Source organism: Apium graveolens, chromosome 8 (assembly GCF_009905375.1).
Source record: "Apium graveolens cultivar Ventura chromosome 8, ASM990537v1, whole genome shotgun sequence".
Taxonomy (NCBI): Eukaryota; Viridiplantae; Streptophyta; class Magnoliopsida; order Apiales; family Apiaceae; genus Apium; species Apium graveolens.
In genome coordinates this window covers 126,805,306-126,877,394 of record NC_133654.1, presented here as the reverse complement: position 1 = coordinate 126,877,394, position 72,089 = coordinate 126,805,306, and the positions used below count along the sequence as shown (strand labels likewise).

Below are 72,089 nucleotides of genomic sequence, written 5' to 3'. Positions count from 1 at the left end.
ATAAAAATCGGAAATCGGAATAGATCGGTTAGCCTACCTAATTACGATTTATCGGAAATCGGGGATTTATCGGAATAAGAAATCGGAATAAAATCGGATGTATTTTAATTTTATTTTTATTAAAAATATATTAAATTAGATTATTATTACTATCACTTATATACAAATAAGTCTTTTAAATTTTAATGTTATCAATTTTTATATAGATAAAAAAAAATTATTTGCTCAATATTTTTATTATAGAAGTAGTCGGCTTGCAAATCGAGAATAAAGATGAGCAAATCTTAATATAAAATATCCTAATATAATTATACTGTGTCTACCTCCCACACCTACCTCATCTGCATACCTCAACTTTTCCATCTCTCAGTTTTCTTTCTCTTAATTCTTTCATCAGATTAAACCTCTTTCATCTTCTTTCCCAAATTCCCATCCTGTTCCTTCTGATCATTTTAATCTTACTTCCGATCATAGAATCGACTGGTGTTAGGGCTTTTGGTTATGTCTATAACACTGCTCTCCCGTGATATTCATTCCTCTTTCTAATCTATAACAAGTTACTTCACTTACCGTTCAACTTCTATCAGTTCAACTTCTACCGTTCAACTTATTCTGCTCTCCCTCCCTATTACTCTCTCAAACATATTTTCATCTACTTCTTTAATATAAGTATCGATATATACATGGACAAGTGGTTGAAAGCAACATATTAAGCTTTCTTCTTTCAAGTATATCATAGCAATCAGATTGAAACCCGTGGAAGCGAGAACGAAACCTGGTTTTGACCAGTTATGTTTTTCGACTTTGACCCGATTCAACAAAACCGTTTTTCTCCCCGATTCATACTAATTAGATCGGTAGCACTGATCTAACCGATATTTCAGCCGATTTATCGGCGATACGGCCGATATCTGGAACACTGGTTACACTGATTAATATATGTATGATAATGCCAAAGAACATGTCAAGGAATAATGCCAGGTAATCTAAAATTTCTACCAAAATAGTTGACGTGATATGACACATGTCAAAAATTAATTAGTGGATCATATAAATACATGCAGGATGTCATATTATTACGACATAAATAATCATTCATAAAGTATTTGAAAAAAAAATTATAACAATATATATGCTCTCTAGCATTTTTCATACTTATATTGATTTTTGTAAATTAATATTAAAATAGTGCAACCCCGGTGAAAAGACCTGCGTCAGAAATGGATCAAATAACACATTTTGAAGATAAAATGCCCAAATTGATACAACTTGTTTGTGGTTTATTTCACCCAAGTAGACTAGTATTCCACATTCATACATATATCTAAAGTAACTAGGTATACCCTCAAATATAAGAGGGGCATAATAGGTAATACATATAAAATAATTAAATAATATTCTAACACTCCCCTTCAAACTGGAGCAGTGTAGGACACAATATATTTGAACTACCCAGCTTGTTCCTAATGACGCGTATTCGACTTCCAGACAAAGACTTTGTAAATATATCGGCCAACTGGTTATTTGTCACAATAAATTTGGTGCTTATACTTCCTTCAAGTAGCTTCTCACGAATATAGTGACAATCTACTTCGATATGTTTTGTACACTCGTGAAAAACTGGATTCGAAACAATATATATTGCCGCCTTGTTATCACAATATAATTGCATTGGCTTTCTTATTTCTTCACCCAACTCCTTGAGTAATTGTTTTAACCAAACTAATTCACAAGTAGTTTGAGCCAATGCTCTGTACTCTGATTCAGCACTGGAACACACAACGGTGTGTTGCTTCCTACTCTTCCACGACACCATATTTCCCCAACAAACACACAAAAACCAGTAGTTGATCTCCTGTCAAATGGAGATCCTGCCCAATCAGCATCCAAGAAAGCTTCTGCATCAAGATGACCTCGATTCTCATACACTAAACCAATGTCTGGACTTCCCTTCAAATATTTTAGAATACGTACCACTGCATCCATGTGTGAAATTCTTGGAGAACTCATGAATTGACTAACTACACTCACAGGGAATGCGATATCTGGATGGGTTATAGTTAAATAATTTAAATTTCTCATTAATAACCTGTATCTCTCTACATTGGGGTAAATAGGACCATCCTCCTCATCTTTCATTAGCTTCGTGTTTGGATCCACTGGATTCTCTACTGGCTTGCACCCAAGCATACCAGCTTCACTTAAAAGGTCTAAAGTATACTTTCTTTGCATAAGACACAATCCTTTTGAACTTCTGGCAATTTCTATTCCAAGAAAGTATTTCAATTTTCCTAAGTCTTTTGTTTGAAATTGAGTGGTTAAAAAGACTTTCAAATCACTAATTCCTTTTTTATCATCCCCAGTAATGATAATATCATCGACATACACTGACAATAAAATACTTTCATTCCTAGTATGTCTATAGAAAACTGAATGTTCTACTTGACACCTGATCAGACCAAACTGAATGAGAGCAGTTGATAATCTACCAAACCATACTCAGGGAGATTGTTTCAGACCATAGATTGATTTCTTTAACTTGCACACTAACTCCCCCCGAGCAATGAACCCCGGTGGTTGCTCCATATACACTTCTTCATCCAATGTTTCATGTAAAAAGGCGTTAGAAACATCTAGCTGATAAAGAGACCAATCATTGGCAGTCGCCATGGAGAGAAATAAATGAATAGATGTCATCCAGGAAACCGGAGAAAACGTGTCCCCATAATCAACACCATAAGCTTGACTATACCCTTTGGCCACAAGACGAGCCTTATATCGACTTATAGAGCCATCAGGATTGGTTTTAATGGCATAAACCCATCTGCAACCAACTACATTCTTTCCCTTAGGTAGTCGGACTAAATCCCATGTGTCATTTTTTTTCTAGTGCATCTATTTCATTACACATTGCAGCTTTCCATTCCGATTTGAGTAAAGCATCAAAAAGCTTATTAGGATTATGATGAGATGATATCGAAGCTGTAAAAGCTTGAAATTTTGGTGATAAAGACTCATAAGCAACATATTGAGATATAGGATAACGGGGATTAGGACAAGGTTGGCGTTTACCTTTCCTTAGAGCGATAGGAAGATCAAGATCATCAGATAAGATGGGCTCTGGATCAGGTTCAGAGTCATTGAGATAGTAATCTTGTGAATGCTCTTGACTTTCAGAGGCATCTATAATAGGAGATATAACTTGATCAGAAGTACAGGGCACACATGGTGCAGAATTATTTACTTCCTTAGATATGATGTATTCTTCAATCACTAGGGGAGTAGTAGATTCATACATGGGAGACGAGTCTGGCACACATAAATATTGCAATTCATTGAGTTTTGTAATGGAAGAGGGAGATGAAAAGAATGACTCAGATTCAAAGAATGTAACATCACGAGAAATAAAACTCCTCCCGAGTTAAGGACAATAGAATTTGTATCCCTTTTGAGTCCTAGAATATCCCATGAAAACACATTTGATGGCTTTTGGATCTAGTTTACCCCCTCCCGGACCTAGTTTATGTACGAAACAAGTGCATCCAAAGGTTTTTGGTGGAAGTGAGAATAAATCTTTATCTGGAAAAAGAACATGATATGGTGTTTGATTACCTAACACTAAGGATGGCATATTATTAATTAGGTAACATGCTGTAAGAACCTCATCCTCCCAATGTGTCTTTGGCACATTCATTGAAAACATCATGTATCGTGTTGTTTCTAACAAATGACGATTTTTACGCTCAGCTACGCTGTGACGCCCTAAATCTCGGGGTTAGGAAATGAGGACCCACACACCTTTAAACTATGAATAAATAAGCATAAACCCCGATTAACTACTAACAGGATCACACAGGTTAAAGTTTGAGATAAGATTACAACTACCAACCATAATATATAAATTACAACCCAAAATAAAACCAAATTTACATAATCGATTCTGACTTGGAAACAACAGATAACCCATCGTATCTTTATAACTTTTATGACTAAGCGCTTGCTCACACATAACATGTACTACCTGCTCTGGCAACCAGAAGCCCTCAACACGGTAGGGACCACCAGGTACACTCTTACGAGCAGTGCGCCTAAGCCTGGCCATCTTCTTGCTTAACTGCCATGGTTAGATTAAACATAACGTATGAGTATAAAACTCAGCAAATAACTATATAACAGTTCTACGATATGAATCCACAATATACCATTATTGTTTTCAGGGCATTCTACTTTAACATTTCTAGGTGGCAGATTTCTGTCTTTTGGGCTATGAAAGGGTTATGAAGAAAAAGCTTTGGGGCTTTTAGGAAACAAGGCTCAAGATAGGGTTGAAAGCCGACATTCATCACAAATCATTAACACGATCTCAAGTGATCTTTCAAATGGAAAGCGATAATCTTTTCATCATTGGGAATCAACAAAATCAAAATCAGGGTTCACAAGCTGTAAGCTTCACAATATCACAATCAACTCTTTTCGAAACAATATAAACCTTTTTCATTTTCAAAGGATCAATTACTGAATAGGAAATTCAATTCCTTTTTAAATAATTATGGAACCCTTGATTGGACTACTTTAACTTTTCAATTCATAATAATACGGGTGATCTGCCCGTACCGACCTCCATCCGGACTTTAAGGTACCTGTAAGGCATATGTCATAGGCCTATTTGTATATTCGAGGATTTAACTCAACTCAAATAAGAATGTAATAAGTAAATAGTGGATCTACCGTCAAAGAGATCTCGCAAAGTAATATCTGTCAAAGGATTCAGAAATAAGGTTCATCTACAGACTTGAGGAATTAATTCACTGGAAGAAGTTCAAAAAATTGATCATGCCTCAGTGATATAAATCAAGATTGTGGATTTAATCAAGTGACAGAGATCTCGTCAGGGTATCAATTAATTACAAGGATTTAATCTGAAGAAAATCAGAGTATCAAAGTCAAGACATGAAGAAACGTCACGGAAGTTAGTCACTCATGAACCAGACAGTACATCGAGTGTCAACGTTGAAGTGGTGGAATTGATTCATAATTTTCAGTGATTTTCAGAAGATTTTCAGAAGAATGGTTGCTGCTCATATTAGTATTAATTCTCTATTAATTAATTAAGTCATATAATTTAATTAAGAAAATAAATTATATCTGCAAAGATTAATTTATTGATTAATTGAATTAATTGATTAATTAATTCTGAATTAATATTAAGGTTTTTCAGAATTTTAATTGGATTAAAATCTGTATTAAATCAGCAAGACAATTGAAAATGAACTAGCATGACAATCAGGATTGTCATACCGATTGTCATGCCAGGCCATTTTCAATAGTCTCACCGAAAGTTACACTGGGAGGAGGATTGTCTTGCTAGTTCATTCTGATAGTCTTGCTAGTTCATTTGATTGTCATACCGAAAGTCTTGCTAGCTGTTGAGATTGTCTTGCTAGTTCAAAGGATAGTCTCACCGAAAGTCCTACCAGCTATGGGATTTTCATTCCAGTTCATTCCATTCTGTTGATTGATTAAAAAGACAGAAGCAGCCATTCAACAATTTTAATCCGACAAGAACACAAGTCAATACAAGAACACAGCAGAAAAGAAAAAGAAGCAAAATATTTCATCCTTCATCTACAAAACTTCAAGATCAAATTTCTAGATTGTAAAGTTAAATCCAATCAACTAGAAATCTTTATCTTGTTCTTGTGTAACAATCTAGGGGATCAAAATCCCTAAAAATTAATCTCAAATCGCGTTTAGCATTTGATTCTAATTATTACAAAAATAGAAAAAGTTCATGTCGAATTTATTCTAAATTTGTGATAATTAATTTGAGATTAATTCCTTGTAATCGATACAGTTGTTGTAACACCTTTCAAGTTTAATAATATTTTTATTTAACTTGAATTTTGTTTCATATTTTTTATTCCGCATTTAATTCGATTATTCGGTACTGTTTGTATTCAACCCGCCCTTCTACAAACACAGTGGGACCTAACAATTGGTATCAGAGCCTTCTGATTAACGAACAAATCAAGATCCTAGACTTATGTGATTTTTCAACTCCTTGAATTTTTATTTATTCAAAAATTCATAATGACTTCACAAAAAGTTGGAACCGTTAAAATTCCATTATTTGATAAAGAAAATTATATCATGTGGAAGAAGAAGATGCTATTATTTTTACAAGTTGCAAATCCCAAATATCTGAACTTGTTAAAGAAGGGTCTAAAAACTCCGATGGTTATTGAACCAGAGGTGATAGTAGATGATGTTGTGATTACCAAAGCTAGAACCTATCCAAAAGAGCCTGAAGATTTTACTCCTGCTGAGAAGGAAGAAGCCTCCTTGGATGCCAGCCTTCAATTAATATTAATTGATTCCCTTGATGAACAGACATGTGATGAACTGTAAAAATTCCAAACACATGTGGGAAACTATTGAGGTGATTAATGAAGGCACAGAGGAAGTTAGGGAGAACAAGTTGGAGATCCTAACCTCTGAGTATGAATATTTTAAATCAAATCCAGGAGAAGGAATTACTGAAGTGTTTGAGAGGTACAATGCGTTGATCAACAACCTGAACATAAATGGGAAATATTATTCAATCAGGGAGGTCAACAAAAAGTTCCTTTTAACACTGCCAACTCATCTTGAACATAGAATCACTGCCATTAGAGAAGCTAGAGATCTGAGTGAGATTTCTTTGGACAGGCTCTATGGAGTGTTAAAAACCTATGAGTTGGAGCAGATTCAACAGAAGGAAGTCTACGGGAAGGATAGAATGCTCTGCACATCTACTGCACTTGTAGCTGAAGGTCAACAACAACAGCAATCTCAACAATTGGAGAGAATGGTACAGTGTTCCAAGGCTGAGGAAAATATGTTAGTAGCAGAATATGATCCACCTACTACAAATCAATCAAGTGATAATTTTTATTCCTTGGAAGAGCTGGAGCAATTGGAAGACGAGTCAATGGCCCAAATTGTCAAGAGATTCTCCCATGTCAGATTCAAGAGGAATCCCAAGCTTATGTACAAGTCCAACTACAACAAATTCCAGAAAGGTGGATCTTCATCCTCTAACACCAGCAGTGGTGGATACAAAACAGGGATGGTTGATCGGAGCACCATCAGATGCTATAACTGCAATGAGTTGGGACACTTTGCCACAGAATGTAGGAAGCCAAAGCAAGTAAGAAAGAACTCTGAAAGGGCTTATCTGGAAAAGGGAAGAAGCTGGGATGATACTGACAGTGAAGATGAAGATGAAGGAAATCTTGCTCTTATAGCTATTGATGGAAAAGCTTCATCGTCAAGAATAGAGGTAAAACTTTCTGATGCTGAAATGGTTTATCATCTAAGAGGTAACTTAGATTGTGCACGTCGTGATAATGAACTGTTAAGTTTACAGATCACAGACCTTGAGAAAGAGGTTAATGAATTAAGACTTGTGCATATTAATCAAGATAAATTAAAAGAACAAGTATCTTTTCTAGAGAATAGAGTTGAATGTTATAGAAAACTCGAAACTATTCTCAAAGACAAGATCACCGGTCTTGAGACTAAGGTTAGAGCCTACTTCAATTCTTGTTCGAAGGCTAAAGAGTTCTACAGTAAGCAATCTGTTAATCAAACATCTGGAATAGGTTATGATTACAATGTTGTTATTGGAGAATTAGGCATAAACTCCCCTCCTCGTATTTGTGCTAAAGGGAGGGAAGTACCACATGTGCTTAAGGGTGTTGATGAACCCCTCTATAAACCATCAATTGCTGAACCATTTGATGCGACCTCTTCTGTTATTCAGGAAGAAATACGTGCTGAAGATCATGCTAATGAGAAGGTTGTTTCCAAGTCAAGTGTGTCAAAAGTTCCAGTCAAAGTTGTGAAAGCAACTGAGACTAACTCAGACACACATGAGTTGGATAACAAAAATGCCATGTCTGCCATGCATAAATTGCCTGCTGTTAATCACTCTCATAAAGCATGCGGTATTTCTAATTGTATGTCTTGTGCTTTTAATAAGATGTATGCTTATTTTAATGGTAAACATGTTTCTAATGATAAGACTACTCCTCGTCAGCATGTGAATAACAAGAAGCATGATAGGTCTAAGACTGCTAGTCCTTCTAAGGCTAGAAAGGAGACATTTGTGCCTAAGATTAAACAGAAATGTGTTAAGGCTGTTTACAAGGTCAAATGTTCAGTCATTGAGAAAGTTGAGACAATTAAAATTAAAAATGTTATTTTACCCGACAAAGGACAGTTCTACAAGAATGTCGGGCCCAACCAAGTTTGGGTTCCGAAGAAGGGTTAATCCATTTGTGTTGCAGGGCATTAAAACAGGTGAAACCTGGAGTGTGGATTCTTGACAGTGGATCATCAAGACATGTGACCGGAGATAGAGCCCTGCTATCAAATGTGGATTGAGAAAGCTGGCCCCCTGGTTACCTTTGGAGATAACAGCAAAGGTTTATCTGAGGGATATGGCTGTTTGCAAGCTGGGAATGTTATCATTGTAAATTTGTATATTGTGCTAGGTTATTATCAGGAAGCAGTATCTAACATATAGCACCAGTGACGAGACTTGAGAATATTACGATATATCAGGCACCTGATGCACATTACACTTGGAATTAGACTCTAGTAAGATGTGTACAAGTGTACTCCTGGTTGGTGAGTCAAAAGAGGAAGTCAATGCACCACAGTTCATGGATTTTGCAGTTGCAGATCTATTGGACTATGCAATCTCTTCTTCACAATCTCACTTCAGGTTGGTATGAACTAGTGTACTGCTCAAGCAATCGTCATATTTATAACTCTCTAATCACTAGGCACAATCATATTGTTTTATATGTGCAGTGAGTTTTAGGAGTAAATCAAACTTCTTTCTACATTAGTGATTTCTTATTTCATGTAAAAAAATTTGAAATCACTATTGTACATCATTACTCTCAAAAGATTAAATGTATAATTTTCATTCCTTATAGATCTTAAGTACATTTTATCTCTCTATATTGCCCTATGTTCTGTGATACAGGTTCAGTCTCCAATGGCTTTCTTTCATTGACAGTCATGAGGTTGAAAACCCACAACGTCTATCCCAGACTGTAAAGACAAACACAAAAACAGAACCAACCAAGACTCTCTTACCACTAAATGTAGTATGAATAAGCGTGAGGGAGATAGTGCCTTAGTGCACCACATAAGGAAGGTTCTGTAGTCAACCCAGTAGCTCTGTCTCCTACAAAGATGAGTAGTATTTAAACCGAGACAACTGCTAACCCCCATACATCTTCTTAAAAAGATGTAATGGTTGAAAAGGCACAAAAACAGTTACTAGATTCATTCTCTCAACAGGGTGCGTCTATTGAAATTTGTCTGTCGGCCAAGGTATCCTATGTAGTGTCACCACCTCAAATATAAACAATTCTTAATGCACAAGGAAAGGTTACACACACAAAGGATGAGTTGACGGAAACAAGAGTTTTGACCATTTTAAGGTCAGATTCGATTGTTCAAGGTTCGTTAATGGACCAATTGTCTTTACAAGTGTTAGGAGAGGATACTGATCCAAAAGCCATATGTCAGTGGTCAGTGTCTACCTCCCCAGGCTTAAATCCCCTGGATGCATCTGCGGATAGTGGATCTGACATAGGCGCAGATCGGCAAGTTGTTGACAATGATTCAGATATTACCTGATGAGTCACAAGGAAATGTCTTCACATACATTAGAAGGGAACTTTGATCTTTATGCTAAATTCGTTGGATCATTGTTTACCTTCCCAGAATTCAAATCTGGAACCCTAAAAGGGAAACTAGCAACTTGTAGATTATAACTCAGATTCATATGACGACTTTAACAAGGATGGGGATTTGCGAACTCCCATTGCACCACCTGTGACCTCCTTAAGGATGGCTAAGGTAATTTTCCTTGCAGGTACAGCTGGATTATGGAGCTATGAGAGAAGAGTGATACACTTGTGAGAATAAGTGTAAACACGAGTGGAGAGAAGAGTGAAACACATGTGAGGTACACTAAACAGAATCACACACTCACAATGAGGAAGAAAGAGAAACTACTTGTTATTTCTTTTCCAACCAAGTGAAATATGAGAACTCCTTCAGACGACGGCATACATTCCTTCTCTAAGGGGGAGATAAAAGCTTAAGTAATAGTTTGGAGGATTCCTCAACTAAGGGGGATAAATAGCAGGGAGTAAGAAAAAGATCCTACATATGTACACTACACCACACCATTGTTATTTGTAACTACGGATCCTATTGTACGGGAGAGGTGGTAAACACAAGGTGATTTTCTAGTAAGGGAAGAAGTTGTTTTCAAAAGGGGAGTACCATTGGTTTTTATCTGCGGATCCTATTGTACGGGAGAGGTGGTAAACGAAGGTGATCTTCTTTAATCAGTTGATTCTCATAGGGGGAGAAGCAAGACAGATATGCGCTTCTCAACAGGAAATGTGGTTGTACAGAAGAAGATGAAACTACTTGAAGATATGTTCAGTCTAGAGGAACATTTACTTGGAATCTGGAAAAGGTTAAATGTCATCCAGACCTTTTCTACTATTTACTTTGCATTTCTGATTATATCTTTTTCTTATTTGTTAGTTGAGTTATCCTCTAGGTATTTGTGTGTTATTGTCTAACAAACAAATAGGGGGAGATTGTAAGGCATATGTCATAGGCCTATTTGTATATTCGAGGATTTAACTCAACTCAAATAAGAATGTAATAAGTAAATAGTGGATCTACCGTCAAAGAGATCTCGCAAAGTAATATCTGTCAAAGGATTCAGAAACAAGGTTCATCTACAGACTTGAGGAATTAATTCACTGGAATTCAAGAAATTGATCATGCCTCAGTGATATAAATCAAGATTGTGGATTTAATCAAGTGACAGAGATCTCGTCAGGGTATCAATTAATTACAAGGATTTAATCTGAAGAAAATCAGAGTATCAAAGTCAAGATATGAAGAAACATCACAGAAGTTAGTCACTCATGAACCAGACAGTACATCGAGTGTCAACGTTGAAGTGGTGGAATTGATTCATAATTTTCAGTGATTTTCAGAAGATTTTCAGAAGAATGGTTGCTGCTCAGATTAGTATTAATTCTCTATTAATTAATTAAGTCATATAATTTAATTAAGAAAATAAATTATATCTGCAAAGATTAATTTATTGATTAATTGAATTAATTGATTAATTAATTCTGAATTAATATTAAGGTTTTTCAGAATTTTAATTGGATTAAAATCTGCATTAAATCAGCAAGACAATTGAAAATGAACTAGCATGACAATCAGGATTGTCATACCGATTGTCATGCCAGACCATTTTTAATAGTCTCGCCGATAGTTACACTGGGAGGAGGATTGTCTTGCTAGTTCATTCTGATAGTCTTGCTAGTTCATTTGATTGTCATACCGAAAGTCTTGCTAGCTGTTGAGATTGTCTTGCTAGTTCAAAGGATAGTCTCACCGAAAGTCCTACCAGCTATGGGATTGTCATTCTAGTTCATTCCATTCTGTTGATTGATTAAAAAGATAGAAGCAGCCATTCAACAATTTTAATCCGACAAATACACAAGTCAATACAAGAACACAGCAGAAAAGAAAAAGAAGCAAAATATTTCATCCTTCATCTGCAAAACTTCAAGATCAAATTTCTAGATTGTAAAGTTAAATCCAATCAACTAGAAATCTTTATCTTGTTCTTGTGTTACAATCTAGCGGATCAAAATCCCTAGAACTTAATCTCAAATCGCGTTTAGCATTTGATTCTAATTATTACAAAAATAGAAAAAGTTCATGTCGAATTTATTCTAAATTTTTGATAATTAATTTGAGATTAATTCCTTGTAATCGATACAGTTGTTGTAACACCTTTCAAGTTTAATAATATTTTTACTTAACTTGAATTTTGTTTCATATTTTTTATTCCGCATTTAATTCAATTATTCTGTACTGTTTGTATTCAACCCCCCCTTCTACAAACACATTGGGACCTAACAGTACCTATGGCATAATTTCAACCTTAAGCTGGACTAGCCCCGCTAGCCTCTTTATATGACTGGACTAGTCCCTCTAGTCTCTTACGTCTCAATCCAATCCATCAGGAATTCGTTTGAAAAACCTTGTGTTGGAAAAAGAAAGGTTTACTAAATCCATTTTATCATTACCAAGAATACGAAATCATTCAGACTCTTTCAAGTCGAAACTCATTCTTAAGTTCAATTTCAAGAATTCAAAGAAAGTGAATAAACTAAAGGTAAGCAAAGTTCAATGCTAAGGATCTTGATCAAATGATAACAAGGTATACAAGTTAGGGAATCAAAACTGTTTCAAGGTTCATTAGGAATAAGGTAAACAAAGGAATAAAGGATCATCACACAAAGGGGTTCGCAAAGGTTCTTATAGGGTTTACAAGAATTCAAGGTATTAACAAGTGATCAAGATAAGAAAAGGTTACTTAAAAAGGTATGAAAATTAATCTTATCAATAAAAAGGTTCACAAGGACAATGACAGGGCATCTCAAGAATCAATAACAGTGGTATATCACTATAACAGTTCAATACTCTATATGGCATGAACAATATCCTCTCTATAACAATTGCACAAGTAAGTAGAGTTACTTGCCTGAATTCGCTTTCCTGTTTCACGGAAGTTGAACTACTGCCACCTAGTATACTTTTCCCTTTCCTAGCCTGAATGCCCTCACGCTCCGAATCTACCATCCAAAAACCAATACTTTAATTAGATTCCCACTTGACGTTCCCAGAACGCTTAACATTTCCCTTAACTACAATACCCTAAGGGTATATATATATCCTCTATAAACAAATACACGCTTATACCATAACTCGTATACTCTATCCAAATAGAATTCGAATCACGCATTACGAAGCAAATACGTCATATAACATTTAGTCCTTATATTTTAAACTCTATACTTGAGTTATCATATCAATCATATAACTTTACAACAATACGACTCAATCCTTTCTTTTCATCAATTAATTCGAATTAAAACACACACATAAATCACATAACCTTTAGAAATTGCACATGCATTCACTTAGTATTAAATCAATCACCTTCATACCTATTTCCATTCGGCTATAACCACAAAACACAATCCAAGAATCAAACATTAACATGCAAGTATCAAATTTGCATAAAAACTTGAGATCAAGTCACCACTTATTCGTTTAAATCGTCTTTTAACCTAAACGTTTACATGTAAAATTCAACCTTGACATGCAGTTACTAGAACCAAATCAAAATCACATCCATAGTTCATTTAAACACATAAATCAACTTGAATCCATTAAGATCAAACAAGAACACTCGAAATTTCCAACAATCAAGACATGCATGCAACCATTTAAGTAATTGATCTACCAATCACTCTAATTATCCAATAATTTCCAAGGTTACATATCAACAGGTCGTTTCATTACTAAAATCTATTTTTCCTTTAAAAATATCAAGAAACCATTTGGGTTTTTAAGAAATCATCACATACAAACATTGTTCCAAATCCTTGAATCACTATTTATTCTAATTTCTCAATATTATCCAAGAATAAACATCCATAACCATTTAAATCAACAAAATCAACTTAATCTTCTCAAAATCAAGAGTCATTCGTCTTTTCAAAGAAACAACACATGCAAACACCGAAAATAAGTTTTATGATTAGTAGAGTTCGGTTTACACATCATGACTCACCACCGATTCACCAGAGTTCATCACCAGTGGCGGTGGTTTCACGGTGGTGCCCCCATTCGGGGGTTTCCAACCTTGAACCTCCGATTTCTTTCCAAAAATCACAGCAACAAACACATGCAAGACATAATCATCACAAAATCACATCATCTCGAGTTTATAAAGCAAGAACTCGGCAAAACAGAACCCAAACACACACACACACTCGCATGCAAGTACAAATACACACATGCAAGTGAATCGAAGCTTATATATGGAACAAGGATAAAGTTTCATGGAGGGTTTCAAAGAAAGAGAGAGGGAGTGAGACTATATACTGAGAGATAGGTAGAGAGAGAGAGCTTCGAGAGTGAGAGAGAGAAAGAGAGAAAAATGAGAGAATGTGAGAGATGAGAGAATGAGGCCGGGTGAAGAGAAGAAAAGGGGGAGGGAAGGGAGTATATATATTAGCTTGGAAGGGTAGTATGATCATTGTACCATACTTTTAAATTTTCTTTTTCTCTTTTCTCTTATTTTCAATCTAAAAATGGATTTATTCAAGAAATAGCTCTCTCAGAAAAGATGAGAATAAAACGAATAAAATTTTAGAGCATAGATCTCGAAATTAGCTTTTCAATCATATTTTCAAAATAATTTTTGAGCAAACGGTTGATTTAATATGGATTTTACAAGATTATGCTGAAAATAGCATTTTAACTCCATAAAATCATTTTGAAAAGCAACGATCACGAAATAAATTCATCTATCATTTTTAGAAAGTCTCTAGGACTATTTTGAAGATAAAAAAACAAATTTCGCACCTTGACCGTTCTCGAATAATTTTATAAAAATATTTAAAGGTTCAATAAACCTTATTTTAAATCAAATAAATCCCTTATATCCATTTAAAATCAATAGATCACGTAATCATGCATACAAAAAAGCAAACACATATTTTCACACATTGCAACTCATACTTGATCACAAAATTTTCCCTTTTTATTATCATTCTCCTTTTTTCGCGTATCGGGTCACATTCCGCTTGACGGCCCGACGCTCAGCATTTCAATTACGCTTCACAATCAATTATTTTTACTAACTGACACATTACTAGAACATAATTCTCACTTAAACATTCCATTTCACATATCAACACATATTTCACATTTAAACACTTTAATCGCTTTTTAAAACGGGTTCCGTTCTACCTGACGGCCCGACAACACAGCTTAACCCCTTAGCTGACTCTTTAAATTGGAACGCATCTATCTACGCTCCCAGATACTAATATACAACAAGGACAATTAACCAACAAAATCATTTAATCACATAATTTATAATCATACCACAGAAATCATACTTTATTCACTTAATTACATCGCGAAATTCCCAGTCGTTACCATCTACCCCCCTTAAAAGGATTCTGTCCTCAGAATCTAGTCTAAGCAAATAGATGGGGATACTTTTCTTGCATTTCACTTTCTAATTCCCAAGTTGACTCTTCCACTAATGGATTTCTCCACAACACTCTAACTAGAGGTACAACTTTATTTCTAAGCGTCCTCTCTTTTCGATCTAAGATTCGAACTGGTTGTTCCACATAAGACAGATCTGGTTGAATTTCCACTGGTTCCAATTCGATCACATGACTCGCATCAGCATTATACTTCCTTAGAAAAGATACGTGGAATATATTGTGCAGATGTTGCATTTGTGGAGGTAGCGCTAATTCATAAGCAACCATTCCAACTTGTCGCAGTACTTCGAATGGTACAATATACCTAGGACTCAACTTCCCTTTCTTTACAAATCTGGTTAAACCTTTCCAAGGAGATACTTTTAACAAGACTTTGTCTCCAGGCTCAAATTGCACATCTTTTCGTTCTCGATTCGCATACTTCTTTTGTCGATCTTGAGCAGCAATTAATCTTTTTCGAATCATTTCCACCTTTTCTTTCGTTTGTTGAACTAGCTCTGGGCCAATTAATTTGCGCTCACCAAATTCGTCCCAATATGTAGGGGATCTGCCCTTTCTTTCATACAACGCTTCATAAGGCGGCATGCCAATACTTGCGTGATAACTGTTATTGTAGGAGAACTCAATCAATGGCAAGTGTTCGTCAAGTGTTCGTCCCAATTTCCTTTGAAATCTATTGCACAGGTTCGCAACATATCCTCGATCGTCTCAGTTGTCCTTTCACTTTGTCCATCCGTTTACGGATGATATGTCGTACTCATTTTCAGATTAGTTTCCAAATGATCATGAAATTGTCGCCAAAATCTCGAGTTAAACCTCGGGTCTCTATCAGACACGATAAATACTGAAACTCCGCGACGCATCAAAATCTCATCCAAATACAATTTGACCAACCTTTCTAATGAAAACCTTTCATTTATCGGCAAGAAATGTGCTGATTTCGTCAATCGATCGATTACTACCCAAATCGCATCATGATTAGACTTAGTCTTTGGTAATCCTACCACAAAATCCATCGCGATATGTTCCCATTTCCATTTTGGTATGTCCAATGGTTGAAGCAATCCACTTGGTCTCTGATGTTCCGCTTTTACTCTTTGACATGTATAACACTTACTTATCCATTTCGCGATTCCCTTTTTCATGTTTGGCCACCAATAATTCTCTTTTAAATCCTTGTACATTTTCGTACTTCCAGGGTGAATTGAAAATCTCGAGTTATGTGCTTCATGCAAAATCTCGTGCTTTAGCTCCACAACGTTAGGTATCCAAATACGTGAGTTAACACGATATATTCCTCTTCCATCCTTTTGAGCTTTGATTTCTTCTCCTGATAACTTATCCTTTTCGCGATTCATCACTTGCTCTTGACAACATCGAATCTTTTCCAAAATTTCAGGTTGAAATGGCATCGCATACATTGCTTCACCTCCAAATTCTGGAGTTTGCACCTCTATTTCCATCTTTTCAAAATCCTTGATCAATTCCTCCGACAAAGTTAACATATTCAATCTTTCCTTGCGACTTAAAGTATCTGCTACCACATTCGCCTTCCCAGGATGATAATTTATTGCACAGTCATAATCTTTGATCAATTATAACCATCTTCTTTGTCTCATATTCAACTCCTTCTGAGTGAAAATATACTTTAAACTCTTATGATCTGTATAGATCTCGTACTTTTCCCCGTACAAATAATGCCTCCAAATTTTAAGGGCAAACACAATTGCTGCCAATTCCAAATCATGCGTGGGATACTTCTGTTCATGCGGCTTTAGTTGCCTTGACGCATACGCTATTCCTTTCCCGTGTTGCATTAATACACATCTAAGTCCTTTATACGAAGCGTCGCTAAAGATCACAAATTCTCCTTTTTCGTCTGGTAACACCAACACTGGGGCGGTTACCAATCTCTTCTTCAATTCTTGTAAGCTTTCATCGCACTTATCCGTCCACACAAACTTCTCTTTCTTCCTTATCAACTTAGTCAATGGAACAGCAATCTTAGAGAAATCTTGCACAAACCTTCTATAGTATCCGGCTAATCCCAGAAAACTTATGACCTCCGTAGGAGTCTTGGGTCTTTCCCAATTCATCACAGCTTCTATCTTGGTTGGATCTACTTTAATCCCTTCTTTATTGACTACATGTCCCAGAAATTATACTTCCTTTAGCCAAAACTCGCACTTCGAAAACTTGGCATATAACATTTCTTTTCTCAAGATTTCTAAGGAAATCCTCAAATGCTCCATATGATCTTCTTCCGTTTTGGAATATATCAATATATCATCGATAAACACTATAACGAACTTATCCAAATATTGTTTGAACACTCTGTTCAAAAGATCCATAAATGCCGCTGGCGCGTTCGTCAAACCAAACGCCATTACCAAAAACTCATAGTGTCCATATCTCGTTCAAAACGCTTTCTTGGGTATATCTTCCGCTTTAATCTTTAGATGATGATACCCAGATCTTAAATCAATCTTGGAGAAACACGTAGCTCCTTTCAACTGATCAAACAAGTCATCGATTCGCGGAAGAGGGTACTTATGCTTAATCGTCAATTTATTCAATTCGCGATAATCAATGCACAACCTCATACTTCCATCTTTCTTCTTTACAAATAACACTGGTACACCCCACGGGGATACACTCGGGCGTATTACTCCTTTATCCAACAATTCTTGCAATTGCGTTGCTAATTCCTTTATCTCGACTGGCACCATACGATAGGGAGCTTTCGATACCGGTTCCGTTCTAGGAGCCAAATCAATTGTAAACTCAATCTCTCTATCTGGAGGTAATCCAGGTAATTCATCTGGACACACATCGGGAAAATCTCTTACTACTGGAATATTTTCTATTCTTACGGATTCTTTCTTCACGTTCTTGACATGAGCCAAATAAGCTTCGCATCCTTGACGTAACAATCTCCTCGTCTCCATGGTTGTTAGAAATTTCTTCTCTTATCTTTTCCCCTTGAATATCACTTCGATACCATCTTTGGTCTTTAACTTCACCTTCTTACTTTTACACTCTATTTGCGCCTCGTGGTTTGAAAACCAATCCATTCCAAGTATAACATCGAACTCTCCTAACTTAAAAGGGATTAAGTCAGCAGAAAAGTGCCGACCTTCTATAGCCACAACACATTCGCGACAAACCTTATCAATAATGACTTTCTCTTGATTTGCTACCTCTATAATTAAGTTAGGTTCCAGAGGGTACGCAACACAATTTAGTCTATCAAGAATACTTTCAGATATAAAAGATCTAGTTGATCCAGAATCCATCAATACTTTTACTTCTACTGAGTTAATAACAAGCATACCTGCCACCACATCCACATCTTGCACAACATCTTTCATTAACATATTGAAGGTTCTAGCTCTGGGTTGAGCTGTTAGTGTTGGGAGAGGCGGCGGTCCAGCAATCCTAAGAACATTGGCCTTCTGAACAGGCTCCTTGCAGTTCCTGGCTATATGGCCCACCTTTCCATATTTGAAACAGGTTAAGTCAGGCTTCTTTGCTCCATTTGGGCACTCTTATGAGTAATCCCCTTTCTGGTTACACTTGAAATAGGTCACATCCAACTTGTTACATCTCCCCGGATATTTCTTCCCACAAACTTTACATTCTTGGATTTGAGGTCTACTATCCTTTCCCGGAGGTCCTGCCTTCTGAAAACGGTTCTTCTGGGCTTCGTTACCGGGTTTAAACTTTTGAAACTTTTGGTTCTGACCTCCACCATTATTCCCAAACTTTCCTCTGAACTTTGAACTTCCTTGCTCTTGCTACGAGCTCTCAAACTTCCTTTTCCTACCTTCATTTTCTCTTTTTGCAGCTTCACGCTCTCCTTCCACTATCATTGCCTTTTGCACTAGGGCGGCATAGTTCTTGATCTCTAATAGTGCTACTTGACTTCGAATCCACGGCCTAAGTCCTTGTTGGAACCTTTTGGCCTTTTTCACCTCCGTATTCACATACTCAGGTACAAATCTAGACAACTCTGAAAATTTCACTTCATATTCCGCTACGACATATCTTCTTGCCTAAGGTCCAAAAATTTCATCTCCAACTTGTCTTGCATATAACTTGGAAAATACTTCTCCAGAAATATTTCAGTAAAATTCTCCCACGACAAATCCTTTCTTTCAAGGAAAGCCTTAGAAGATTCCCACCAGAAACTCGCCTCGTCTTTAGGTAATAACTTGCATACTGAGCTTTCTTTTCATCATTAACTTCTGCTAACTCGAACGATTTCTCCATTTTTCTTAACCACGACTGAGCTTTTATTGGGTCGGGCAAACCTAAGAACTCTGGGGGATGAACGGATTGAAAGTGTTTGAAGTTTCCAACTTTAGGGGCTATGGGTTGTTGCAAAAACTGAGCAAGACGGCTCATCATAGTGGCTTCTTGATTTATTTCTGGGTCTTGGGTTTGGATTTCTTCTTCTTGGTGATCTGGTGAATTGTCCATTTCTTACAAACCTGATTGAGCAATTATTTAGCAATACGATAGCATGGCAGATATATAACAACATTTTATTACGGAAATCTCTTTTGCGGGTTTTAAGCTTTACCCAATTTGCACATGCAATCCTATTACTATATAATTTCCTCATATCAATGTTGTTTTCTCATGGCACAGGATATGATTTTATGAAATTTTAAACACGGTTGTATGAAAACATGGTATTCAAAATAGTTTACAAGACTTCCAGGGTGCACAACAAGGTATATGATTGATTCAATAACAAAGGTACATAAATAAAGGTTTGGTTACAACAAGTTCTGAAATAGGGTACAATAATATAACAGGGTTAAACAGAGGAAAAACCGAAAAACATCCCCATATATGCCCCTAACTTCTAACAACTACTACTACAAGATTCCGAGATACAATACAACAAATGAAAAATGGATCCCGACATCTGATCAAGTATCCCAAAGTCTACCGGCGCTGAAAAACAACAACTACGGGCTCCACCAAAAATCCCGCCTGACCAATACTAAAATCTAATCATCCAGAATCTCTCTAAACACAACCAACATCCAGCGAATGATCTTATGCAGTCTCTGGGCCTCAGCATCAGCATCACTAGTGGATGGTCCCTCATCCAATCTCCTCCGAGCAACCTGCTCCACCATCTTAATCTGAACTCTCCACTCATCATCCATAACTGAAATGCTCTGCGTAGACTCTCGAGCTAGCCTATCCACCAAAGCCCCCAACTCAGGAATACGGGAGTAAACAAAGTCTCGATCCTGGGCTAACTTGCCACCAACACTCACAGGCATAATATTAGGCATCTAAGTCTCTGGCTCAGGGGCTGGGGTCTCTGACTCTGGCCTCAAGGGTGATATCTGCATAGGAATCTCACTACTCTCAGATGGATCCTCCTCTGGATCTGAACTAACATACACAGGCTCCTCTGAAGAGGGTGAAATAGGGTCCACTGGGGTACGGGTCAAACTAACCTCTGAATCGGAATCACTACCACTACTGGGATCCTGAGAGAAAATACAAAACAGCAACCAAGAAACAGCATTAGGGTTAAATAAAGCTTTCTTCTAACTCACACCCTAACTCTAGTCACCATTTTAGCTTATATACACTTTCCTTAGACTATACCTAATAGTCTAACTCAACTCTATACGAGTCGAACACTCTCGCGATATAGATATATACCCAAAATACCTTTTTTTACTCCTAACTTGTCTCGGGGACTACATCATATAGCTCTGATACCAACTTATGACGCCCTCAATCTCGGGGTTAGGAAATGAGGACCCATACACCTTTAAACTATGAATAAATAAGCATAAACCACGATTAACTACTAAGAGGATCACACAGGATAAAGTTCGAGACAAAATTACAACTACCAACCATAATATATAAATTACAACCCAAAATAAAACCAAATTTACATAATCGATTCCGACTTGATACCGACAGATAACCCATCGTATCTTTCTAACTTTTATGACTCATATATGAGTATAAAACTTAGATTTAACAGTAATGATATCTCATGGTTAGATTTAACAAAATATATGAGTATAAAACTTAGCAAGTAACTATATAACAGTTCTACGATATGAATCCACAATATATCATTACTGTTTTCAAGGAATTCTACTTTAACATTTCTAGGTGGCAGATTTCTGTCTTTTGGGCTATGAAAGGGTTATGAAGAAAAAGCTTTGGGGCTTTCAGGAAACAAGGCTCAAGATAGGGTTGAATGCCGACATGTATCACCAATCATTAACATGATCTCAAGTGATCTTTCAAATGGAAAGCGATAATCTTTTCATCATTGGGAATCAACAAAATCAAAATCAGGGTTCACAAGCTGTAAGCTTCACAATATCACAATCAGCTCTTTTCGAAACAATATAAACCTTTTTCATTTTCAAAGGATCAATTACTGAATAGGAAATTCAATTCCTTTTTAAATAATTATGGAACCCTTGATTGGACTACTTTAACTTTTCAATTCATAATAATACGGGTGATCAGCCCGTACCGACCTCCATCCGGTCTTTAAGGTACCTATGGCATAATTTCACCCTTAAACTGGACTAGCCCCGCTAGCCTCTTTATATGACTAGACTAGTCCCACTAGTCTCTTACATCTCAATCCAATCCATCAGGATTTCGTTTGTAAAACCTTGTGTTAGAAAAAAAAAGGTTACTAAATCCATTTTATCATTACCAAGAATATGAAATCATTCAGACTCTTTCAAGTCGAAACTCATACTTAAGTTCAATTTCAAGAATTCAAAGGAAGTGAATAAACCAAAGGTAAGCAAAGTTCAATGCTAAGGATCTTGATCAAATGATAACAAGGTATACAAGTTAGGGAATCAAAACCGTTTCAAGGTTCATTAAGGAATAAGGTAAACAAAGGAATAAAGGATCATCACACAAAGGGGTTCGCAAAGGTTCTTATAGGGTTTACAAGAATTCAAGGTATTAACAAGTGATCAAGATAAGAAAAGGTTACTTAAAAAGGTATGAATAATAATCTTATTAATAAAAAGGTTCACAAGGACAATGACAGGGCATCTCAAGAATCAATAACAGGGGTATATCACTATAACAGTTCAATACTCTACATGGCATGAACAATATCCTCTCTATAACAATTGCACAAGTAAGTAGAGTTACTTGCCTGAATTCACTTTCCAGTTTCACGGAAGTTGAACTACTGCCACCTAGTATACTTTTCCCTTTCCTAGCCTGAATGCCCTCACGCTCCGAATCTATAATCCAAAAACCAATACCTTAATTAGATTCCCACTTGACGTTCCCAGAACGCTTAACATTTCCCTTAACTGCAATACCCTAAGGGTATATATATATCCTCTATAAACACATACACGCTTATACCATAACTCGTATACTCTGACCAAATAGACTTTGAATAACGCATTACGATGCAAATACGTCATATAACATTTAGTCCTTATATTTCAAACTCTATACTTGAGTTATCATATCAATCATATAACTTTACAACAATACGACTCAATCCTTTCTTTTCATCATTTAATTCGAATCAAAACACACACATAAATCACATAACCTTTAGAAATTGCACATGCATTCACTTAGTATCAAATCAATCACCTTCATACCTATTTCCATTCGGCTATAACCACAAAACACAATCCAAGAATCAAACATTAACATGCAAGTATCAAATTTGCATAAAAACTTGAGATCAAGTCACCACTTATTCGTTTAAATCATCTTTTATCCTAAATGCTTACATGTAAAATTCAACCTTGACATGCACTTACTAGAACCAAATCGAAATCACATCTATAGTTCATTTAAACACATAAATCAACTTGAATCCCTTAAGATCAAACAAGAACACCCGAAATTTCCAACAATCAAGACATGCATGCAACCATTTAAGCAATTGATCTACCAATCACTCTAATTATCCAATAATTTCCAAGGTTACATATCAACGAGTCGTTTCATTACTAAAATCTATTTGTCCTTTAAAAATATAAAGAACCCATTCGGGTTTTTAAAAAATCATCACATGCAAACATTGTTCAAAATCCTTGAATCACTATTTATTCTAATTTCTCAATATTATCCTAGAATAAACATCCACAACCATTTAAATCAACAAAATCAACTTAATCTTCTCAAAATCAAGAGCCATTCGGCTTTTTAAAGAAACAACACATGCAAACACCGAAAATAAGTTTTATGATTAGTAGAGTTCAGTTTACACATCATGACTCACCACCGATTCACCGGAGTTCATCACCGGTGGTGGTGGTTTCACGGTGGTGCCCCCATTCGGGGGTTTCAAACCTTGAACCTCTGATTTCTTTCCAAAAATCACAGCAACAAACACATGCAAGACATAATCATCATAAAATCACATCATCTCGAGTTTAAAAAGCAAGAACTCGGCAAAACCGAACCCAAACACACACACACTCGCATGCAAGTACAAATACACACATGCAAGTGAATCGAAGCTTATATATGGAACAAGGATGAAGTTTCATGGAGGGTTTCAAAGAAATAGAGAGGGAGAGAGACTATATACCGAGAGATAGGTAGAGAGGGAGACAGAGCTTCGAGAGTGAGAGAGAAAAAGAGAGAGAAATGAGAGAATGTGAGAGATGAGAGAATGTGAGAATGAGGTCAGGTGAAGAGAAGAAAAGGGGGAGGGAACGGAGTATATATATTATCTTGGAACGGTAGTATGGTCATTGTACCATACTTTTAAATTTCCTTTTTCTCTTTTCTCTTATTTTCAATCGAAAAATGGATTTATTCAAGAAATAGCTCTCTCAGAAAGATGAATGAAACTAATAAAAATTTTAGAGCATAGATCTCGAAATTAGATTTCCAACCATATTTTCAGAATAATTTTTGAGCGAACGGTTGATTTAATATGGATTTTATAAGATTATGCTGAAAATAGCATTTTAACTCCATAAAATCATTTTGAAAAGCAACCATCATGAAATAAATTCGTCTATCATTTTTAGAAAATCTCTAGGACTATTTTGAAGATAACAAAACAAATTTCACGTATTGACCATTCTCAAATAATTTTATAAAAATATTTAAAGGTTCAATAAACCTTATTTTAAATCAAATAAATCCCTTATATCTATTTAAAATCAATAGATCACGTAATCATGCATACAAAAAAGCAAACACATATATTCACACAACACAACTCATACTTGATCATAAAAATTTTCCTTTTTATTATCATTCTCCTTTTTTCGTGTATCGGGTCACGTTCCGCTTGACGGCCTGACGCTCAGCGTTTCAATTACGCTTCACAATCAATTATTTTTACTAACTGACACATCACTAGAACATAATTCTCACTTAAACATTCCATTTCACATATCACACATATTTCACATTTAAACACTTTAATCCCTTTTTAAAACGGGTTTTGTTCTACCCGACGGCCCGACAACACAGCTTAACCCCTTAGCTGACTTTTTAAATTGGAACGCATCTATTTACGTTCCCAGATACTAATATACAAGAAGGACAATTAACCAACAAAATCATTTAATCACATAATTTATAATCACACCACAGAAATCATACTTTATTCACTTAATTACGTCACGAAATTCACAGTTGTTACATACACCATTCTACGCAGGGGTATAAGGGCAAGATGTTTGAAGCACGATACCATTAGAGTTGAGAAATTGAGTCATTGGTAAGGCTGTCCTATATTCTGGTGCGTTGTCACTTCTCAATATTTTAATGGTTCTGCCAAATTAATTTTTAATCTCAGCAAAGAAAACTGTGAAGATATTGAACAATTCAGACCTCTTTTTTATAAAAAAATAACCCTGTACTACGAGAATGATCATCGACAAATGTTACAAAATAACGAAAGCCTATGCGAGAGGTAGTAGGACAAGGTCCCCAGATATCACTATGAACTAAATCAAAATAAGAATTTGCTCGATTTATCCCTCGAGAAATATAAGACACACGTCTATGTTTACGAAGTTCACAAAATTCACAGTCTAAGGAACGCACCTTTTTAAATTCAGGGTACATGTGTTTAATTTTAACTAATGATGGGTGACCAAGTCGACAATGCAATTGAAACAAAGAAGAAGAACAAGATGTTGTGGTTGTAGCAGTGGTAGCTGTTGCAGAAGTGTCATTGAAGTAGTACAATCCTCCTGACTCAGTTCCCGATCCAAAAGTCCTCTTCGTCATCCGATCCTAAAAAATACATGATGTAGGAGAAAATGTGATAGTGCAATCAAGTTGTTTAGTAAGCTGGCTTACAGATAATAAACTCACTGGGAATTGCGGCACATACTAAACAGATGATAAAGACAAGTTAGATGACGGAGAAACAGTACCGACCCCTTCAATAATAGACTGGGAACCATTAGCTAAAGTGACATTAGGCAATGAGGTAGAAGAAGTCAGATTACTAAACATGTGAGCATTACCAGTCATATGATCGAAAGCTCCCGAGTCAATAACCCATGTTATTTGGCCTGATGATGAAAGATAAGCATTAGGAGCATCCGAAGTTTGCACGAAAGCACATGTGGATGAAGATGGTTGTGCGTGAGGAGAACTAGCTTGAGAAGCAGTCTATTTAGTGTATTCATCTTTAGATAATTTTATTGTTCCATGGTCTTCATTCAATCCTAAAGTATTCATGCTCTCACTAAGTGCAACATTGGCCCTTCTAACCTGAGATATGCCATTAAATTTCCAACATTTGGAGATAACATGACCCTCTTCTCCACAGTGATAACACCTGGGACGACTACGACCAAAACCACCCTGACCAAAACTTCCTCTTCCTCCTCCTGTACGACCACCTTGCAGTCCCCCTCTATCCCCAAAACCACGTCCACGTTGTCCTCGTCCTCTACCAAAACTATGTGAGAACATCGCAGAACTGTCAGAAGTGGGAGACTGAGAAACAACAGTACTAGGATATTCATGAGTAACTCTTAATACCCTTGCAAAAGCCTCATTCACATTTGTCACCGAGACATCCCCTAAGATTTGAGAACAAACCACACTAAATTCTGGACGCAGACTACGAAGATATGTCATCATAAATAATAGTTCCCTTTGTTCTATCATTTTCTTAACATCAGTAGTAATTGGCAAAAGTGCATTAAATTCTTCATTAAGTTTCGAAAATTCTGCAAAATGATCAGTGACAGATTTATCACCCATACTACAATGACTGAAAGCTTGAGAAGCTTCATACACCCGACTTGCATTATTTTTTCCAGAATAAAGAAGTTCCAGATAAGTCCATATTTATTTTACTGTTTGACAATGAGAAACCAAGTCTGAAACTTTAGGTTCCATACAATCCCACAAAAGATTTACCAAATTGGCATCATCTATATGCCAATCAGCACCCTCTGGAGTAGTCTTAGCCGGAGGTTCTGCAGTCAAATGATCTGCTTTTCTTCGACCCTTCAAACTTATAGATACTGCATTTTTCCACCGACTATAATTCTCTAACCCTTTTAATTTTATGGTCGTCAATTGAGTGTGCATTATGTTGGCCGACTGGGTAGTCATAATACTTCTACCCTGTATTGCAGCAATAACGGAACTTTGCAGCTCTTCTGAATTACTCATAATTTCTCACTAAATATAACTCTCCCCAAACAAGATTCCAACCACAGATACAAGTAATTTGATTTCACAATTTCTCTAAAACATAACCCAGACGAGAGCAAGACTATGTAAAAATCACAACCATTCGCAAATTTGGATTTCCCTTTTCACAAATATACATACATAATCAATTACCTATGTATAAACCAAAAGCGTTAAGAGGTTTACCTTTATAGCTTACAATCTTGTACTCTTTTAAAGTGAATAACTTGAACATCCCAGCTTTATATATATCACACCAATTAAAATCTTCAACAATTAGTTCCAACAAGTGTGTGGAATACTCTGATTAAACACACTACAACTTATGTAAAGGTGATTCAGGAGTATAAACAAAATCATAGTTGAAAAAGGTATTCAACAAAGTGAAAGGGAAAAAATTTGGGTTATTCCTTTTGTTGATGTTTGTTCAGTGAAAACAATCATTTCCTGTCCCCTTTTTTAGTCGTAGGTTTACCCTTTATTCCTCAAACTCCATTCCCCACCTCCCACTAGGTATTTGAACACCCTTTCTCACTTTTATTTTCTTATTTCAATTATAATTTAAATCTTGGACCAAAAATATACATCAGTATGCAAAATTAATTTTAAAAATTAAAAATATTTATAATTTAGTTTTTATAAATTAAAAATAATTTTGATATAAATTTATATGTTAATTTATTAAAAAAGTTAATGATACTATTAAATAATTAAATTTGTTTATTTATTATAATGTTAATATATTATATTGTTATAATATAAATATATTTGACTATATTGAGATTGTTTAATATTAAAAAATAAAAAATAAATGTAATCATGTAAATTTTCATTCCGTTTCCGGATCTGAACCAAACACCTAAAATAATTCTGAGTCTTTACTTTCCTTTCTCTTCCTTTCCCTTTCTCGATTTCATTCCTTTTCCCCGAGATGAACCAAACGCCCCATGAGTGATAAAAGGGATGTAAATGATAAACAACGAAATCCTAGGTCGTATTGCTATGATACTATGTTTGTGATTTATTTCACCCAAGCAAACTAGTATTCCACATTTAGACATATATCTAAAGTAACTAGGTATACCCTCAAACATAAGAGGGGAATAATAGGTAATACATATGAAATAATTAAATAATATTGTAACACTACCTAAATTAGTGATCCAAAATAACGGAAAAAAGGAAAAACGTTACTCCGCCTGGCATTTACTTAATTCTTTTCTCCTTTTACGCAACAACTGCACTATCTAGCGTCATGATGCTTTTGCTTGACCTTTGTTTTAGCTGGCCGTTGTTTCATTCCATTCTATATATTTAAAAAATTATCAAAAATATTAAATTTTACAAATGAATGTTGATTAATTAACTATTTTTTTTAATTACACCGACTTTATAAATTAAATATTAATTTATCTCATTATTTTACCCACTTTTAATACTTTTTTGACTATATTATATTTTTCTTAATTTATGTATTCTTTTCATTCCTATAGAAATCAATGGGACTGAGAGAGTATTGTTTTAGGGGTCGAAAACATCACTTGATGTTACGTTTTTTAACATTTATTTTGTATTTAATATTTTTAAAATCTAACAATGTGCCCTAATTTAACACTTATAATTTTTTAGCATTCAATAATTCCTTTTGAATTTTAAAAATAAATACACCGAGTTAGAGTTTAGGAAGCACTAAAACCTAAACCCTAATTTAATGTTCCTAAATCATATGTAGACTTTAAATTAAACAAATTTAAAATTCGAGGATATAACGTAGTTTAATTATTTTTAATATTTTAGGACTTAAGAAATATCTAAAAAGAAAACAATAAATATATAAATATATATACAAGGGCGGGGGGCAGTGGAAAGGAAGAATTCAAAGACAAGATCCAGAAAAGGGGAGAGAGATGAGTGGATATCATCAGCAGCAGCAGCTAAAACATGGAGGAAGAAGAAGCTTTAGGGGAAGAATAATAATGAAGGTGATAACATGGATTTTAGGTATTTGCTTAACAGGTTACATCATGGGGCCTCCTTTGTATTGGCATACTTCTCAAGCCTTGCTTTCTCGTTTCTCTTGCCCTCCCTGCCTCTGTCATCACTATCACTGCTCTTCTCTTCATTTCCTTCCCTCCATTTCTCATGGTATCCCCCCTTTCCCTTTTCTTTTCTTTTTATTTTCCATTGCACCCCCATGCCTAACATTGCTCTGCTCCCTTTTTTACAGGATTCAACTTCACTTCCTTCACAGGTTTGTTTGTTTCTTTATATACCCTCTACCCAGTATTTGCCTCTCTTTCTCGTTTTACAAACGTAGCTTCATGTTTTTTTTTCTTATTTATAAAGCATGTATGAAGAATGATCCTGATATGTCTGAAGAAATGGAGAAGACCATCATTAATCAATTATCCGATGAACTTAAGCTAATAGAAACTGAAGCCACTGAGACCCAGCACATCGCTGATAAAACATTGCTCGACACTAAAAAGTTGGTTTCCCAGTATCAAAAAGAGGCAGACAAATGTACCTCCGGGATGGGAACTTGCGAGGAAGCAAGGGAGAAGGCAGAGATAACCCTGAGATCACAGCAGGAGCATACCGCAATGTGGGAGCTGAGGGCACTCCAGAATGGATGGAAACACAACAACGACCTTTGACATCTACCGCTCAACCTTTTTAATAATGGCTGGATGACCTTGGCTGCTGCCTACATTCTGCTTCTGCTATTTGTCTACATGAATGTGTTTCACATCATCGGTTTTGTAAGCTCCTGATACTACTTGCATTTCCCCATTGCTTATATCATCAAACCCTCCATACTTCCAAGGACAACTTCTTTAGCTTCATTTTCTTTTTTCCATGAATTTAATGGAACTGCACTATGCACTGTCTCTTGTTCTTCATTGATGAATGGCTACTGGATCCCACAAATTGGCCACAGATTTACCTGGATTTGTTCCTATTCGGAGAAGCTGCAATTCAATTTCCTAAGCTGTACTCATAAATAAATTGCTTAATACAAGATTTGTTTTAGTGCTAATTTTTTATACCATAGGTATGAAACCAAATAAAGCTGGTACGTTTCCACTACAAGGTCCCTTTTTTCCAGTGCATTTCAAAATTTATTATAACTGAAATTTCCCAACTTAAGTTGTAAAAATAAATTGAGTCCCAAACAAACAGGACTCTCCTGCTCCAATATGCCTGCTGCTAACACCACAACAGATAAAACTCTAACCACTAGACCATGGCTAGTTTCTTTAAATTGAATCAACAGCCAAAAAAAATTGAGTTATGAAAAAAATACTGAAACCTTGAATTACAGCTATAAATTATGCCATAAGTAATAGATTATGGAATTTTATAGTGTTACATCAACAATCACTGAACATGTACAGATCATAGGCTGCAACACTCCTACAGTAAACCTAATTGCTAAAGTCGAACAGCTCTACTTATATTTCTGTATTGTTGTTTTGTACGAGTATAAAATGTTTTGGGCATGCACTAGCTGCCCTTCAAGCATAGGTACAGGTAGGCAAGATATCTAGTCAGCAATGCTCTGTCAAAATACAAGCATTTTTCTAAGATTATGGTTCAGAGTTTGACAATAATGTAGAGACGTCAAAATGCCCAACAACTCCGTCACTCAAAAGTCGCATGGCTGCTCCTTTAGAAAACTTTCTTGCAAACAAAAAACAAGTAACCGAGGTAGAGTTATTACTGCACCATTCAGTCCGGAATTCAGTCTCATAATATACATGATTAATATCCTGTAATATTAAAGAGAGTTGTAATGAGAAGCAGGTATACGAGCTGAGAGGCCAAGAACACATAAGAAAAAGTGCTGTTTTTCTAACCCGGGCTCACTTTGAAATTCAAATCAATGCACTTGCTTGACAATTTAATGTAATAAATGTCTCAGATGCTAGTAAAATAAAGAATTTCATAATTCCATTAACATATCATATTATATCAAATAAACTAATACCGTTTTTTTATTTAAAATTTGAAGTAGATTTGAAAATATAAACTCAATCATAGTAGTATATTACGGTAAGGAGGAAGTGTAATATTGATAATATGATAAAAACATTAAAAACATAAACTGAAACCTTATTGGATCATACCGACTAATCTGACATTTTAATGCAACAATCAGCTATCGTTAATGAACAAGACAATTATGTCAGTAGACATAAATAACATATTCAGAGAAACCAAAAAAGAGAAAACTAACTCTGGTAAATAATCACACCTTTATCTTCTGCATTTGTTCTGGTCCAGCATTTGCATAGCTAAATGTAAATGGATGCCAGCCTTTTGTTTCCATTTTTGTCGCAGATTGATTCCACGAAGTGTAAGTGACTGTTCTCCTCTCAAGTTCACCTTCAAGATCACTCATCTAGCCAAGAATTAATAGACAAGCTGAATAGAAGATAACCTAAGACACTACCACCATAAAAATAACCATGAAAGAAAGTACTGTTGACAGTGAAAATTAGTTTCGAAACAAAACACACGTAACATGTGCACTGCTTTCACTTGTTGAACAGATTTATTATCCTGACTCTAATATGGATTCCGAAGAGTTAATAAAAGGCTAAGATTTTTGTTAATATAGACTTTTTCAATTTAGACTCTTCCAATTAGGTGATAATCAGTGTTCAGGTAAACTAAGTTGCTAGAAAATTAACGTGAGCACGCACAATTACAAAAATCTAGGGTACAGTATTGTAACAGATATTGATTGCTTACCGCAAGTAATGTCTGCACATAGTGTTCATCTGGGATACAATTATGTTGCTTCTGTATTTTCTGCAATTGTAATAAAATTAGATGTTAAAAATACTTAAAACAAATACTGGACTGTGGTAAAGCATATTCATAAACAAAAAAGAAGGCAGTAGAAAACTCTATCCCAGCTCAAAGTTTCTTTTTAACCATATGTGATAATTGATAATAACCGTCAAAGAATCTGCCTTTTCCGGTTTGGCTAATCTAATTCAAGATACTTTGGAAGAACCAGAATTCTATTTCAGTAACTGATTTAAAAAAGCAATGGATGGACTCTTCAAGCAACCTTGATTACATTATATGCTTTCCAAAATGTCCATATCACTTGGATCTGTCTGTAACTTTTATAAACATGGCGGGCCTACAAAAGTGACAGAGCCACCATTCACTTAGAAATTCACATTACACAATTCTCAAAACCACAAAGAAGAACGGTTTGTCAACACGTTCCTTATAAATTTTATTGCAGACAGGTCTTTCTTTTAAAGTCTCATCCGACCCATCTCTAATAAGAGAATAACGTGATGATAATATTTCCCACTGAATGTACATGTATGTATATAAAATGTTGACCTGCAGACACTGGTATATCAGCTTTTTACATTTTAAGCTATAAAAACATAGAACTTACAGAATTCAGTCTTCCTTTACCAACGTCAACTGGTGGGCGTCTCTGAAACAGAGATGATGGAAATATAGTTAGAGCATGCATAAACAACATAAATGCTTTTTTATTTTTGTTACGCGTCACAAAATGATGAAATCCAAATGTCGAATTCCATTTTTTTAGCCAAGTTCTACATTTGGAATTCATATTGACGCAATATAATTGTATTTTTGCTCTCAGACATATAAGCAGGTCATGCCCGGCTCCGGTAAGAAGATAGAAGATGTAGAATATAGATAGCTCTTTTCGTATCTACAATAAGATTCAGTTTCTCTATAGTCGATATCAATTACTCTAGGGAGTTTTTGAAGAGTATAAATAAAATTACCAAACATATAACTTCTCTAAAATTTAGAATGCAATGATTCAGAGATTCATTCTAACAGGTCAATTACCTGTTTTGTTATTTTCTTACTTTCTCCGGATTGTCATTTAGGCTATGAATTACACAAGTAATGGAAGGTTGTACCTTGCAGAATTTCCTGAAGACCGGTAAGATTATCTCATCATCTGCAACCACTTCTGCATGTTCCCGAACCAAAGCTATCCACTGAAATTTCCAAATCAGAACTGTTGGCGCAGAGTTACACACACACACACATGTGTGTGTGTGTATGTGTATATATGTGTGTGTGTGTGTGTGTGTGATATTTAACCAAAATGGATCTCATTTTCAATGCCTTAATTTCAAGAACAAGATAAGAAACAACTAAACCACATAAAGTTAACAAGCTAGACAAGAAGCTATTTAAAGATTAAACTAGCTTTCAAACTTAAGAGAAAGAAGTATTTTATTATTGCTAACATATTTCTTATTAACATTCACAGAAAAACATATTTTCAAATTCCAGCTTGTTACATGTCAGACCTCTCCAAAATCAAACCCTGTCATGCTGTATAGAGGAAAGAGAGACAAGTCATTTGTTGTTTGTTGACTTCCTGTCATTGCCTTCTATGTGTAGTAGTTTTGGAAGAAATGCTTCAGGAAAAGCAATTACCAATGAGTATCATTAAAACGAAGGGTAGAACTTGAGGAAACTCAAGAATTTTACTTGTAAGACAACCAACAGGAGTTTACAGTAATAACATCTAGCTATTTGAAATCATGTTTTGTTAACGCACAAGTTTTTATGATAATCAGTCAGAAGCAGCATAATTTTATACAAGCCTTCAATTAACTGAAGATGAATAGTGCATCGACTAAATTTTCTAGCCGTCCACTGAATTTGTCTAGGCAAAGCTATATACGTGCATGATATGATTATGAAACTGTGTAGGTGGACTATAATGGGGATTTGTTTATCCGAAAAACATGTTCGAATAGAAGAAACTTAAACAGAGTCGAGGACGGACAAGCGAACGAACTTTTAACAAGTTTATATTTTGCAACAATCCTAGGATATCTCACGATTTTGAAGCAGACTCTTTATCAGGGTGGTAGTGCCTACATTTACTTCATAGTAATGAGTTAGACAAGGTGGGTAATGAAGGATGAGATTATTTAGAAAATTGTCGAAGTCTATAGTAGCCTGGCCAGTAGCAACCTTCATATTACAAATAATCGCTAACATAATCATAAGCCAGCATAAAACCCAGTCACTACCCTACGAAAATAAGTAAAAATATTGATACAATAACCAGACTACACTTCCCCCACCATCACCGCCTTAATCATGACATGTCAGTTTTTGGTATGATAAAATATATTTTGTATATAATCATTCAAAGTGGTAACAAATATAGATTAAAGTCCAAGATGCATAACCTGTGATCCTTTCCTCCATTTGCTTTTCGGTATAACAGGTGACATCTTCGGATTGTAACGCCCTTCCTTTTTATCAAGAAAGCTAGAACATAGACATCAAACATCTAAAATGAATATAACCTCAATACCCACTACAGAAGACAAATAAATGCAAATTGCTAAATAGTGCATTAATATATAAGATTCTAAATAGTAACATCAGAATAAAATATTTTTTCTTACCTGTCAACAAAACTTTTTGGTGAAGCCATCAGATACTCATATATGTAACTGAAATTGTACAAAGGAACGCAGCTGCATAAATAAAAACAAGAGTCAGTTATAATCTTTAATCAAATATGATACGGACGGAAGAAATATTGGGGTCCTGAGGAAAAAAGCATGAAACCAAGGAGGCCAGAAAATACCCTCAACATTTATGGGAATATGTGTGTGTATGTGTGTGTGTGTTTATTAAAGGGCAAATGATAATGATGTTTATTTATTAATTATTTTCATGGTTTTTAAAAATATTGAATTCACGCTTCTAACAGCGAGACCAAATAGATAACCTGTCAGATAACAGGATAAATCTTCGATTAGCTGGATCTTCAAGTGCTGCCCCAAGTAACAATCGCTCAGCTTGGATCATACTAGACTCACCCCAGCCTACCTGCACCATCACCATCTTATTTAATCCTATAGAACAAAAAAACAACTCATCCAGAGCACATAACATCTTTGATAGTCAACATACTTGTGTGTGTATACTGTATAGTCTAGAAGGTGATAATTATACTGAAATGTGATAAATAAAACTAGTCAATCTTGAATTCTTCTAATTGTCATAGTTGACAAAAAAGGGAAAAAGCACCGAAGTTGAATTAACTAATACCTGGTGATACCACCCAGCTCATTTAGGGACACATCTTCATTTTTTTTTTATCAAAGAAAATAGTATTACCATAATTTGAGTATCCTTTTCCCTCCCTCAACTTCTCTATCATTCCAAAAATTAAAAATTGATAAAGTTGGGGATGGATAATCTAAATATAATATGATTATCTATACAAAAATTTAAACTCTGTGCCCCTCGAGATTACATATTTAAGTATATACACATTAATACACACGGTCACAGACACACACACACAGAGCGGGGGGGGGGGGGGGGGGGGGGAGAGAGAGAGAGGCGCACCTTTATACTATTACTCAATTGTCGATTATAAAAGAATGCAGATCTTGTACTCGATTCATCAAACACAAAACCAGGATCCGAATGAATATAAATCGAGAAATTAGCGAGCACAGCATTCTGCAATGGTTCCCAGTCCACAATTTTAAAAAATAAGTTAGAGGTTCTGATATGGACTCCAGATAGCAATGCATAGATGCAAACAACAATCTGAACAAAGGTTTATAACGGAACTAGAGTCAAGAATTTAAAAATTCTGTAAACATAATTTTTTATAATATTTACATAAAGGTGGAAGTTTCGCAAATATGTGGAATTTTTTACTACAGTGGATTTTTGTAAATACACTAGAAAAGCCGGCATATGGTAAATGTGGCATACCTTGAGCCTCATCAGTGAATCGTTACAGGGAATGTTACAATTAAACAAAACCTATGAAGTAATATACTTGATATCTCTATACCACAGGGCATGAAGGGGAAGGTCATAAGCGACTATAACTCAAATTCAATTATCAAAAGTATAAACAATTGTAGACTTTAACCTTCAAATATGACCCTAACTGAGATGCATAAATCGTCACATACAAAATGGTAGGGATGGTCGAGACTCGGGATATACTTTACAGCCACAGGGCCTATTATTGGAGATGGCATTTTTTCTGGTACAGAAGTTTAAATAAAATATACAAAATAGGAAACGCCCCAAATTTGAGCGTCGTTGACCCCTCACCATATGCTCAAACTGAGACACGTTTATTAGTAGAGTTAAGGTCCAATTTGATCGGTGATGGGAATGGGAATGAGGGGTATGGGAATAGGTATGAAATGATATCCCAAGGGGTAAAGAGGGTATGATTTAACCATCTAATGGCAATGAGCTTCCCATTCCCAACCATCAGATTGTAAATCCAAACAATATAATATGGGATTGAGGTTCCGATTCCCGTTAACCGGCCTCATTAACCACGAACCAAACACCCCCTTAGTCATACTGAATCTAAGATGTGTAGTTCAAATAAGTTACAGAAATGCAAAGGCGTCTTTTTTTACCTTCTTACATAAATGTAACCTTGTGTTTCCTTCTAACCTCACAAAAATTGTCATTGTCACCAAAGTTTCTAAGCTTTTAAATTTCTATATAATCCTCCTTGTTTCGATTTGTTAAATCTATTTGATCCTTCCTCGCAGAAAATAACATAATAAGGCAAAAAACGCATAGATAAACACTTGTATTGTGTACTTGTACAAAATTGAAAAGTATATATCGGCATTCTATGATGATTCCATTTAAAAAAAACAGAGCTAAATGAAATTGCAATCACAAATTTATAAAAACAATTATTGGACTCGATGTATGTGAAGCAAAAAGAACTCCCCCTACTTTAATCAGCGAAATCATGTCATCCAAATATTAAATATCAAATACATAATAACACCTAAAAAAAGAAGACAGGACACAAGGAATGCATAAGATAATAAAAATTGAAAACCTCGAAAAAAGCTTGCCAAAGGAAATCGAGGGGAAGATGACGACGAGCGAGAAAGAGAAATGCGATTTTAGGGTTTCCAGTGTAGAATTGAGAAGAAATTCTTCTAGTAGGAGCTGGGGAAGGCAGCTGAGGAGTTAATTTAGTGATTATGAGTAGACCTATTATACACACACCAATTGTAACTATGATTAACAACTTCCATACTGATCTGCGTGAGGTTCGATGCTTCTTTGTCATCGCTGTTGTATGTGATTCTAGAACATTCCTACAACTAGAGCCGGCCAAAAGGTCGGTCCGTGCGGGCCGGACCGAATTTCCGGCGGTCCGATTCATTACTCAGGTAGATCGTGGACGGCCCGTAAAGTTGAGCGTGCCGTGCCGTGCCGTGTCGGGCCGGTTAGAAGGAATATGAAACCGTGAACGGATCGCGAATATAACGAATTTGGCAAACAAGCGAATAAACGAATGAACAGGCGAATAACGAATGAATGAATGAATAGGCGAATAACGAATAACGAATGAATGAATAGGCGAATAACGAATAGAATTGTGTCAGGTTGGGTTGGGTGTGGCGCACGTGCCTGCGCATCGTGTACTAAAAAAATTTATGTTTTGTTTTTTACTTAGTACAATATACTAGATTTTTTTATGTTTTGATTTTTATTTGTACAGTCAACTATATTTTTGCATTTATGTTTCAGTGAATTTCTGTTTTTATTTTATTTATTTTTTGTTTTCTGTTTTTTATTTACATTTTCTTATATTGAAAAAGATTATCATCGATTTTTAACATATTTCAATATTTTTTAGATTATATTATTAGATTAGTAATATTTTATTTTTAATCGTATTTTTAAAAAGTTAGTTTTTTAAAAATAATTGAAATTGTATTATTTTTAAGGAAAAGAGGACGGTATCAAATAATTGGAGTTGATCGTTGGCGTGCCAGGCGAATAGCGAATAATTCGCGAATAATTTGCGTGCCAGGCGAATAGCGAATAATTCGCGTGCCAGACGAACGACTTATTCGCGGTTAAAACATGCTTTCTGCTGCTCTATTCGCTTACGAATTACACGGTCCGGGCCGAGCCGAGCCGGTTCCGGGCCGGTTCCGGACCGGTTCCGATTTCCTCAAATGCTATTCGTGTTCGGATCGTTGGATTAGACGGTTTGAGCCGAATAATTATTCGTTCGTTTACGAGCCGAATTATACGAATTTTAACGAGCCGAATTACGAACGAGCCGAGCCAAACCGCTCGTTTGGCTAGCTCTACCTACAACCTTATGTTAATTAATTAATTTTATAGTATATATTTCATCATACAACTTCCTCCCACCTGGATGTGGATGGGTGTTGCACTTGCGAGGGGTTTATGTTTTTTCTACGTTGTATAATTTGACGCCCTCTTTTTGTTCGCTAACGATAAACACGCGCCTGGAAGAACTGCACACAAATCAGGCTCACACTCGAATCCAGCTAAATTTTTGTAAGTTGATGTGGGCCCACAATCATATATTAGGATCCAAACCAAACCAAACCAATTTTAAGAATATGGCCCAATAAAAAATTTATGTGTTTTATTTGGATATGTTTTTTAATATGGGCCAAATGTGAATATTCATATTGCAAAAATTATGACTTAAACTACAATTGAGGATTCAACGAGCTCTCTCTTTACCGCTCATTTACGAAGAATCTATCGAGTTCAAAATTAGTTCCGCGATTTCGAACAATCTCTAACTGATTTAGGTGATTAGGTTTCATCTTCAAAAAAGAATTTCGTGCTGATTTTGTTGCCTCTCGGATATGTATACAAATACCTATACATACATATACACTGATATAGGATCAAAATTAGTTCCGTGTTTTTTCTTATTTTCTACGTGATTGATCTTCCTATATGTATCTATAGTTTTTATTTATCCTGAATTTTACGTGTTATTGATGACCACGATTTGCAAAATCGATCGCTCTGATATCAATGATATAGGATCAACTAGTGTGTAGAATCCTATACTAACTAAGAATAACAATGAAAGTACAATCGAAATATAAGAAATAGATAAGAAATAGATGAGAAACAGAAGAGGAAGAAGAATAGGAAGAAGAAGAAGATGAAGAAGAAGAGGAAGAAGAAGAAGAAGAAGAAGAAGGAAGAAGAAGAGGAAGAAGAAGAGGAAGAAGAAGAAGAAGAAGAAGAAGAAGAAGAAGAAGAAGAAGAAGAAGAAGAAGAAGAAGAAGAAGAAGAACCGGAATAACGTCCGATCTATTTTCAAAGAGGAGGAGGAGGAGGAATGAAGAAGAAGAAGAAGAATGAAGAAGAAGAAGAAATGAGAGTAAATGATTGTATTATAACCAAGCTTATCAACACAAGCTTATCAACACACTATTTTTACAAGCTTATATACTGAAAAGCAATACATCACATCCTAACTAACTTTCCCGCCTATTTTGAACATTCTGTTATTATTTCATTTAATTCTTTATAATTGTCAATTTCTAACTCCCCTAACATTCCTTCCCCTTTGAAAAAAGTCTTGTCCTCAAGGCTGTAAGTAATTTCTAAACTCCCATAGCAAACTGAGGATACTCTTGCTCAAAAGTCTCCGCTATCTCTCAAGATGATTCATGATCAGACAGACCTTCCCATTTGACTAGATACTGCACCTGAACCTTATTTTGAAATTTAACTACCCTTCTATCCAACACAGCAGCAGGAATTTTCTTTCCATTTGTATGTTGCATCCAGTAAGGGATATGAGAAGTCACTGGCAATTGACCATGGAAAGCTTTCAATTGAGATACGTGAAACACATCATGTATTTGAGCTACAGCTGGTAACTTCAATTTATAAGCCACATTTCCAATCTTAGAAACAACCCGAAAAGGTCCAAAATACCTTGAAGAGAGCTTATTATTCAATCTGATTTGCACATATTCCTGTTTATATGATTGCAATTTCAACCATACCCATTTCCCTTCAACAAAATTTCTCTCAGACCTGTTTTTGTCACTGTAATACTTCATTTTATCATGTGCTCTAATTAGCTGATGTTTAAGATCAGAAATCATAGCTTCTCTCCTTTGTAAACTTCTATCAATTTCTCTATTACAAGACTCACCAGCTAAGTAAGGCAAGTGTAGTAGAGGAACCTGATTATAAACTATCTCATAAGGAGTTTTTTGGATAGAAGTATGATAGTGAGAGCAAGAGGCAACCAAAAGCTCTATTCCTTCTCATTAGTACTACACATGCATCTAAGATATGTTTCCACACATCTATTGACCACTTCTGTCTGTCCTTCAGTAGCTGGATGGTAGGCTGAAGATAATTTCGAGTCAGTGTCATGGATAGAAAACAAAGCTTGCCAAAAATGACTGAGAAAGATGGCATCTCTATCACTCACTATACTTCTTGGCCATCCATATAACCTAAAGATATTATCCAAGTATACCTGAGCCACTTGTACAACAGTAAAGGGATGAGATAACCTGATAAAATGTGCATATTTACTCAACCTGTCCACCACTACAAAAATCACATCTTTTCCTTGAGACTTAGGTAATCCAGAAATAAAATTCATTGATATATCCACCCATACCTCTGTAGGAATTGGTAAAGGTTGCAGAAGTCCAAGGTATGCTGCAACATCATATTTTGCAGTTTGGCAAATATGGCAATTCCTTACATATTGTCTAACATCTTTAGTCAAACCCTTCCAGCTAAACAATTGTTTGACCCTTTTTACTGTTAAATCTCTACCAGAGTGACCCCTTCAGGTGTAACATGATGCCATTGTAGAATTTTCAACTTCAAATCAGATTCAGGCCTAACAAAAATTCTATTCTTCTTGTACAACAATCCTCCCAGTAATTTATAATACTGAACCATTTGTTGATTTTGCAATTGAGCCGCAACTTGTAAGATATGAGCATCACCTTTATAACTGTTTCTAATGAGTTCCTCTAAATCAGATGAAACCAAAGAAATTGCCAATATAACACCTCAGAACCCTGAATTTTAAACAAAGAATCTGCAACAACATTTTTCTTACCACATTTATATTGGATTTCATAATCAAAACCCAAAAATTTAGATAACCAGAAATGTTGGAAAACTGTAGAGATTTTCTGCTGCAGAAGCCACTTCAAACTTTTATGATCTGTTCTAATCACAAATGATTACCTAGCAAATATTGTTCCCATTTTTGCACTGCTGTCACAATTGCTAACAGTTCTTTCTCATACATTGATAATTTTTGCCATCTAGATCCCAAGCTTTTACTAAAGAATGCTAAAGGATGATCATTCTGCATTAAAATAGCTCCAATCCCATATTGAGAAGCATCTGTTTCTACCACAAATGTAGTAGAAAAATCAGGAACAACAAGAACTGGTGAAGTACTCAATGATTCCTTAAGTCTTTCAAAAGCATTTTGAGCCTTGTCATCCCATATAAAGAACCTTTCTTAAGCAAGTCAGTTAAATGCTTACTAATAATTGCATAATTCCTAATAAACTTCATGTAGTAACCACTCAATCCCAAAAAACTTCTTAAATCTTTTACTGATTTAGGAACTGACCATTGTACTATTGCTGATATTTTTCTGGGATCAGTTTCTACACCCTGACCAGAAATGAAATGTCCCAGATATTCCACCTTTTTCATTGCAAAATTGCACTTAGATTCCTTAGTATACATTTGATTCTACTGCATCAGCTGTAATACCTCCTTCAAATGACTCCATTGCTCAGTCAGATTCTTGTTATAAACAAGAATATCATCAAAAAATACAAGAACACTCTTCCTTAATAGTGATTTGAAAACAGAATTCATCCACCTTTAAAAAGAAGCGGGGACATTTGTTAATCCAAAAGACATTACAAAAAATTCATAGTGCCCTCTGTGAGTCTTAAAAGCTGTTTTATAAACATCTTTAGGATCAAGACTCATTTGGTGATAACCTGATCTAAGATCAAGTTTACTGAAGACCTGAGAACCAGAAAACTCATCTATAAGCTCTTCAACAACTGGTATAGGGAATTTGTCCTTGACTGTTCTTTTATTTAATTCCCTATAATCAATACATAACCTTCAAGTTCCATCTTTCTTTCCCACCAAAACAACTGGAGAAGAGAATGGACTAGCACTATCCTGAATTATTCCCCTATCTAACATTTCTTGAACCAATTGTTCAATAATATCTTTCTGCTTCAAAGGATATCTATATGGTCTAATGTTTACATGGCTGAATTCTGGTAGTAATGGTATTCTGTGATCATGTATCCCTCTCTGAGGTGGTAATTCTTGAGTTTCATCAAATACAGCTTTGTATTTGTCTTTTAAAATATCTAATTCTGGATAAGGATTCTTATCATCCACTGTTGTCATCAATTGAACCTCATTCTCTTCAACAAGTACCTTATTCCCTAGTTCCTTTACTGCAATAAGCTGAAGCATACACAATTGAGAAGCATTTTGCAATAATTTTGCAGAAGATTTCTTATTTGGTAACTTTAATTTCTTTGGAATCACACCTTTCAGAGTTACTGGTATATCTTGCAATATAAACTCCATTTTAAGTTGCCTGAATACCCAGTTAATTGATCATAGAGTACTCAGCCACTATACCCCTAGAACCATATCACAACTCCCTAAGGAAATCAGCATTACCTCAGTACTAAACTCCCTATGATTCATTTCCCAAGTAAAGTTCTTACATATATGAGTACAAGAGATATGATTACCATCAACCACTGTAATAGCTTGATGAGGTATCCTTTCCAAAGAATACCCTAATTCCTTAGCAAACTGCAAATTCACAAAATTGTGTGTACTTTCAGAATCTACCAAGATATATACAGTACTTTGCCTTTTACTACTCCCTCAACCCTCATAGTTTGGAATGTATGATTCCCAACTAAAGCATTAACTGAAATGCAAGGATCACCAGCAACTGTGTCATCGTCATTTCCATTATGCTCAACCACATTTTCATCCATTTCCTCTCCAGGTACTTCAACAGTAAAAAATTGAGGTTCTTTAAACTTACACTTATGTCCTCTCTCATAAGCTTGATCACAAAAATAGCATAACCCCTTTACTATTTTCCCAGCCCTAACATTAGCAGGAATATATCTATTATGTCTAGGACCTTGAGCATTCTTAGCAAAAGTCACCTGATTATTCTTGTTTTGTATTTCTGACACAGGTGTAGGCAAAAGTGGAGGTTTATTGTTAGCCAACAAAGGTTGAGAATATGCCTACTTGGTCACATTTTGATTAAACACATGAGGCTTTGAAAATTTAGCATTAGTTACAACAAGAGACTCTTCCTGCAACCTAGAATAATCTATTGCTTCTGCAATAGTACCTGGTTAGAAGGCCTTTACAAAAGGCTTAACATATGCTTTCATTCCCCCAATAAAACTATCAAGAACATACTTATTAGGCAAAACATGATTATTTTATTTCATGATAGATCTCAGATTCTCAAATTCATCAATATAGGCTTCCAGATTATCATCTTGACACAACTTATTAAAATTTTCTACAACTTGAGTAGTGTCAACTCTGAATCTAGCAACCAAATCCACAATAAAATCATCCCAATCTACATTTCTCCTACCAGACAAGTAACTACTGACCCAAATTTCAACCTTATCAGTCATATATAAATATGCCAAGTCAACTTTCTGATCCGCAGGAATTTTACACAGATCAAAATATCTAGCACATTTCTTCATCCCACTCCTAGGGTTTGTACCATCAAACTTCAGAAATTCTAGTTTAGGCACGAATTTAAGAGACCTACGATTACCTGTTTCAACATTAGTGTGCCTTGTTGCATTTCTTGAACTAATTTCTGGATCTCGAACAAGCTGTCCTTCAATTATAGCCACCACGTTTATAAATTATGCTAAATCATCATCGATTTGGTGCAGTTTCTGAGTTTGTACCCCTTGTTACTGCTCTAGAGATCGAACTTGTTCTTCAATTGCATCACGATTCCGTGACTGACTCTCCATCGCCGTGTTTTTTCTTATTTTATCCGTGATTGATCTTCATTATATGTATCTATAGGTTGTATTTATCCTGAATTTTACGTGTTATTGATGAACATGATTTGCAGAATCGATCGCTCTGATAGCAATGATATATGATCAACTAGTGTGTAGAATCATATACTAACAACTAAGAACATGAATGAAAGTACAAGTAAAATATAAGAAATAGATGAGAAACAGAAGAAGAAGATGAGAAATGAGAGTCAATGATTGTATTATAAGCAAGTTTATCAACAAACTATTTTTACAAGCTTATATACTGAAAAGCAATACATCACATCTAACTAACTTTCCCGCCTATTTTGAACATTCTGTTATTATTTCATTTAATTGTTTATAATTGTCAATTTCTAACTCCCCTAACATACACACACTTTCACTTCTTTTTTATTGGTTGATAAATTGATGCCTTCGAATTTGAAGCCTTTTCACCAGAGATTTATATACATGACCTTTCACTTCTTTTTTATTGGTTGATAAATTGATGCCTTCGAATTTGAAGCCTTTTCACCATAAATTTATATACATGACCGGGTGGCTTTACTCTTATATTGAAGCTTTAGTGCATATGTCATTTCAAAAACGGTCACCTTCAAGAAATAAAGGAGTCTAAAGCAAATGCCTCAAGGCGACATGCACACAATCTTGTGCCACCTCGTAATTCGAAAATCAGTTCCGGATCGAATCAATATTTCAGATCAGATCAACTTTCGGACTATGATATATGTATAGATCATTCAGGTCGTTTTGGATGTGATTCAGTTCAGGTTTAATTCAGATTTAAATTGGATGAAATGCGGATAAAATCCGTTTCAGATATTTTTGATATTTTTCAACTAAAGATATTTGGTATTATTTTTGTAAATTTATGGAATCTAAATGAAATTTAAATAGAATTAGATTTTATTATTTAATTAAATAAATTTTTTCCAATCATGTTGCGATTGTCCGATTAATCACTGAAATGTAATTTTACCAAATAATTCCGATTTTAGAATTTTAGAACAAGGACTTTAATATAAATTATATATAATATCTATTAATATTTATCACTTATTAGAATTATAATGCACAAAGTTATGTATATTAATGCTCAAGAACTTTATATAAAAATTATCTAAATTTGATTAAGAAACAAGTAGATGAGTGAGTAACATAAATATATTGAAAAATATAAGAAATCTATAATTGACAAAGATATTAAATATAAAGATTTTTTAGCAAAATATACAATATTAACACTTTTTTGAAGAAGTGAATAATTTTACCTGCTTAAACACCAAACATTAATGAAGTGAACGATAATTTTAACCGATTTTCAACAAAATATTGTCAAAAATAACCTTTTTTTGAATTATTGACCAACTATAACGGGCAAAAAACAGTAAGATTCAATACGAATACCCAATGACTTATTCTCACTTTTTTTCCCAACGAAAATGCATGTTAAAGACTTAAATTTACCCATTCAATAATTTTATTTTTTTTAAAACCTTGATACGTAATTTATGTTGAAGTAATTCACAAAGATATACAGTCATGCGTAACAAAGTGAAGGAAAAAATATCAATTTTTTACTCGTTTGTGACGAGAATAACAATTCTCGAAAAATATCTAATTGGATACAAATTAATTGAATAGTGGGGTATACGAGCTAATCCGCATAAGCAGATGGAATAATATGGGATAATGAGCTAGTACAATTGCAAGTTGGCTAACATGATAGAATATTTTGTATAATACACAAAAATATTTTTCGCTAGTTCTAATTTGACACAAGTTTATATTTTTTGGGAATTAGTAGGAATGTGTTCATATAGGTTTTTGGTTTTGCTGCAAATGCTTGCCCAAAATCATTTATAACTAATCGTGGGAGTTTTGAATTTTAAAATTTATTCAAAATGTTGAATAACATGATATCTAATAATCAATTTTTTAATTATTACTTTCTGTGATGTTCTATTAATTGACGGTGCGGTGGTTGCTAAGTCTGCGCAATGTATGGTTACCGGATGTCATGAAGGGACCTACTCCTATTTCAGCTCCTAAATGCGTGTTACCATACCATCATATGCATAGATACAATCACAGCACATACATACATATATCTTTTTTTGTTGCTTTATGATAAAAAAAATGGGTAATTTATATTATCTAGGAAACGTCTTTTAAGGGGCGGGTAAAGGCGTGGTTCCTAAATTAACACTCACTTTGCACCATTTTAAAGGAAGATTTTTGTTAAACTTGTTACATTTTTCAGACTTGTAAAATCACCCCCCCCCCCCCCCCATGAATATGATTAATATGTGTTGGCTGGAGGTGCGCTTTCTTGATACTACAAGCCACCACAAATTCATTTAATCAGTATTACACCAAATTATGCACACAGTACCAGTTTCACAAATATGTTACCAGTTTTCACTATATTACTGTTTTAAACCAATGGAGGCATTGACAACCCCTGTAGTTCTTCCCAACTCTGAAAACAAGCCGATTTCCCATCCTATTTTCCCGCGCCTTGAGCTTTTGCAGTGTCAGCCCCCTAAATATTTAAGTAGCAGTTTAATCAAACAGATCATTTGCACAATGACGGTTTACAAAAAGAACAACAAAATTGTTTAACAGCTCTTACCCAAGGCAGATCACAAATTTGCAATGCGCAGTCTCCTGTTTTATTCAAATCACTGCTTTCGTCCTTACCCTTGCTTGGTATTGTATAACATGTGTACAGCTTATCATTTATGACAAAGGAACTACCGAATTCCCACTTTTACATTTTCTAGGTTCAAAATAACATTTAGAATTCTACTGCGAACATATATAATCTTTTTGATTGTTTTGCCATCCAAATACTTTGATAGTTTTGGGTTAACTGCAGCAAGTTTTAAAGCATCCTCCTCTGTACATGCTTCTTCAACCTCTATAGTGCCTCTTGTCTTCCCATTGATCTGTACTGGTAGCGTAATTGTAGCTTCCTTAAGGTAAGCAGGATTAACCTGTTTTACGGACACCAGTACAAGGACAGAGCATACTCAGTAAAAGAAATCATCACATATTTCGGTGGTGCAGTATAGAGCCTATAAAAGATCTGAAGAAAAAAATTTTATAAACTGAAACCAGCATAGGTACACTGGGGGTGTACCCAGCATGTTACCAGTGGACACTTGAAATTAATTATATTATTTTATAAATTTAATTACAGTTCAACAATAAGACTTCAACCCTGCTTAATTTAAAATATGGGTACGCACGGTGCTCTGCTCTTTTTAGTGTGGTACTTCACTCTTAAGGAATTAAATCCAGAACTCCTAAGGCACCTCATAAGTTACCCGGTGCATAATTGGCTGCAGGAGCCTCTAAGAATTTTAAGTTGGTAATATGACAAAGATCAACTGTTTAAGATATATAGGTACACTGGGGTGTATAATATTCTTCACTCAGTTTATGAAATATTATGTAGGTACACTGGGGTGTACCCGGCATGTTACCAGTGGCCGCTTGAAATTAATTATATTATTTAATAAATTGAATTACAGTTTATATACTCAACAATAAGACTTCAACCCTGCTTAATTTAAATCTGGATACACCTCTGGGTGCGCACGGTGCTCTGCTCTTTTTAGTGTGGCACTCCACTTTTAAGGAATTAAATCCAGAACTACGAAGGCACCTCATTAGTTACCCGGTGCATAACTGGCTGCGGGAGCCTCTAAAAATTTTAAGTTAGTAATATAACAAAAATCAACTGTTGAAGATATCATATTAAGGGCTGTACATTCATGATGTGTAGAGAATGATGAAGGTTACTGCTAGATCTTAGCACTACCTCTACAAGGACCTTTGGACGACCAGCAGTTGAAGTAGTTAATATTAATACTTCAAGCTATTACTTGCTTTGTAATTTTGGCCAACATTTAAGAGCTAAAACAAATGAGCACTTTCTTTGTGAGGCACTTTTATGAGTTTCGATGCGCAGCCGAACACATAAATATGTTATAAATAAATTTGTAAGACCATTTGATTGCTTATTCTCAAAGCCAAGCATCCCATGGGAGCATATTACTCCTTGAATATTTATAACAGGAGCATATTACATTACATGTACATAAATAAAAAACTGGTGGAGGAATTTATGTTGTTTGCGGGAAATTTGAGAGTATGATGAGTTATAAAAATCCTAAATCAGTAGAGTACAAGATCTATACCTTGGGAAAAGGCTCATAGCCCAACGAATTAGGGTGTCCAAGACGAAACCAGAGCTCCTCAGATACATGTGGTGCATATGGTGAAAGCAACAAAACGAATGCTTCTGCAACTGACCGTGGAAGTTTATCCCACTAACAACATAAAATATGCAAAGTTACTGGAATACAAAGTATAGTGCAACTTAAACTTGTAACTGGATTAATATTTTAAAGAGATTAATATATTGAGCATAAATATTTTGCATCCCACATAAATGACTTGGTACTATCATGCATTATGAAAACAGGAACCGGGCATTCTACATCTCTTTGAAATTCCATTTTTGCTCGAAGGAACACCGTAATAGCAGATAAGGAATGCCTCCTAATAGCATGGTGCTAGACATTAATATACATATAGAGTTGAGAAATTAATCCCGATAGTGTCTAATGCATCTCTCACCGCACCACTAACTTGTGAGTTGTGACAATTTCCAAAAAAGTCAAGCAGATTCGTTGCATGTATGTAAATAATATTTAAAATAAACATGACAAACTTGAGCAGAAGGTCCACAAAAAATGGATATATGCATGCATGTGTGATTGCGTGGGTATATAAATAGAGACCTTATTCGCTACATTAAGGAACTCCATCATTGCAGATATTCCGGTGTTGAATCGCGTTCCTTCAATTTCTTCAGTTACCTACATATAAATGTCCCCATAGTTTTAGATTCTTATAAATTTCAAATGTCAGGCAGCGGATGCATAATACATGAAGTGAAGCTTGATAATTAATGGTGCTTAAAAGCCACAATGACGTCGTTTTGATATTCATGAGAAATAAGTCAACTTATAAATAAAGCATAGACATCAAATTGCATCTCATAACGGTAATTAAAGGTTGCACTTTCTTGATTCCAACCCTTAATCACATTAAAGAACAGACAATAATAAAAGAAGAGCATAGTCATTACTTTATTAATACATTTATGGAGCGGCCGCAGTTGTTCCAGAGTAGGTTCATCATCAGTTACTATTGTTCCATCTTGAAATGTACCATTAGGTAGTGGTAAACCAACTATTAACCTCCAGGATCTCCCTAAAAATCGATAAACTCCATCAATGCCACTAGTATTCCATGTCTTGGAGTCTCTACAGGAGCAAATTATAGTGAAGAGTTATAGGGAAGAGTTAGTAAGAGAAATGAATCCAAACACAAAGAAGAAGATAAAGCTAATATGTAATAATCAGAAAATTTTGGCACTGTCCATCAATATTCATCTACCTCAATGGTCCCATGAACATTTCATATAACCTAAGAGAATCTGCACCATATTCTGCGACAACATCATCAGGGTTTACGACATTTCCTCTACTTTTACTCATCTTGTGAACACGAGCAATCAAGCGAATATTGCTATTGTCTTTTAGTACAAAATGAACACCAGATTTAATGACCTACATTGTTACATATTTGTTATATCCCTTGAGACTTAAAGAGAAAAAAAAGAGACAAAGACAGTTATATGATATGTCAAGTATAAGATATCATGTAAGGTTGTACATCATGCAACTGGAATACATACATTTTCCTCGGGTACTTTCTCTTGACTATGCCCCTTCGACTCATCAACAGAGTCTGCAGAAACTAGATTCCCATCTGAGTCTCTGCACGCCATATATTGAACCTGCGAGTCATAACATTAAGCACTTGAACAGATAGTCTATTATAAAGGTACTGGAGAAGTAAACTTACTTCCCCCAGGATTATCCCTTGATTTATGACACATTTAAAAGGTTCTTTGGTTGATACAGCACCAATGTCATATAGAACCTGATACAAAAAGACAAATAGATGCTTTATACATTTAGAATTACAAAAAGAAACTAAAGTAACCATTAATTTGTCATAGACACTAGAACGACGTCTTATTTTTGAAATGATCAACATCCAGTTTGTTAAGATGCACGTGTACTGTAAATTACCAAGGGGACAGGCGGCTGGAGTTTATCATTTATACTTACAGTAGTTTATGAAGAATCCAAAAGTAAAAAAAAAAAATTAGTAAGACAGTATATATGTATAATAGCATCCAATAACACAATTTACAATTTTCTTCCCTACAGATTATGGCTTTTAGTCCTCACTCCACTATCTACAGTTTCTATTTTCATGCCTGTCCATCGCCTTATGTTCCGCCCCTATGTCCTAATTGTAGAATTGAAATTAACTTAAAATGCAAGGTCTCCTTTAAATACATGAAAATGAGTCTAAATATGCAAAATGTGTGGTAAGTGACACTCGCCCCCCCCCCCCCCCGATAAACCCATCGCACTTCATAAGAAGCAAAAGGAAACTCCTCACTCCCTTCCCCAAGTTTCACTGTAAGGACACACGTACACCTTTCCCGATTATATGATTGGAATGGAGGGATCAGTAAGCACATATATGTTTATCACTTCTGCAGCAATTACAACGAGGTACTGTCTCTTGTATTGACTACTAGTAGTAAGTCCCTACTCTTGCCACAGTAACAGTGGCAGCACCAATGCACCATGAATTCATGGTGCTGATGTAAGTGTACGATGTAATGGTCATGTGTTTATTTATTAACACGCCAACGTAATCGTGGGATTTTAATCGTATTTTTGAATTCGAAAAATGGATCCTTGGGGCCCATGTGCACGACCTTGGTGTCCAAAAAAATACATATTACAGACCAATTGTCCCATCTTGGAGTTTGAGATCCATGTTCGAATCGACCTAACTTGTGATCACTGGTGAAGCCAGGCTGGAAGTTCAGGGGGAGCCACATACATGCTTTTCCATCTCACTCAAATTCACTCAATTAATATTTTTCAAGGTCAAATTATTCAAATTCGTAATGAAAACATATATACTACTCCCTCAGTCCCTTCCAATTGTTTACATTTCTGAGTAAGTGTTCGGCACGCATTTTAAGGTGCATAAAAAGTATAGTTATGTAACTTATTTTTACAAATTTTTTTTTCTGAATAAAAGTTAAATGTTTTAATTTTTATTCAGAAAAACAAAATTGTAAAAAAAAATTACAGAGCTATACGTAATATGCACCTTAAAATGCGTGTCAGACACTCTCTAAAAAATGTAAACAATTGAAAGGGACGGAGGGAGTATTTAATAACTATTATATAACTATTATAAAAACTTATATTTAATCTACTGTAGAATTGTGTGGCAAAAAAAAGTCTACTGTAGAATTGTAAAATTAATTATTTTTAAATTATTAGTCAAGATTTGATCAGTTTGACCCAAAGTGTCAAATATGACTATTTAAGTAGTACCCATAAAGATATACGGTAAAGGTCTAAAACACATCAAATTATATATTGATTGGAAAAAAAAATGGAGGTTGCTATTTTGATATTTGTAAATCAAATGTATCTTTTTCATTTGATTAATTATTATTTGTATAAAAGTCTATAAGTCAATTTTTTTTGACAGGTCTATCAGTCAAATTTAAAATTAATTAAACGCATAAAACATAGAAATCAAGGCAAAGTGCTTAGAATAAAAAGTCTCCACGTTCACATGTATCACACAAAGCAGGAAACTGATGTTGGACTATAATAAAAAAAAGTAATTTAGAATTCGGGGTATGCAGACGCGTATGCTCGGCATAACGCTGTTCCGCCTGCTAGTAATTTACCCATATTGGGCGAGGCATATGTTCCAAATAAAGACTTGAAAATGTTAGCCAACTTGTTTGGTCCAGTGGGAGAAACGTGTGCAAGGCATTTGCATATGCAACTATCTTGCCTTCACTTTTCTCTACTGATATTCTACAAGAACAATATAAATGAACTTGTCTAGACGAGTATCATCAACCGTCAACTTCGCCGCAAAAAGGCAGAAATATAGCCTATATCTTGGGCCGAACTCTCAAAGACACAGTATTTCCCTATATAAAAGTGTAAGATAATTTCATTCTTCTGCGCTAATGTGATATACGTGAATTTTAATAACAATAATAATAATAATATCTGACTCAGAAGAGAATTAGATATTTGATTAAATTACTAATCAGAAAAGAAATAGGTGACTTGTGTCTATATAATAAATTAACCCTAATATTAAAAGTTATAAATCGAGCCGCACAGTAGTTGATAGTTGAGCAGAGCAGGGAAGAGAGAACACGGAGCGAGGAGACTAATAAGAGAGAGAAAGAGCTTGTGTTATCCATTCACTAAAATCAAAAGGTATTTTTTTTTATTCTGGGTGTAGTTTAATTTAATATTACATACCACTTACTTTGTTATTCTTCCTAGCACATATCATCATGATGCATATGTACATGGGTTACTTTATGACGATTATACTAATTTCATTGTCTTCTAGTTGGATATACTCACATGCGGTATCATAGAGTCTGTGAGTAATTATTTTAATTGCATACCATTGTAGCCCTGTGTTGATCCTGGTCATCATCCTGGGGTTATATATAATTTCATATATTACTTTATTTATTATTTTCTATTTTAAACATAAATTTTATTTTATATTTTTATGTAACCAGAGATATGTTAGTTTTGAATAAGTAAATGGCTATATGGATGCCACTGATTTGAGATATTATACGAGTTTTGTACCATGATTTAATAATATTTTATATTAATATCAATACCATGTTACTTAATTATTTGATATAAATATTAGTAGTAATGTGTTTTAGATTGATTGTTGTCATTGTTAACTTGTTGTCTCGGTAGAAATTAGTTAACTAGTTTGGCAATGATAAGTGCAACTAGTATAGTAATATAAATTTGGCAGGACTAAGTTTGGTAAAGGTCTGGTCACGGCTAAACCTATTGAGAGTGTTAATCATGATAATGTTAGGCTGTTAAATCATAAATTGAGATATTTGCATTAGTATATGCATTAGTATATTAATACAAATTATAAATATAATAAATCGATGCATATTAATATGTAAATTATAATTTGTGTAATTAGATCGCGGGTCGGGGTCTTAGCGACGTTTGCGGATCTTGTTGATATTTTAGTTGCTATATTCGAGGTACGGATTCTGTCCCTTTTTTTTATTCAGCACTACTCCTCTTTTCCATTATATTCATTTGATTCGTTCCGTTCTACTTTCTGTTCATTCCGTTAATATTTGCTTTGATCGTTTTAACATCCGAAGATTGTTTTAAAAATTGAGTTTGAAAATTTTAGATATCTGTTTATACGGTTTTTAAAATTATTTATGACACCCTCCTACTTTGGAAATTTGTATCATTTGTCTCAGGTGATTTTTAAATTTTGCGAGAATATTTTTATTTGGACCCTTAGTGATATAGGGTATACCGAGTTAACCAACTGTAGGAGTACTACAACCATGTCATTGCGGCACCAGTGGCATGACACTTCCGTGACAGTGTGATTGGTCATGGCGTATCCTTTTATTAGCTCTTGGGAGGAGCTTTTGGCCATTTGATGTTTGTTCAGGATACGTGGGTGCACCCAGAGTTTGATTTGTGATTTGATTTATGGTGACGTTGTATATATCGTACACGTTATCCATTCTGTTGCACGCATTAGGTACCCTATGATGTGTGTATTTGTATCTGTTCTGATCTTGGTATGAAATATCCTAACCCTTCGTTGCTTCAGCCTTACTTATTTTTAAAATTGTTGTTTTATTATAAATTGCTGATTATTTATTTCTGATCTCCTGATTTATAAATTGCTGATACGTGGGTGCACCCAGAGTTTGATTTATGGTGACGTTGTATATGTCGTACACGTTATCCATTCTGTTGCACGCATTAGGTACCCTATGGTGTGTGTATTTGTATCTGTTCTGATCTCGGTATGAAATATCCTAACCCCTCGTTGCTTCAGCCTTACTTATTTTTAAAATTGTTGTTTCATTATAAATTGCTGATTATTTATTTATGATCTCCTGATTTATAAATTGTATTCCAAATCCGTACTGGGCGTTTGCCTCAAGCCGTATTCTTTTTCTGGTAGGTGCTTAGGAGGAATCTGGGACTGTGCGATGGAGAGCTACCCCATTTATTGATTAGGATTTCAGACTTTATCAGTATCTAGATTTAATTATTTATTTAGAGATTTCAACATTTATATGATTCGTTTAGACAGTTTGGAGATTTAATATTATTTTGGAGATTTTAACTATTTAATTATTGTTTAGAAATATATTAGTGCTCTGTTTGCAGGTTTACGGATTTTAGGTAATATCTCCTTCTATTTAAAAAAGGGGTGTTACAGCTAAAAAAATCAACTTTTTGAATCAAAGGGTGCCGTTATGGATGGAACTGGTTAAACAAGGCAAACAAACTTGCTTCAAGGAACTTCACTTGAAAACAGTCGGAGGATGGAAAAGAGACGAAGAGAGGGTCGTAAACTTTTAAATAAATTTACCATTTGTGCTGCAACTAATACAAGGAGGCAATGTCTCTTATATGGAAAACTGAAACTTGGTCCCTCTCTTGCTACCTAGGAAGCATGGGTGCAGGTGCGCAATATGGGCATACGGAATTCGGAAAATTTTAAATATGGGGATTAGGATGTGGGGATATGGAAAATATTAAAAATATATCTTATTTATATATATAAGTTAATTTCTATGGAATTCTGATTTTTTGTGGAGTCCTGGAGTCCATATATGTTCTGCAACTAAACAAAACGTAAAATATTACAGAACATATTATTTTGCTAATCATCTTGCATAAACATCAGTATTTTAAAGAAAATTTTGCAAAACACATACATTTTACGAGTAGCAAATTGTATGTTACGAGTAGCAAATTGCAAAAATATTATTCTACCTAACATGTTTAGTTTGTAAAACATACATGTTCACATTGCAAAACATATACGTTCTATTTGGTAAATATATGAGATTTATAAAATTTTATTAAATAGTGATGTTTATATAACATGATTCGCAAAATAATATGTTCTGCAATATTTAATGTAATATTTTAATTGCAGATTGTATATGAACTCCAGGACTCCACAAAAAATAATAACTCTATTGAACAAAAAATCAGGTTTCAATGTGGTGCCGCAAGGGAAAAACAAAAGCATGATACATGTTAGTTTTGAATTACAAACCTTGTGCCAGAACCGAGAATAGAGCAAGTGAAGAACGGCATGTTCAGCACCACCAACATATACATCAACAGGGCTCCAATACCTGCGTTAAATGTTACAAGTGGCAAAATGTGTTGGTGTAAAACTTTCACAGCATACAATTGTTTTGGACCAATTTCAGAAAGAAACTAACTACAAATATTTTTGTGTTACCACTAACGCAAAGAAAACAACGCTGAAGGTTTTATGTAGCAAGAAAATCTTACATTTCCTTTGTCTTGTCAACCAATGTTTTGGAATTGTTAGGGTCCATAAATCTCAAATAGTACCTGTAAAAAATAGTTGGCATAACTTCAATATATACACTTTTAGTCCATAAATCTCAAATCATACATGTACAAAGTAGCTAGAATAGCTTCCATATATGCACATAGCATATGCCATCAAAAGAATCGTCAATTGCCTTCAACCAGTAACTACTAATAATTATTATATCATGTATACATTCTGATCCTGTATTAACGAACTTTTATGGTTATATGCGCCCTCTCTAGCTGCGAGGCTATGTATGACAATCTTCCGCTATATGTAAAAGGCGCTGTAATAGATAGTGACCAAGTTTAAAACTTTTCCCAAGCAACACAATGCAGTGAGCTACATACACAATCACACCGCTATATCAATTTATTAAAATCCTTTGAACAATTTTCTTTCAAATTATATCTAACTTTTTCCCTGATGTAGGAAAATTGCTAAAAAAATAATTTTTTATGACGAACACGAGCCAAGAGATCAACTATCCTAATGTTTAATTACATTAATTGTTATGCACTACGGCAATCAATCATATCACTAATTTACCTATATTACTACGATTGATGTCTGCTTGAAAGAGCTGGAAGTAGCACCTAGTGGCTAGTTCACATAAATTAAGCGAGAAAACTACAGAAGTTTAGTCACGTTATGAGACAGGTCTTGGCACCGATAGGGAGCGTTGATAGAAATTCAATGGAATTAATGAGGAAAGGTCAGTCTGTAGGACGTGGGACGAGCAATTGAGGCTAGAATTAACATCTTACCGAGTGACTTAAGAGTCGCGCCTAATTCGGATAAAGTAAGAGAGGAGAGATTACGGTGGTTTGAATACTATCAATGGAGGCAGCCATCAGGGCCGGAGAGGGGTGTTGAGAGCATTTTGGTAGGAGGGGTGAGAAATAAGAACGGTTTGCATAGCAAGTGAGATGAGCAGGAGAGTTGAAAGTATTTGTGTTCGGAGGGGTGAGAAGAAAAGATCGGTTGCGTTATTGCATAGCTTTTTTCCCAATAGTTTCTGCATGGTTGTTTCTTTGTTTTGTATTATTTTATGCCAAAAAGTAGTCAGATATATGTATATCATCTCTTGCTTTCTATATCATGCTTTAATCACCATCTTTTAATAAATGCTTTTTATCAAAGTTTCTTGTACCTTTCAAGACTCTTGACAGAAACCGCCTCTCTATTATTTTAGAGTAGAGGTAAGGTCAGCGTAACAACATAAAAAACAAATGAACTATAGCCATCACAAAAATTACCAGCAAGAGCCAGCCCACTGTGGCATGGTATTTGTTTCACGTTTGGCAGGCTTTCCAGACAAGGGATCCTTGGTTTTAACCTAAAACACATCCACCACAAGATGCAGGAAAATAAGTTTATGATCCTATCACCAATATATATTTTTCCACATGGAAATGGTAACAACTTAAAGCTATTAGGTAAGGTTTGTGTCATGCAACTCTTCTAATATCACCTAAATCCTACTTGAGTAATTTGAGTTTAATAAAATGAACATAATAGAAATAAGAATCAGTATAAATAGCATACAGATATGTCCTGGCACAGGAAAATATCAGACATTAAATTGAAGAATTTGAATAATAGAGACAATTAAGAGAAAGAAAACATACCCAAGTAAGCGCTTTTGCTAGTGGTGGCTCCCCTGTTCCGGTAGGAGTAAAATCATCCAATTCAGGAAGGGTAAGGGGAAGCTCAGTTTCTGGGATTGGAATAGTCTCACCAGTCTCATCCAATAAAACAACTGGGATAGGCTCTCCCCAATAACGTTGTCGGGCAAAAAGCCAATCCCTCAACTTGTAATTTACCTATCCAAACATCTTTTTTATTAAGCGGTAGGATCAAAGAAACAGTTCTTCGTGATAATCAAACACTGCCTTTCCCATAAAAATATATATAACCAATAAATAAAACGAAAATGAAACAACTAAGAAAAAGGAAACCAAACACACATTCAAAGCTGAAATATATTAAATTCACCAAGCTTACCTTTCTGTTCCCGTTTCCAGTTTTCTCCACCCACTCAATGACTTTGCTAGCAGCATTTTTGCTAGTCAGTCCATTTATGTCTAGTCCTGAATCTGAGCTTGATGAATTCACACAGATACCTTGACCAGCATATGGTTTTCCAGAATCTTTGCCAGTATCTTCATTTGGCTTTACTACCCAACATACTGGAATATCATACTTCAAAGCAAACTCATGATCACGTGTATCGTGTGCAGGAACTGCCATAATTGCTCCTGTACCATAGCTACATGATACAGTTGATAATTAACTGGCGGGTTTATTAAAAGGAGGCTAACCCTCCAAATGATCTTAAATAGAGTATTACCATATTAGTATTTATTATCGTATCATTTTTTTATTAATTTTGATTTTAGTATATAAAATTACTATAATAGAATCAATTAACAAGGTATTTTTTTATTAATTTGAACAGTAGTATAGTTCTCTTACATTTTTTCCACAACCATATCATAAAATATTAAAAGAAGAATAATTCATAACACACCTAGCCAAAACGTAGTCAGCAACCCATATTGGGATAGCTTTCCCATTACATGCATTTCTTGCATAACAACCAGTAAATACTCCTTCTTTCTCTTTTTGAAGCTCGGTTCTCTCTAGGTCACTTTTTCGAGAGGCAAGGTCTGTGTAATCTTTTACCTGGGTTGTAGATCATAACCTTTAATAATCCTTCTTGTACTAATCCTGTGACTAAACTACAAAGGAAAAAATTAGACCATACACATTTGTCATGGGATTCCGGAACGATGGATGACAACAGGTCATGTTCAGGTGCCAGGACAAGATATCTGCACATATTACAGCACCTATTACTACGTAAAAAATTACTGCAAAAGGAAAAGCACAGGAGAATTAATGACTGAATGAATACGTTACTCCAAAAATCGTATCGGGCCTAGTGGTATAGACAGTAACTTTATTGCCACTTTCTAGCCCGTCATTATCAAGAACATGGAACTCCACCTCTGCGCCTTCTGATTTCCCTATCCAATTTCGTTGCATCTCCTTTATACTTGCAGGCCATTCAAGATCATCTAAATCTTCAAGAAGACGGTCAGCATATGCAGTAATCCTGAGCATCCATTGTCTCATTGGCTGTTTGGCAATAAATGATAAACAGCAAACTTAGAGAACCATTTACCACTAAAAAAGCTTTTGATTCTGGCATTGGCAAGAATGCAATAGGCTGCATACCTTCCTTATGACTGGATGACCCCCACGTTCGCTCAAACCATCCACCACTTCTTCGTTAGCCAATACAGTGCCAAGTGCGGGGCACCAATTGACTGGTACCTCAGCCTAAAATTATATTGAGATGCATATATAAATATTTATATACAAAGTTACACTAAGTTAATATCAGACAATAAGAAAAACAAATGCAAGTATTTTTTGACCTGATATGCCAGTCCTCTCTTTAGAAGCTGAAGGAAAATCCACTGAGTCCATTTATAATACTCTGGTTCTGTAGTGGATATTTCACGATCCCAGTCATACGAGAAGCCTAATGATTTAAGCTGGAAACAAAAAAAAACTTCGCAATCAGAACATAAAAGGCCAAACAGTGATTTAAAACATTTCCTGAAACCATCATATGGTCATTAAAGATTTTAGTCCCAGATCATATAAAAGTAAAGCATAATATCTCCACATATCCTACAGAGGAAGAAAAGGACTGGATATAACCTGCGATCTAAAACGGTCAATGTTCTTCAATGTGGTAAGTTTTGGGTGGGTTCCTGTCTATGAAGGAAAAGACGTTGCATCAAATGACCAGTACAAGCTGAGTGTTAACAATATTTTGTCAGATCTGAAAAAAACCTCAATTGCGTATTGTTCTGCAGGCAACCCAAATGCATCCCATCCCATCGGGTGCAAGACATTGAAACCCTGCATTCGTTTATATCTAGCAAGAATATCTGTAGCCGTATATCCAAGAGGATGACCAACATGTAGTCCAGACCCACTGCATCAACGATCAATGGGACCAACCATCAGATTATATAACTTTAGTCACATGAATTAGGAAAAAAAAATTTGGCCAGATGAGACTAGTTATCCAGGAAGCCTAACACAGTTTTATATGTCAACTCAGTTTATTTTTCTTCAATCTTAAGTTGAAACAAAGTAGTGCAGGACTTAAGATATACATAGGCTTACAGTAACAGGAAAAAACAAATGGAAATGAATAATGAGACAGCAAGCTTCTTGAGCGAGGGGGACTCGCGAATAATAAAACCAAATACCAACCTCTATAGAGTGTCAACTGTCAAGCATATCCACAGAATGAAAAGACTAAGAGCTGGTTTGACAAAAATAACTAATATCCTACGCAACATTCATGCATACCACTGAATCTTGAATATATGAATATAAAGACTTATAATTTGCCACTTATGCCACTTGAAAGAGCAAAAGAGCAAGAACATGAAAAAGAACTGTTGGTTTTAGTAACTAAAAAGCCTATTATTTAACTTGTATCATTTGTACTTACTTTAGGTAAAGTATGAAATACTGAAAAAGGTAGTACAGTTAATGAAGACATGAAGTTTTCACTGTGATCATATGAAAATTAAAAGAAATTACTTAGAGCACTTCCAATGCATAGCTATATTTAGTCCTATAACTATTATATCAGACTAAAATCATAAAATTCAACTCCAATGCATAGCTATACATGGATGGATAAATGCATAAATGGCTACCTGGTCTTATATTTGAGACTAAGAATGGCTATAGCCATCCTTGCCACATCATCAAATAACTAAAAATGGAGTGTAATGAGGTCCACTTTAAAATAAAGTGAATGAGTTGGATAAAATGTTAGCTAAATATGGAATTATTTGGTTGTAAAATACAACTAGCATTGGAGTGCAAGTGCTATTTTAGCACAAAAAATCACTTTTTGGTGCCATATAATAGCAATAGCTATTGCCATTTTCCATTTAGCATTGGACTTGCTCTTAGAAATTCACTACAGTGTTCATTCATCACACAGTTCAAATATCAAGATGGTAGTTTCATTGCCTAGAAAATTTTCAGGACTGTACTTACCCTATAGCATTCTATTTTGAAGACTGGACTTGTAGCATTCTCAATTTTGACTTGTTAAATATGTGGGCTCAAGAACTTTCCTAACGCATAATCATACAAGTTAAGATTGGTGATAAACAATATGGGCTGAAATGCGGAATAAAAGATATTGAAATGCGGAATATAAGATATTGAAGGAGACCACATTACATCAATGTGAACAAAATTGATACAAATAGAGAACAATGGCATGGTTGTCGAATTTATGTAGGTTCAAAGGTCAAATACATGCATGGACTTACACCACATAGTTGTCGTATATTTGGTGGATTCAATACAAATTACACTGTTGTATTCTCTGCAAAAGAGTCGGTCACATAGTAATCGGATAAGGCTACACTATACTAATAGAATGTATTTGTAGCGTTCTTCATAGAATTATATCAAGATATTTTTCGCATTATATTAGTACAAGAAAATTTTCAGCGGCGACTGTCTTACAACAGCTGGAAAAGGATGGTAGTCCTAGCCAATAGCTCAAGTCAACAACAATAGCTCAAGTCAACAAAAGAAATCACAGAAAAGACACTGGTAAAAATGAAAACGATTAGATTTTTTGAGAAGGGATGTGGCTCAACAATTGGTGTAAGAAGGCTGACCCATGCACGAACTGTCAAACAACTTTTAAGATTCCAATACTTTCCTAGCCTCTCTTAGAGCAAGTCCAGTTCTAGATGCAAAATTGTTGTAGCTACTGCTATTATATAGGACCAAAAAATGCTTTGTGGTGCTAAAAGTTGCACTCCAGGGCTAGTTGCATAATTAGTTTCAAATTTAATTACTCTTTTAAGTTTTTAAGTTTTACCTGATTCAATATGCTTTTCGTATTTGGTCATCTACAATGCAAAAATTGTTTAACTATTCCCCTCCGTTTCTAGTTATGGATGATGTGGCAAGGATGGATTGATCCATCCTTGGTTTCAAATATAGAACCAAGAATGCATTTATGCATATTTAGGTCCAAAATACGGAAACCCTTTGGAGTTGAGTTTTTTTTCCATTAGCAATAGAACCAAGTATAGCATTGCAGAGCAAGTCCAATGCTAGATGCAAAATTACTATAGTTAAAACTATAATTTGGCAACAAAAAGTGCTTTTCGGTGCTAATATAGAACTTCAATTTCAATGCTAGTTGTATTTTACAACCAAATAATTCCAAATCTAACGATTTTTTTGTCTCTATCTCCTAAATTTTGTTTAAAGCACACCAATATGCAATTCAATTATGGTTATTTGATGATGTGGCTAGATACAAATATGCATCCTTGGTTTCAAATTCAGAACAAAGTATGCATTTATGCATGTTTGCATCTAAATATAAAACCCCTTTAGAGTTGAGTTTTTTAACATTTGGTTCTAAATTATAGAAATAAAACCAACTTTAGCATTGCCCTGGAGTGTGCTTTAAGATGTTTATATTAAGTCTCTCTGTTTATATTACCTAAGCTTTTATAGATGTTAATCAAGATTCTCTCAAGCATATTTTTAACAATAAATTTAATAACTCTGGACAACTAAATTTGATATTTATATGAACTTGTAGCACAAAATTATAATATAAATACATAACGACTTTGGAAAAAGTGTGTCTTGCTTTACATGACTTTTTTTAATAATTGATGTTTCTTTTACATTAACAATTCGCCATACACACCTTCACACACAATGTTCTTTCCAAAAAAAAAAGTTTCTAAATCCTTAAATGAGTGTAGAGTTTTAAGAAAACCCCTCTCCTTTACGACTCATCTTGAGAATAACAGAAACAACAACAAATTATAGAGCAAACTCTACAGTCTAAGGCGAATTATGATTACTTTCAGGTTTAATTAGTTCATTTCAGAGGATTATTAATACAATACTCATTCAATGTATCGTTAATTCCACAAAAACAAACAAAAAAAATAGTCCATGGGAGAACTTAAGCATTTAATATAGTGTGAAAGTGAAGCAAAATGGGCAATAGTCGAGGAACTATTATTCCCTGTGAACCAAACATAACCCAAGTATTACTTAAGACCAAAAGCGCAAACAATTTCGAAGTATTGAGTTACTTGGCCATTTCCAACTCCAACACTCTTGAAAAAGGTATTCTAGATATATGAACGAAGTTAGCTTGAGGTTTTCATTCTGACTCCAACTCCAAAGTTAAATTGAGGTATTCATTCAGACTCCAACTCCAAGATACGAGATACACTAAATTGAAGTAATATTACAATAGCTGCAATACGGTGGTTAAATGAAAATCCATACACAACGTATATATTCTTTGATAATTGGAAAAACTATATATTCTAGAGGTAATGGACAACGATTATAGTCTATTAATGAAACCATATAAAAGGTAGCTACAATAAAAAGCACTTGAATTGATAAAAATGAAATCTTTAGCTCTCACAAACTGAGATAAGGAGAGAGTGAGAGAGAGAGAGAGGAAGAGAGAGAGAGGGAGAGAGAGAGAGAGAGAGGGAGAGAGAGACCTGGGATAAGGAAACATATCAAGAACATAGAACTTGGGTTTAGAAGTATCCAAGTCATGAAAATCAGGTGTTCTGAAAGTACGATTCTCCTCCCAAAAAAGCTGCCATTTGGGTTCGATTTCATGAAATGGATAAGACCTCTCCACCTCGTTACTAGTAGCAGGAGGAGTAGCATTTGTGTCAACATTACTTAAACATTTACACACACGGAGATTGTAAAAAGTTGTAAAAAATAGAAAAGGGCGAGGATGGAAGTTGGAGATTGAAGTGGAGCAACGACGGGAAAGTGGCGGAGGAGGATGAAGCTGCGGTAGCAATTGACGTTGGTAGAAGATAGATGGTGCTTGCATCTTTGGCACCTCTAGTAGGAGAGAGTTGCCTGGAGGATAACTTTTTCTATTTTAATAATTATGATTTTCCGCTGCTTTCTTTTTCAGCTGCTGTGTTACTCAAATATCCTCGCTTTTTCGCTTTTTTTTTCAATGCAGCTTTGTTACCTATGCCCTGCATTATGTACAACTCAATTTTACAAAAAATATTGCTGATTTTTTATCAAGCTTAGAATATTTTCGTGTTGCTCATACAATATTTGTAATTTCGAAGGATTAATGTGATGAAGATAAATATCCTTGAGTTTATATTGTGTTGCGTATATAAAATTTAGAGTTCGTTTTTCTCAATCATTTTTATTTCATCGAGAATATTAGAAAAATACTATATTTAAAATATGATAGAATCGTACCCAATAATACCGTCCATGGCAATGTATGGGAGCACAAATATGTGTGGCCTAAATAAAAAAATAATACACAATGATATATAAAAGTAAGTAAAAGTAAACGACACAATACCTACGACACAATACCTACCATTAGTTTTATTCACATAAGATTTACCTATTCTGTAAAAAATATCTGCCAAAAGTAGTTATTGTATTCGAAAGTCCCTAATCTTTCCCCTAGAGATCCCGCTCCAAACTAAACATTTTGAATTTAGCACCCACCTGAACACATCCGTTCTATCAACAAGTTTACAGTTAAACGACCTAATAAAAATAAACAAGTTTACAGTTAAATAGTTGATGTTAATAAAATGTAAGAAAATAGGTCTCTACAACATTTAGTTAAGTCATTAATTTGCACACATGTGTCTCAATGCCAACAATAATTTGTCATTTTTACAAAAAAACAACACAAAAATTAATTTCAAATTAAATGTTTCCTAAAAAAATTATATTGAAAGATAATTATAATTCTTTTGTTTTGCACAAATATAAAGTTAATATATTGAAATGAGTTAGTTAGCCAAGTCTCGATAATTTATAAATTATTATTTATTATTAATATGTTATCAAAAATAAATATTTAATGTATGAATGTCTATTTCTAATAAATATGATAATAAAGTTCAATAAAAATAAATAAACTTATTACAATCATGTTATTGTACACGAGCGTAAAGTTAACATATTTAAATGAGTTAATTATACGAGTCTCAAATCATTTTATTTTATATAAATATAAAATTATATAGATTTAACCACTGAATGTAAAGAGATAATTTTTTTAACTCAATAATTGATATTAATATAATGTATGCAACAGGCCTTTAACTCAATTAGTTGAATTCATTATTTTGCACATAGGTGCCATGGATTTGGTTCTCCATGTCAACAATAATTTATCATATTTATTATAATACGAGAGCAAAATAGTTATTTTAAATTTAATATTTCCACAAAAAATTGATATAAATGAAAAAATAATTATAATTTTGATGTTGCTGAGGTTGTAAATTAGTCAAATTCATCGTTAGCTACTAGAGTTCAATCCGTTAAATATTTGAATTCGGCTTGGTAATAATATTTTGAGCTTAATTTATTCGAATTCTTTATAAAGTCAAACTCGAACTTTAAATTACTCAGTTTGTAAGATTCGCGAGATTTATCGGGCCTTTACTATTTTTTATTTTAAAAATATATATAAATGCATTTTTAGAGAAATATTTAATATTTTATTTATTTTTATATATTTAATAAAATTGAACACGAGCCGAACCTATCGTATTTTGAGTTTTGTCAATTTAGTGCAACTGATTCGAGCTTTCGAGCCGAAATCGAGCATATCGAACTTTTTATGACCTGAGTTTCGAGCTTAAACTTTGAGGCCCGGTTAAACTCGAGCTCGTGCTCGATCCCGAACATTTTTAATCGAGTTTGTTAGGTATGAAATGCAATACAGAGAGGGGTGAATGCGTTTTGTTGAATTTTAATTAACTTGTGAAAGTCTTTGGTTATTTGGAACATGATAGGTGTATGAATTTGCAGAGATAATGTACTAATGTAAAACACAGAAGCAAATATCAAAACATCACCTGATTTATTAAAATCAAATATGTTTTGCTACAAATCTGTGTTCTTAAATATAAGAACTCAACTACAATTCTTGAGAGCGAATTCAAGATTTTTCCTAGATCTATTTGTTACTTCTCAAACGAAGGACCCGTAAATGCTTTATAGATCAACATGCACGGGATTACCAAACATGCACTAAAATGGACTAACATAGTTTCCAAAGCTACTTTGTTTATTTTTCATTTCTAGTGTTAGCAAATTTGTGCAGAATCTAATAGGTCCGTAACCCTCCTTCGTCTAGTGAATCTTGGCCCTTGATCTTGAATTCTTCAAGCTGAAGCTGAATTTGTAGTATTTCCAGTTTGGTGATAGAATTGTTTGTTGACTGATAAGTATAATGATTTATCGATATCTTAAGTTCTCTACATGTGTTACTGACTTGTAGAGATCTCTAGTTCTCTAAACGTAAAATGACTTGTCGATATCTTTAGTTCTCTATATAGGCTTTAAACTTGTCGATATCTCTAGTTCTCTACATGAAGATTTGGCTTGTCGATATCTCTAGATCTCTGACGAAATTACTTGTCAATATCTCTAGTTCTCTACATGTTCTTTTTACTTGTCGATATCTGAGATCTTTAAATGCATATTGACTTATCGATATCTCTTGAGACTTCTCGACAAGTTATTTTGGACTTCTTGCCAAACTTTTTGATATTCCTTGATCCGTGACTTGTCGATATCTGACTTAAAATATATTTTTCTAGAACAGTATTATTCAAATCCAAGTTGTTACACTTCTCTCTGAGGCATGATCAGGATTTGATCTTCTTCCAGAGTTTATTCCTTAGCTTGAAGGTTGTTCACAGAAAAACCCTCTAGTCTAATCTTGTTAGGTAATGAATTACACACAGTGGGGTGAATGTGTTTTAGTGTTTTTATGCTTTTCTTGAAGTATTTATGGTTGTGAACAAAGTAAATTATAAATCTTGCAATGAAATGTGTTAATACTGAAATTAAACAAGCAATAACAGTGTACACAGATCTTTCAAAACTCACTTAATTTTATATAAAAATTGAGAATGTCTCACTACAAAATTTCTAGGCTTTTTGTTGATAAAGAGCTTAGCTTCTTTCTTGAGAGAAATACAAGATTTTCTTATCGTAATGGTTGTTTCCAACAAAGGACCAGTGTTAACTTCATATCACAGTTAACTACTGGTTTACACAGTGTGTAATAAGAGATTCTATTCACTTTAATAAACTGTCACTTATCATTTCCATTTTAGAAAAAGTATATCTTCCATTTCTGGCTTATCATATCTTTGCAAACTGTGTTAACTTTGATCTTTCTTTGTCAGTTAATCTTCACCCTTGATCTTACACACTTTTCAAGCTGCTTTTTGTAGACTTGTCAATCCAACTGGTTTTATTGTTTATTGATTTTTAATCTTGGATATTGAACTGGTCAGCAATTTGTACTTTGAGATTTTACCTCGAGATCTCCAATTAGGCATATAGAGAACTTGACATCTCGATAAGTGTAATGGCTTATCAAGATCTGTAATACTCCATAGGTGATTTGACTTGCAGAGGTCTCAGAGTTCTCCGTAAGAGAATTTAGCTTGTGGAGATCTCTTCACTTCATGTCTTCACTTTGGCTTATCGATATCTCTGAGATCTTTAGTGACTTTTTGACTTGTCGATAACTCAGAGTTCTCTAGTCAAATTTAACTTGTTGATAACTCAGAGTTCTTTAGTGAATTTAGACTTGTCGATATCTCTGAGTTCTCTAGTGAAATTTGAATTGTCGATAACTCAGAGTTCTCTAGTAATATTTGACTTGTCGATAACTCTGAGTTCTCTAGTGAAGAAATGACTTGTCGATATTTCCAATCTTCATGTCTTCAATTTGGCTTATCGATATCTCTGAGTTCTCTAGTAGCTTTTTTGAGTTCTCTATCAGTCATTTTGGAGTTCTCGAATGACTTCTCTATAACACTAAATCTGTGACTTATAGTGATCTTGACTTAGAACATTTTTCCCAAAACAGATTTATTCAACTCCAAGCTTCTTCATAATTCTTCTGAGGCATGATCTTCTTGATCTTCTTCCAGATAGAATTTTTAGACTTGATACTGTTTAAGGAAAAAGACTCAAGTCTGCTCTTTTGACATTTTTACAGACTTTAAATGTTACAATACAAAATGCAAACTAAGATTACAATACAACGTACTTAGGGTTGTCAATTTGACTTAGTTTTGTTAAAAGTACAGGCATGTCTTGCACAACAATCTCCCCCAATTTGTGAGAAGATTGCTTAACACAAATTCATGCCTGTTAACAAGACTAACCCCAAGTTAATGGAAAATAAAATTAATATAGAAGTTGATACAATTACAGCAATGTATATTAGATGATTTTGAGTTGGGTAAATACAAGCATAAGACAAAGACTGGAACTTTTGATTCTTCACTAATGAGATACTTTAAATATAAAAGAATTTCAAGTTCCTCTATGATTGGAGTCCCTGTTAGAGCTTCTATCAGTTTGAGTCTGTCTTGCTTCGGATAACCATCTAACATTTCAATTCTGAATTTGAAAATGAGCCAGCTTTTACATTCATAAATCTTCCATCTTTAGAGATTCTGTTAATCCCTTTTGCTTTGAGTTCTTCTGATCTTTTAATGTACATCTCAATCTCTTCATCATATTTCCTCATTTTCTCCTCATTGTCAGCTTTACTTCTTGCTCTTCTTTTCTCCCTTGCAATCAACATTCAGCTATAACTGATCTCCATGCTCTTGTAGTAGTGTCCTTGTCCTTCAACAAACTTATCACTCTCTTGATTTATGTTGGAGAGAGAGTGTCCATCAAATTGCTGTCAAGGAAAGTGAATGACCCATCTTGAAAGTAGATTCTCACTTCCTTTAGAGTAAAAACCCAGACTCTAACTATTTCTTCAACTAGCTGTTGAAAATAATCTTCATCTGAGATGCACCAATTTAAAGGTAGAAAGTCATTTTGCTTGAAGCAGTTCTAGATGGCCTTTTCAGTAACTTGTACTTTTCAGCATCCTTATCCTTCTTAGGTTTCCTGCCAACAATTTTGTAGTGAATTTTGAGTGAAGGTTTGTCTAAAGGTAAGCTTGTGATTTTCTTAAGAGATGTTTGGTTTGATGTGATTGGAGTTTTTAGGAAGGTGTTTGCAGTTTGTTTATATAGAAACTTTGGCTTAGAGGTTATAGGAGGTTTGATGATTGAGGTTGTTGACTTTGAGGGTTGAGCTAGAGTTGTTTGGATTTTTAGGGTTTGGTGTGGTTTTGAGCCATCATGCCTTCTCTTGCTTCTTCTCTCTTCTCCCCTTTTCTTATCTCCTTCCTTCTTCTTATTGTTACTACCAGTTGCCCTTGAAGGTTGACTATGATTTGAGCCAGAAGATTTTTGTTCATCATGCTTCTGCTCATCATCATCCTTGTCACTTCTTAGATTAAACTGAGTGGTTGGCAACATGGTGTCAGCATTTCTGAGATACCTTTCAAGAATCATGATCATTTCTTCATCTTCAATTTTCTTGATCTTTTTTATACTTCAAGTCAGATTGAATAGTCATGATCAGTCTCATGTTCTCTCTCACATAATTTTTGGGCACATTAAGGATTTTGTTCTTCTTGGTCTGTGGGCATATGTAGGACACTCCTTTTCTTGGATATAGATAGGCTTCAAAAAAGCTGCTATCTGTGCATTTTTGAGTTCATTGAGAAGATGAATGTCCTATGTGATGACTCTATGAACCTTGTCAATCATCACATCTAGAGCTATGTCAGAGGTTTCCTTTTCCTTATCTTTGAATGTCCTGGTAGGAGTAACTTTGAAGGTTTAACATGAGCAATGTCAGAGGTTTCCTTTTCCTTATCTTCTGATATCAAGCCAACTTGAGCTATGTCAGAGGTTGCTTGCTTCACTGTCATATCAGAACTTACTATATCTTGACTCTGAACAACATGAGCCATGTCAGAGATTGTTTGAGAAATCTTCCTTTTCATCAGAGTAAGACTAGCATCTTCATCAGATATTTCTTCATCCATGAATGGCACATAAACCTTTACAGGTTCATCAACTTTTTCTTTACCCTTGGACCTTGGATCTATCTTCACTTGTGATTTGACTTCAGTTGCCTCAGGATTTGTCCTTTCTTTTATCACAATGCCCTTAGGCTTAGGAAGTTTCTTTTCAACAATAGAAGCTCTAGATTTGGAGTTGACTTTTTCTGACTTAAGTCTAGCTTCTTCTTCCTTTAGACTCTCAAAGTCCATTCCTGGATTTTCTTTCAGAAATAACTGTCTTGAAATTTCCTCATCAAGTTCCAGATGTTCATCAGAACTTATCCTTTTACCAGTATCAGAATTTATTCTTCTCCCAGTATCAGAACTTGTTCTTTGACTTGTAGTTCCAGCTTTGCTTGATGAAAAACCTTTACCTTGACCATGACCTCCACCCATTCCAGAATTTCCCTGGTCATCTTTTCCATCATCCTTTCCCTTCAGTGTCTTAACAGTTTTGCATTTGGACTTAATTACTTTCTCCCCCTTTTTGGCATCAGCAGGTAAAAGAAGAGAGACAAGCAATTCCACTGAGGATTGGATCTCATTGAGTTGATTTTGATGAGAAGCCCGATTCTTCAGAATTTCATCAATCTGAGCCTGTTGCTTCTCCTGAGTTTTCTCAATGTACTCAATTCTGTCAAAGGTAGGTTTGAAAAACCTTTTCTTGTCCAACTTGACAAGGATATCTTGCTGATTTATGGATTCTTGAATCTTGTCTACCTTGGCCTGAGTTACAGATTGCTGACCTTGAAGGTGACTTGTACTTAGTACAGTAACTCTGAGCTGTGTCTTGAAATCATCATTGACTAGCATTTCATTAGCTTTAGCCAAGTGCTCAACAAGTATGTTTGAAGAAGAAACAAAATCAACTTTATTCCATTCCTTAGTCCACTCCCTTCCTCTAGGAGTTTCACTCCAAGGTACTGGTGCATCTTCTCTAACAAACTTCTTGATTAATTCAGCTTTGTTTGGAGCTTGTTGAGGTGCATGTCCTGATGGACCAGCTGCATCAGCATCTATATTGGCAGCAGCTTCACCAGTAAGTTCAATATTAGCAGCATCAGACTTATAGAATCAGCATCATCAACATCCTCTGATAAAAGAATAGTATGAGAGGCTATTGAGGCTTCAACATCATCCTCTAAGTGCTGATCTCCAACTAAGTTCTGATCAACAGCCAAACCTTGATGCCCACCTAAAATCTGATTTTCATCATCCAGATTCAGAACTGGTGTAGTAGGAATATCTTCATTAAAATCATCATCTAAAATTGGTGTTGTTGGTGGAGTGATTTGAGTTGGTGGAGCTTCTAAGTACAAAAACTCAGGCACAATCAAGTTATGAATATCAGTCTCAGCACTTGTACCTGGGTCATCAGTATGTACTTGTTTAATTATAGGTGACACAGAAGGAGTAGGCACTCTGTCTTGAGCATTTTCTGGTTGTGCTGAAGGAAGTGATTCAATAACAATTGGTTCTATTGGGATCAGAGATTCCTGACCCCCTTCCTTAGCTACTTTCTCATCTTCTGATTCTGACTCAACTGTGTCCCTGTGAGCTCTTTGCTTTTTCATTTTCTTCAAGGGTGGAGACACTGTAGGAGCTTTATCATCAGGATTTAGCTTTCTAAGCCTTTTGAGAGGCCTAGAACTCCCAGTTACAGTGTCTTTCTGAGAAGAGATCTTCTCAGCTTCTACTACAACAGGTTCAGATATGGGAACCTGTTCCTCATTGTTTGACTCATCTCTCAGAACAAGTTTCCTTCTCTTCTGTTGAGTCTGAGGTACTGTCTTAGTCCTCTTGGGTTTGGAAGATGAAGGCTTCACAGGATGTACTGAAGGTTGAGATGACTGTGATGGTTTAAAATATGTCCTGATTGAGGGTTGAGTAGGTTGAGGTTGAGAAGTTGGAGGTGTTTGTGTAGATGTGGTATGTTCTGATGGCTGTTGTGGTGGCTGGGATGTGGGTTGAACATCAGGGTAAACAAATGTGTAGGTTTGAGGATCAGCATTTACCAGTATCTGTTTCACTAACTGAGGTATTTGTAAGGGTCTAACCACTTGTTTCTTAATGTCAGCATTTAACAAATCATTAAAAGCCCTTTTTGCAAGCTTAAAGGGTAGAATTAAATCAGTGGTAGGTTGGGGTTCATCAGCACAACAAAAAAGTATATATAAGCTGACAGAATCTAGCAAAGTATACTACATTCCTATCATCTATCATCCTATCCCCTATGAAACCTAGCACAACACTTGAAAAATCAAAGTGAGTTTGATGAATAAGAGCATACCCGATTTGCTGACTCATGATTGGAATAGCATCAAAGTTGGAGCATTTATTGGCGAATGCCTTAGTGATGCAATCAAAGAAAAAACTCTATTCTTTCCTGATATTTGCTCTTTTTAGTTGTCCAAGCTTTCCCAAACTTTTCTCATAGCCCAAACTGGCCATAAGCTGCTGTAGAACAGGGTCCTCCACTGTTGAGAATGTACAACCTTCTGGTAAGTGGAGAGCTTTGCGAACTGCCCCCGGTGTAACTACATGTTCAATATCATTTACTTC

General features: G+C 34.9%; 5 protein-coding genes across 10 annotated transcripts; 1 reads left to right on the top strand and 4 right to left on the bottom strand.

Moving 5' to 3' along the window:
* Positions 1-19,963: 19,963 nt before the first annotated feature.
* Positions 19,964-27,302, bottom strand: LOC141679097 (uncharacterized). Of its 4 annotated transcripts, none has more exons than XM_074485584.1 (2): positions 25,272-27,302; positions 19,964-20,719 (listed from the first exon to the last, which is right to left on the bottom strand). In XM_074485584.1, the coding sequence occupies exon 1, from the start codon at positions 26,445-26,447 to the stop codon at positions 25,848-25,850; it is 600 nt and encodes a 199-aa protein (XP_074341685.1). In that variant the 5' UTR covers positions 26,448-27,302; the 3' UTR covers positions 19,964-20,719; positions 25,272-25,847. The 4 variants fall into 4 exon arrangements, with proteins under 4 accessions (XP_074341685.1, XP_074341684.1, XP_074341686.1 ...); XM_074485583.1 differs by lacking the exon at positions 19,964-20,719 and adding an exon at positions 22,155-22,477; XM_074485585.1 differs by lacking the exon at positions 19,964-20,719 and adding an exon at positions 24,893-24,995.
* A 1,446-nt stretch (positions 27,303-28,748) lies between these two features.
* Positions 28,749-29,725, top strand: LOC141678045 (uncharacterized). The gene is made up of 3 exons (XM_074484231.1): positions 28,749-29,030; positions 29,113-29,136; positions 29,232-29,725. Exons 1-3 carry the CDS (start codon positions 28,793-28,795, stop codon positions 29,540-29,542), a joined length of 573 nt encoding a protein of 190 aa, XP_074340332.1. The 5' UTR covers positions 28,749-28,792; the 3' UTR covers positions 29,543-29,725.
* A 490-nt stretch (positions 29,726-30,215) lies between these two features.
* Positions 30,216-37,183, bottom strand: LOC141678094 (glycosyltransferase BC10-like). 3 transcript variants are annotated; one of them, XM_074484325.1, is made up of 11 exons: positions 36,781-37,176; positions 35,292-35,408; positions 34,666-34,766; positions 34,337-34,408; positions 34,115-34,196; positions 32,819-32,899; positions 32,314-32,355; positions 31,969-32,043; positions 31,644-31,703; positions 31,144-31,290; positions 30,216-30,658 (listed from the first exon to the last, which is right to left on the bottom strand). In XM_074484325.1, exons 1-11 carry the CDS (start codon positions 37,111-37,113, stop codon positions 30,476-30,478), a joined length of 1,293 nt encoding a protein of 430 aa, XP_074340426.1. In that variant the 5' UTR covers positions 37,114-37,176; the 3' UTR covers positions 30,216-30,475. The 3 variants fall into 3 exon arrangements, with proteins under 3 accessions (XP_074340426.1, XP_074340427.1, XP_074340428.1); XM_074484327.1 differs by having other exon boundaries at positions 30,522-30,658; positions 31,144-31,274; positions 36,781-37,183; XM_074484326.1 differs by lacking the exon at positions 31,969-32,043 and having other exon boundaries at positions 36,781-37,173.
* Positions 37,184-39,397: 2,214 nt separating this feature from the next.
* Positions 39,398-43,810, bottom strand: LOC141679976 (uncharacterized). The gene is made up of 10 exons (XM_074486325.1): positions 43,769-43,810; positions 43,430-43,663; positions 42,645-43,045; positions 41,901-42,369; positions 41,667-41,774; positions 41,246-41,441; positions 40,968-41,135; positions 40,666-40,747; positions 40,237-40,555; positions 39,398-39,934 (listed from the first exon to the last, which is right to left on the bottom strand). Exons 1-10 carry the CDS (start codon positions 43,808-43,810, stop codon positions 39,398-39,400), a joined length of 2,556 nt encoding a protein of 851 aa, XP_074342426.1.
* Positions 43,811-46,201: 2,391 nt separating this feature from the next.
* LOC141677407 (leucine--tRNA ligase, chloroplastic/mitochondrial) lies at positions 46,202-63,503 on the bottom strand. Its single transcript, XM_074483333.1, has 21 exons — positions 63,070-63,503; positions 59,321-59,465; positions 59,186-59,242; positions 58,897-59,016; positions 58,694-58,798; positions 58,371-58,594; positions 58,221-58,287; positions 57,984-58,138; positions 57,458-57,722; positions 57,082-57,276; positions 56,710-56,789; positions 55,405-55,467; positions 55,160-55,241; positions 49,793-49,870; positions 49,623-49,724; positions 49,322-49,494; positions 49,011-49,188; positions 48,661-48,738; positions 48,055-48,186; positions 46,482-46,845; positions 46,202-46,391 (listed from the first exon to the last, which is right to left on the bottom strand). Exons 1-20 carry the CDS (start codon positions 63,417-63,419, stop codon positions 46,603-46,605), a joined length of 2,892 nt encoding a protein of 963 aa, XP_074339434.1. The 5' UTR covers positions 63,420-63,503; the 3' UTR covers positions 46,202-46,391; positions 46,482-46,602.
* Between the last annotated feature and the right edge of the window lie 8,586 nt (positions 63,504-72,089).

What these genes read in the sequence shown, in the direction of transcription:
- LOC141679097 (XM_074485584.1), bottom strand. Translation starts at nt 26,447, where the DNA reads ATGGGTGATAAATCTGTCACTGATCATTTTGCAGAATTTTCGAAACTT.
- LOC141678045 (XM_074484231.1), top strand. Translation starts at nt 28,793, where the DNA reads ATGAGTGGATATCATCAGCAGCAGCAGCTAAAACATGGAGGAAGAAGA. An exon ending in CCTTCCCTCCATTTCTCATG is followed by an intron (nt 29,031 to 29,112) that starts GTATCCCCCCTT and finishes CCTTTTTTACAG; the next exon opens with GATTCAACTTCACTTCCTTC. An exon ending in CAACTTCACTTCCTTCACAG is followed by an intron (nt 29,137 to 29,231) that starts GTTTGTTTGTTT and finishes TTATTTATAAAG; the next exon opens with CATGTATGAAGAATGATCCT.
- LOC141678094 (XM_074484325.1), bottom strand. Translation starts at nt 37,113, where the DNA reads ATGAATCGGACCGCCGGAAATTCGGTCCGGCCCGCACGGACCGACCTT. An exon ending in TTTGGCAAGCTTTTTTCGAG is followed by an intron (nt 35,409 to 36,780) that starts GTTTTCAATTTT and finishes GAACCATTGCAG; the next exon opens with AATGCTGTGCTCGCTAATTT. An exon ending in AATGGAGGAAAGGATCACAG is followed by an intron (nt 32,900 to 34,114) that starts GTTATGCATCTT and finishes TGGAAATTTCAG; the next exon opens with TGGATAGCTTTGGTTCGGGA.
- LOC141679976 (XM_074486325.1), bottom strand. Translation starts at nt 43,810, where the DNA reads ATGGAGAGTCAGTCACGGAATCGTGATGCAATTGAAGAACAA. An exon ending in GTAGTAAAAGGCAAAGTACT is followed by an intron (nt 42,370 to 42,644) that starts GTATATATCTTG and finishes CTGGGTATTCAG; the next exon opens with GCAACTTAAAATGGAGTTTA. An exon ending in ATGGGAACAATATTTGCTAG is followed by an intron (nt 40,748 to 40,967) that starts GTAATCATTTGT and finishes CATCTGATTTAG; the next exon opens with AGGAACTCATTAGAAACAGT.
- LOC141677407 (XM_074483333.1), bottom strand. Translation starts at nt 63,419, where the DNA reads ATGCAAGCACCATCTATCTTCTACCAACGTCAATTGCTACCGCAGCTT. An exon ending in AGAGAGGACTGGCATATCAG is followed by an intron (nt 58,799 to 58,896) that starts GTCAAAAAATAC and finishes ATATAATTTTAG; the next exon opens with GCTGAGGTACCAGTCAATTG. An exon ending in AGAAAGTACCCGAGGAAAAT is followed by an intron (nt 49,495 to 49,622) that starts GTATGTATTCCA and finishes GTAACAATGTAG; the next exon opens with GTCATTAAATCTGGTGTTCA.